At 39.2% G+C, this 72,089-nt stretch overlaps 2 protein-coding genes across 2 annotated transcripts; one reads left to right on the top strand and one right to left on the bottom strand.

The window, feature by feature from the left end:
• Positions 1–16,824: 16,824 nt before the first annotated feature.
• Positions 16,825–21,482, top strand: LOC132975423 (indoleamine 2,3-dioxygenase 2-like). Its single transcript, XM_061039953.1, has 10 exons — positions 16,825–17,020; positions 17,689–17,784; positions 17,883–18,002; positions 18,591–18,709; positions 19,526–19,540; positions 19,673–19,772; positions 19,948–20,065; positions 20,181–20,232; positions 20,709–20,857; positions 21,012–21,482. Exons 1-10 carry the CDS (start codon positions 16,931–16,933, stop codon positions 21,377–21,379), a joined length of 1,227 nt encoding a protein of 408 aa, XP_060895936.1. The 5' UTR covers positions 16,825–16,930; the 3' UTR covers positions 21,380–21,482.
• A 3,406-nt stretch (positions 21,483–24,888) lies between these two features.
• insyn2ab (inhibitory synaptic factor 2Ab) lies at positions 24,889–52,198 on the bottom strand. Its single transcript, XM_061039952.1, has 6 exons — positions 51,956–52,198; positions 51,586–51,748; positions 41,482–42,652; positions 36,609–36,680; positions 25,618–26,074; positions 24,889–25,473 (listed from the first exon to the last, which is right to left on the bottom strand). The coding sequence occupies exons 3-5, from the start codon at positions 42,645–42,647 to the stop codon at positions 25,891–25,893; spliced, it is 1,422 nt and encodes a 473-aa protein (XP_060895935.1). The 5' UTR covers positions 42,648–42,652; positions 51,586–51,748; positions 51,956–52,198; the 3' UTR covers positions 24,889–25,473; positions 25,618–25,890.
• Positions 52,199–72,089: the final 19,891 nt, after the last annotated feature.

Here is a 72,089-nt window from a genome sequence, read left to right as displayed (position 1 = left end):
TGAACCTCCAAATAAAGCACCAAGCCAGTGACTCCATCACATTATACAGTACATCACTGCAGTGTTATTATGGTGATCACAGAGGTTAGAGTGTAGAACGTGTCTGTCATAACTCTGGCAGTTAGTCTGTCATGTTATTACACCTTAAGATTATTTATGATCCCGCCAATGGCACCTGGTAGGTATGAAACTGTGCAGGTTATAATAAGCTTTGTTACACATACTCCTTTATAGACCTAAATGTAAATTATTTGATTCAAAAGCTGCATTATTTGGGCACAATTTTGCACAATGAAATGCAAGTTTTTTTAAATTGAAAATGTATTAGAATGAACTACAATCAGTCTTCTTAAAATCCATGCTGTGAAGGTCATTCAAAAGCAATAATGTTTAAATAATATTCTTCCATATTCAATGTCAAAATGAGTTTCTCCCTGGTGATTTGATATCATCTTTATTCATGGAATATGTTGAACCTGACCTGAATGAAATTAAGGTGAAATGTTAGGCTTGAATTTTGAGGATAAGATGAAATCATGATACTCAGAATAGCATCACTGCAGTTGCTATGATTGAAATCTGCTAATCATGATTGCTTAAACTCCCATAATGTAGGTCACACTGACAGAGGTTCCACAAATTAAAAGATCGCTGAGTGTGCAGTGTGACATGATAAACATGCAGTTAAGGGACCATCTGCCCATATGGTGGCCAATTATACCACAGTTTAGGCTCTGTAATGGTGATTAAGTGTGAGAGAGCCTAGAAAGATACACTGTGCATGACAGGTAAATGACCCATGTGGTCAGTGGGTTTAACAAGATGATCCACTGTGGGTAGCTTCTTTTTTTTTTGCACATGTAAAACATAAAATTATTTCCTTGTTCAATAATTTTTTCTGTTTTCTGGCCTTCCTGAGAAATAATGATAATGATAACCTTTCTCAATTGGTTGCTGCTGTGCTCTGAGAGTTTAATGTTCTCTCTGCAGACGAAAAGGACCTGCTGTGTATGTATTCAATTTGAGTGAATGAGACTTGTTAGAATCGTAGTGTCATGTGGCAAATCCTGACAATTGTTTTGGACAGGGAACAGTTGCCTCTTTCCTGGCAGTGTCACACAATATAGCCATCTGCAGCCCACATGTCAGAGAGCAGCGGCCAACATGGTGGCAGACAATCGGTGAGGGGGAAGAGTTTAGGCTGGAGCAGGGGTCTAAACACACTGGAATCAATTAGCAAGAGACGGACGAACAAAACAGCCATAAACACATTTAAGTGTGCATGTATACGAAGGCCTATAAATATGGAGCACGTGTGCACACTTGCGGTTCCATTTCCTCCATGTGTACAGCTGGAGAAGCCTTCAGAGTGTGAAGGTCTCTGAGTTATTCATGGCCTGCAGGGGGCCATCATTCTTATACATTTCACTGCACCATTTGCTTCCATTTAACATCGCTCAAGTGAAGTAATGACAAAAGTCAATACGTAACAAGGAAGCCGTGCAGGACCAGGAATGTTGATTCACACAGTCTTCATGCATTTGCAGTAACAAGTCATGTTATGTAAGCATTTGTAAGAGATGTTTATTGCATGCTGGGACTGATAACCATCCATTAACGTAAGTGATTGATTACCCAGGCCATGTTGAAACTGACTCGTGTCTTGTTCCAGGTGATTTTTCCAGGATGCACGCGGCCAATTTGTTGGGTGACATTTTTCAAACGCTGCACATTTGCGTCTGTGGGAATATTCTCCCAACACTTTATTTTGAAGTGACAACATTCTCCCAGAACATCAAGAAACAAAAAAACACCCAAACACACACTCACGACACACAGCAACACGCACCCAAAAGCTATCAAATAGCAAATGACAGACAATCTGTCAAAACTTGCTTACGTCTCATTTGTCTGGGAATTAAAACCGGGAGACAGCTGAGGAGGCTACGACAGCAATCTCTCCCTCAGACAATATTCCTCCACCACTTGCATGAGCCAAATGATTATTTACAGCCTGCTGTCGGCTCTGAACGTATGAATAAATTCATGCCAGTGCTTTGGAGTGCATGAGGTGCAAGAATCAACTTGCTCGTCTTCCATGCATGAATTTAAGTTATTGATTCGTAGATGAGAATCATGTCCTGGATTCTCATCTTCCCATGATCCAATTAGAAGTGAAAAAATGACTTTTATGATTTATTTTTTATCCTTGTCCTTATTTCTCATTTGATTTTTATTACTTTCTTTCACTTTGCTTCTCTGAAAATATGCATCTTGTCTTTTTCCCCTGCATAGTTTGACTAGCTAGCTCTCTTAGTGTTGATTTATGTTACCTGTTTGGCAGTTTTGCAAGCTTGATAAAAAGTCAGACAACAGTGTCTGGTCCACAGCGACTCTGTAAGGCTTCTTGCCAAAGTTGTGCGAGCTGGCACACAACAATCGTTTATTATGCAACTGCTCAGGGCTGCTGTTTCCTCCAAAGGCGGAGCAAAGATCAGCCTTGCCAGTTAAACGGTACCCATACATGAAACTGGCTTTTCTTAGTGTCCTTGCATATAGTTCTTGTTTGTGTACTACAGAAGAATCGCTCTCACTTTCTTTGATGAGCTGATCCTGTACCTGCCTGAAGACACACAAACAGGAACATTTAGTCGAAAAAGTTAAACCTGTTAGCAGAATTTGTGGGATTATGTGAGGGTGTCACCAAATCTGGAAAGCCGCATTGCTTTCATCAGATGTAATCTTTTGCTGAGTTCAAAACTTGAGACGACACTGAGTGCATTGTAATGAGGCCTCAGATTGTAAGCAGAGCCAACACCTGCAACATTTCATTTCAAAGGGTTAGAATAACTATAACCTAATTTGTGCTCCCCCCCCCCACCTCTAATGAAGGTCATCCAGAGATGTTTTACTCTTAACAGCTTTTCTGTTTGTAAACTCTCTCTGTGTCGTGTTATTTTTTTCTGTTTACGCTGCAGCAGCTATGTGCATTTTTGAAAGTCATCCAGAAATCTACTTATGTGATGTTTGCTTTATCACAGCCAGCAGCCTTAGATAGTACACTTTTGAAGCTCACAGAGAAGAAAACTTATTTTTCACACAGTGGATTAGAATCAATGCTACACTGTGACTTCAGGATGCATTAATCAAATACTCGCAGCTCGACAGAGAGTTTATTCAAGGGCAACTGTTAAGTCTGCATTCATCAGCTGCAGTATCTCTGGCTGTTCAGCTGAATTAGATAAAAGTCCAGGATGTGTACTGTACACATAAGGCCTTTAGTGAATTAGAGATACACATAACATTCTTGTGCCTTAATGAAAGGTGCGTATTACCCTATGCGCCTATTCTCTACTGTAAAGTAACTTAACCGGCTTTTTGACCCTTAGTTGCCACAGCAACCAAAACAGCATTGCCACCTTAAATAATAACTTTATTGAGAGTGCACTTCAAAATCCATATTGACAGTTGCTTCACAAAAGGCAGCAAAATAAAACACATAAAATCATAAATGCAGTAAGGATTAAGACATAAAAAATACATTTAATTACTAAATTAATTTAAAGTAATTCTAAAAGTTCTTTTAAAGTATATTTTAATTGAATAAAATTTAACAGAAATTCAAGATAATTCAGGAAAAAATCAGTAAAGGTTCAACAGTAAAAGTATGTCTTAAGAAGAGACCTAAAAGAAATGACTCACTCAGATGACCTGATCTCCTAGGGCAGATTAATAGTAATAATATTTATTAAAAAAAACAAACAAAAAAAAAGCTTTACAAAGTGCTTTGACATACAGCAAAATCATCAAAATAAACTGAACACAGAAGAGCAAACGCAGAAGAACATAAACAACAGAAAGAATATAGACCATGCGAAAAATAACCAGAACTACAAAATACAATCCAACAGCAAACGAACCCACACAGTAAGATACCAAACAAACATATTTAACCCAACCATCACAAGACCCGTCATACGAACCATCATAAGAACCCAGGAAACACAAGAACCCAACAACACGAGCTGAGACCAAGACTTTCACGCTCCTATCTGCGTTCTGCAACGTCCTTATGCCATGTGAATTCACACACTTGGAAATCAATATTGTACTGTTACGGATGCAATATGTAAGCACAAGCGGCGCAATGACAGCCAAATTTTGTAACAGTGCAGTGTCTTGGAAAAAAGATGCCTACTCTCTCTCTATGGTCACAGATCTATCCATTTCAGAATCTTTGTCCCGACATTCAGGACAGGAACGGGTACCTGTGGCCTCTGCTCAGTGTAGAAATTCCTTCCTATCCTGGTGGTCTCACAGTCAACTGGTGCTATGAGAAAGTGTCCACTCTGATAATGGAAAGGTTAATACCATAACAGCTGCACAGCATAGGAATCCAAAATAACAAAGCAGACTACAAATACTAACGCACTTAACCTTTTCCACAGCTTTTGCCTCAATGCCCCCATGAGCATTGCTAAGCTGATTACTTATTTGGAAATGTGTTTGAGATCTGCATGTGTGCGTTTAAATGGAACACCTTGACCCTCTCGCTCATGAGAGTGATTGAACCTACATTTGTCCTCCAAGCATTTGTGACCCTTAAATGAGGATTTGAAGAATTGATTGACCACTTTAAGGTGTTTATGGGATTAGTAAGACTAGACTGAGTGCAGAGTGAGATGCTCTCGTGGAAAGAAGCAACTAAGCACTTTGTCTTCATTTAAATTACTTTTGAAAAAACATCATTTTGATTTATAATTATATCCTGCATATCTGTTTATTGACATCATAAATTTTTCATCTATACAATTTTCTTACTGCATTTAAAATAAATAAATACGAGTGCAGTAAAAGACGAGTTACAAGAAGAAGAAGAAAGTGTATTTATAAAGCACATTTCATTACAGGTAATCTCAATGTGCTTTACACTGATGATACAAACACAGGAAGACAAGAAACAAACAGTGATTTCAACAATCAGGAATAAGATACAGAAATCAAATGACTTAAATCCTCACCTCCCTGTAGCGTACCTTGCTTCACCCTTGTAGTGGTCAATTCTTAACATAGAAATATGTCATCATTCATTGTCTAGTAGTATGATGTTGACCATCTTTGTTTAACTCACTGTTTGGTTATCGCAACACATCCATCATTACAGAAGCAGCAGCAGCAGCAGCAGCAGCGACAAACTTTTCACTGTGACTGACTGGTTTTGCTTCCAGTACTGCCCTCAACTCCAGACTCTGACAGTCCAGTTGAAATATGGATTTAGCTGAAGAGGGACACAAAGAGGAATTCTTCTTTGTATTTTACCAGCTTCGGCCCCTTTGACATACAGAAGGACATCCTGGTGTCGCGCAGAACAGATACCGCACACCTCTATCAACTCCCCTTGTAGCTTTGATTAATGACACACCTCATGCTCTGTCTGTGTCCGCTTTAGAAGAGGGGTTATATGTGTCCATTCGTGTGTGGTGATGTGTGGAAAATATGAATACCAAGACGGATGACAAGGACTACAAATGGTCGCGTTCCTGAAACAAAACGTTCAGTCTTTGTTTTCTCTCTCCATTGACATGTCCCATATGTTAGAGGCATGACCATAAGCCAAATTGATTCTTTACTCCTCCCTTTGTGACATCTTCATGTACAGTGGATTACAAAGGAGACTGATAAATTCACTGTCATCATGTGTCATTCCTCCCTGTCCTCACCAGAGTTCATAGTTAACACATCTGAGATAGAAAGATTTCTCTATTTTAAAGGGCCTGGCAACAAAATAATCTAAGCCTAACCAAATGATGCATAATGCAACATATTTTTCAATTTTTAATGAATGCTTGGCCTGGAGCCTTAAATTATATTAAAGAGTATATTTAAAAGTATTCATTATTGATGCAGTACATAAAAACAAGACCCAGAAGTGCTGCTGTTGGATCTGCAAGTTTTTTTTAATTCTCATTTAACAGAAAAGGGATAGTGAAGGGTCTACTTTTTCCCACGATGTCCAGTCATAGCTTCACCAGTAGTGTGCCTCAACAGAACTAAAAACATCAGAGCAGAAGTACAAGAAATAGATGAAACAGGCATTTTGTCTGCTCTTGTAAGTTGTTATTGTCCTGCTAACTAGCTTACAACCTATATCTGAGTATTACTTCCAATGTCGGGGAGCACATAATTAATTCCCATAACCCCCTGGGGTAAGGATAGCCCTGTATTCAACAAAATAATGTATACCCATAATAAAAGTAGCGACTGGGATTTTACCATCTTGTTGGTGTTGACAGAGAGTGTAGAGTGGTAGAGGGGCATCAAGGTATACAGCTGAGTTTGTGCCAATGGCCAAATCATCAGCTGTCTTATTAGAGTTTTACAAGCTTTGCTTACAAGCCAGGTATGGTGAGGGCAGTACTGATTCCTGCTAATTAGTTCTAATACGAAAAAGTACTCATACTTATTAGCAGTAAACACTGGAAGACATACAGTTTTGGTTGTAAAATTATCCTAAAGGCTCTAACACCACACACACAGCGGCAGTCCAAGCAAAGGTGACTAGAATAAGCACAAATTAGCTGGTGTATAGGGTTCAGCTGACATCTTGTGGCACCCACTCATGACTCAAAGTGTAAGTTAATATGCAGAACTTAAAGCCTTAATGTAATTTATTCTGAAGTTATACTTCAGCCCCCCCTCCCAATCGAGACCTACACCTTGTAGCAGGGCGTAAATGTGTATATTTTGGCTGTAAAGCTGAACAATGTATCGTGAGATTCATGGTGATTGACTCATTTGTGGCAAATTCTTGAGTTTTCAGTGACTATAGCTTAAGCTTACTGTAGTTTTTGAGTAAACTACCATGTCTGTTGTTAGGATCAACTGGAATAATTTGCCAGTTTTGCTTTGCTTTGTTTTACTGTTGTGCTTCTAGATGGCAGGCGGCGTGAGTGGAAAAAGGATGGACAACCAGGTGGCAGATTTTCTCAGCTGAAACGGAAATGTTTTCAGACACACACAAAAAAAAAACATTACGACAAAATTTCTTCCATCCTTTATCAAATGTCTTCTGAGACGTTAGAAGAAGAAAGAAGTTAGAAACTGGTTCTCCTCACAGCATTCTCCTCTGAAGTGACGCACATCAACCAGCCTGCTCATCTCACACACCTTATATTCCCTGTTACATGTCCTCTTGTGCCAATCAGACAGGAACTTCGTAAACCAGTGCCACATTGACTTCAGGTGTAATCAATCTCACCTTCCCCCTGGAGTAAATGAGACTCGAGCATGATTGAACGAAGGAAAAATACAAACCAGATTCCCTTCTGAAGTTTAAACAAAGCGTACAAAGAAATACAGGCATGTAAACACTCCCTATTCTTTTACCTAAATCAAAAATACAAATTTAATTCATGGATTACTTTTATTCCTGTTAAAGAACAAAAATCCTCTACACATATTTTTTACATAAACATTGACTTATGAGCGATCTTATGAAATGTATTAAATGCTTTTTATTCCCTTACTTCCTTACCTTTCCCACAGAACTGATCCAATGTTCAATTCCTCTACTGTGTTGAAGCCAGTCATGGACTCCTGTCCATTTCAGACTGATATTGTCAGCTCTGCCCAGCTCTTTATTGGATGTAGGGGTGGGAAATTTGACCTCAGATTCATATCACTGTATTTTTTTGCTTTTTGCACTAACATATTTTATCAAGGAATTAAAAGGGATCGCACACATGAACACATATTCACGCACTTTGATCCCCCTTCTCCTCCTCAAACAAGCCTGTTTGATGTGATACTCCACCCCTTTTCTGAGCATGAGGCCAAGGAAAGTCTTTTTTTAATAAGTCATCTTTTTTTCAGATCTCAGCAACAGAACACACCAAGTAAACAGAACTTACGGTGTTTTGCTGCCATCCTGACACAGCTCCCGGGTGTTTTCACTCCAGATGTCCGTTCATTGCTGTCGTACTCGTGTGGTACGCCAGCTGAATTTAATGACAGTGTGCGTGACTTTTTTGGCTATGTGTTGCTCCTCGGTGCTCGCGCTGCTGTTATTGCATGCCGACGCCGTTGTTGTTATTGTTGTTGTTGTGTGAATTCTTCTTCCGTTTTAGCGTCTACAGCGATTTGCGGCTAGCTTTCTGTTGCATTACCGCCACCACTGGACTGGAGTGATGGACAATCTAGTTGTTTGGGACGTCGATGCGTCGCCCCAGCTCTAGTTGATGTTCTTTGCTGACATTTGGAGAGATGCAAGTTTACCTGATCACTGTGACACAATTCACTTTCATTGTTAACACTGATACCTGCTCTGACACGAGGCGGAGGCAGTGCCCTTTGATCAGTGAGCATCTGAGACACCCTCTTCTCCGAGTGTCAGAGCCAAACATGCAGAAGCCTGGGGGGACTCAATCTGAGCCATTGTCTGTCACAAATCATTATTTAACCCTACTTTTAGTTATCCGCCATTGTTGCTAAGCAATAGGTGATTCCTTGTGTACGAACTAGAACCAAACATGTGTATTTACACCAGTGATGACGGTACTGAAAAAATCCACGTCATGGCTGCATACCCCTAATAAGATTTAATACATTTTTCACTCTGAAGTGACATGAGGTACCAGGTAATACTTGTTCAGTGCAAATAGGCAAACGATTGTTTTCCCATTATTCAGATACTAATTTTAACATTCAGTAATGTTCATTTCTACTGTTCTAACATTTAAAAAAGCAGAGTAAAAACAACACAAGCAAGGATCTAGACAGGAGGAAACATCAGTCAGTGCCAACAATTGGACACCGGTATTGAAAGGCACAGAGGCTATGCACAGGATGTATAGATTGTTCTCATGTTTGTTTGTTTGTTTTTTGGGATTTGTAATGAAAAATAGTTCTAGAAAAAGACTTTCTGTTATAATAAATAACCACCTCATACAAAGTAATGTGATTGTCTTGCTTCGTTATAGTAATTAAAGTGTACTCCACGTACAGTTGGATTTTTTGACATCTTAACTCCTAATACTCTGTGCAAGCAAAATCTCTCATTTGACCCAGTTTAGCCCCAATTAACTGATCCTCTGCATGCCGAAAAGGTCAAGTTCTAAATCTCAGGTTGTGTTAGTTCTCGCAGGCTTTCTCAAAATACAAAGATTTTGAAACGTAGCCAGTTATTACAGGAGCTGTGGCATTAAATGGATTACAAGAAAGTTGTGTATGTCCAGAAAGCATCAGTCAGTTTGGTTTAATGAACTCCAGAGGAGAGAGATAGAGCAGCACTTTCTGAAGTTCTCTTCAGCTTCACATAAAGTCAAGGGGAGCGGTCCGCAGGAGTGGGTTCATGTTTTACTGACCTTATATCCTGTATATATATATTATTGGTCCAACTGTGGATAAGTGAAAACTGGAACTTTTGTTCAACTGAGGCTAGGCTTGCAGGCTTTTTCCTGGCTCAAAATGAGGCCGTGGTGTTGGTACCGGTGTATATGAACCGTGCATACAGTGGCAACATTCAAATTCTAATCAGTATGTAATTGAAGAAAGGACAAACCTAATTTACTGTACAATATGCTCTGTTCAAAAGTAAAAATCAATACAACATAAAAGCTTATGTGGTAATTTCCATGTTAAAGCAAAGATAATGAATTAAATTAAGCCTGGGGGGTCTGGGAGTCCTTCCCCTGGAAACTAATACTTACTTTTTGGGCATCAATTAAAACAAAATGTATTTATTTTCCCTTTATTTTTGTAAATGGAGAATTAATAATAACTATCTCGTAGTCCTGCATGGATGTCAAATTTAAAAGTGTAGCAGATTTAAAGTGTCATCAGTTAAATGGAGTTTGATGATGAACATGAAAGAGACAGAGAGATGTTCACTTCTTCACCTTCACTATATTCTCACCCTTCATAATTATAAATTAGTCAGATTTGAACACCAGTCACTTTCTATATTATTAACTGCAGTTAGAAACTTTTCGAGAAGTTTCTCCACTATAGACATGATCTGATTTTTAACACCATCCCCATGTCTGGAAAACAGTTTTTAACATGTCCAGCTGATTCCATAACTTGTTGATCCTGACTGTGTAATGAGGAACTCTTTGTCTCTGAGTGTGAATTTTATTTGTGACAATAATGAGTTCAAACTTTTTATCCATTTATCATCAACATTTTTTCGGTTCTTCTACAATACATCGGCATGCCGAAACTTTTTAATCACACGCTACAACGATGTAACCAAGACGTGACGGGGCTGAATAACAAATAAATAGGGGTATTATACTCCGAAGCTGCAGCTGAGAAGGAGGAAAATAATCTGCATCTAAACAGATGTGCAGACACAAAAAGAAAATGTCATATTTAATCAATGACTCTGTGTGACTCTCAGGTCTCTCAGTGTAGTTTATTAAATCTGCTGCAGTCTGGATTTTCTAATGGTCACAGATGTCTCAAATGAACGATCCCTCCGCAGGCTGAACATGCATTCAGAGATCTGCAAAGGTGTTTATAATTTTAGGACGTGTGAATGTGTAGGTCATGCTTGTACAGCAGTGAACTGGGAAAAAAAAAAAACACTCTTGAATTAAACTTTTAAGATCTTCCTCTCCTTTCGCTTTTCTTCCTCTTTTGTTGGTTAGCAGCGGGTTTTCTGGTGCTCTGGACTAGTTACGTCACAGCACCATCACCATGTCAGTGTACAGCATGTAATTGCCCTTAGAAATGACAAATTCACTAGTCTTGTACTTGTCAAACTGTACTGCATGAAAACATCTGTAAGACTTTGACGAGGGTTAGTGGCTGTGCAAAATTAGGTTGTGGTGGCTGCAAGTTTTGAATGCAGGAAAAATCTGCAACCTGTCAGAAGAGGCTAATGTTTGGCATTTGGATGCTGCATTATTTGACTCATTTCATGAAAAGTCCTTAACCTTGGTTTCATTGCTAAACTTCTCAGAATGGCTTTTCTTAGGAAAGGGGAATTACTTCAAATTAATTTCAATTACAGCAAGAGATGAAAAGGTCAAATACCTTTCAAAGCCTATTGGTTAATTAAGATAAGAAGTTTATATTTGAACAAGTTACATTACATCGTAAGTTTGGCTATGCACAGAATGCATGCAAAGATAGACCAGATGTCACTTTTTCCTGCATATCAATGAAGACGTAGATCAGTCATAGCATGCACTGCAAAATTGTTAACGGTAGAAGGTATTTAACGCTCTTCTGTACCTGTTAACTTCATTCTTATGTACCTGGTGTAACATAACAGTAGTGCCTTTCACATGCACTGCAACCTTGAATTTAACCAGAAAATAACCTGCAGTAGTTGTAACTAAAGACACTGAAGTCCTCAAAAAGACCATATTCAGCTTCCTGATGCAACGTCTGTTTGAGGTTGGCATCAAAGTTGATAGCAAGGCAAAAAATCAGGGAGAATTCCTCCTCATGCAGGCTTTGCCCAGATACCCATGTAGCACTCAAAGTTTTGCAAAGAATGAAGCCAGTTCTCTGAGTGTTACTTTTTCCATTAATACATTTTTTTCACACCCTTTTATTTAGACAATCAGAATGCGAGAGAGGAAAAAAGAAGGTCAGGAGTATCTGACTAGGAGTAACTGTAGAAACAAGAAGTGAAAGATGAGGGACTGAGACAGTGTAAATATCCACAAGATGAACCACAGCTTTCAGGTTTTCTCCTTCCCCTCCTTCAAGTGTAACATTGCACCGGTGCTGTCCTGATTTCAAGTCTCCTTGTAACAATTTATCCACTTCTCCCCCTTTGCAGAGCAAATTTACTGTCCCTGTGCACCTCCTGTGTCTGATGACTGGGTAGGTGGTCTTGAAATTAATTTGAACACAGCAGCTTTCATCTTTCCTGCTCCTCTCTCCTCGCTGTCTCTTCCTCCTGCTGCTTCACAGGGTTAAATGGTTTTAAGAGATTGCTGGCAGTGGCAGTAAAGCATGCTGACAATGGGAGGCAGGCACAGGGGCTTGCATGACAGGCAAAGGGTATAGGCGCTTTGCTTTGCTAACGTTGAAGTGATGTGGAACTCAAGACCTGATCAAAAAACAGGAAAATAACCACATACAGAGGATTAAACTGCCTCAATTTGAACAAGTTTACACATTAGGGGGGAACAAATCCATTAGTAGTTTTAATGTCTGGTAAGATAAACTCAAATTCATAATGTGCTGAGTTATAATATCATTTTAAGAAGTATCTGTGGTACATTCATAGATATAATCTAATTTTTAGAGGTATTAACCTCGTCTTTGGATGCACTTGCTGTGTTTCACTTCAATGTGACCGCATGCCCTGCCCTAATTGGACATATCTGTGCCAGAGAAGCCTCACCTTCAAAGTGTTATAAAACAAACAAAAAATAACTGGTTCATGCCCAGTTTCTAGAATTGCTTTCACATTTTCAACACTTGTCCTCGCTTTCAGCCCCTCCCCCACCCGGGAGACACAAAGAAATCATGCAAGGAGAAATGAGAAGAGGAAATATGTTGGTGGAGAAATGATACTTCCTCTTCTATGAAGCGTCACGTGTGGCTGAGGGATTTCCTTTTTTTTGTGACAGCTGATAACATCTGGATCAGCTGCCAGTCGGCTTCAACAGCTGTTTGCGTCTGCATACATGTGCAAGGGACTTGTGCTAATAAACGCTCAGTTAGCACTATATTATATCCACAAGTCACACAGGTTATCATATTCAGTGACAGAATGATGCATTTGAAACAGTCAACTGTGAGAGAAAAAATAAATGCACTGTGTTGACACTGCTGCTTTAATTTTTCAAGGTTCATTTTGTTCTAATCTGTGGTTGTAAACTATGGATCCTTTGTCAAAGCCCTCTGTTTCGTTTCATACTGTTTTTTTTTCTTCTTGTAAGCGTTGTAAGGTCTGTTCACTTCCTTTCTCCGGTTAGAAACTCCAGTATATGTATGTCATAATGAGTAAGCTGCAGCGTCCTATCAATAACAAATATCCAATAAGTGGGCATGTCTGCCAGTAAAATACTTCCATGAAAGCTGCCCTCATGTCTCATTGCTCCTTAGATATCCCTCTTTGCTTATTGGTGCAGAATTATGAAATTAGGGTCAGCTTGCAAGATAGTCTGTGAGGACTTCCGTTTTAAATAGGAATGGAGTAAATATTAAAAAACAGGTTTGCAATGAACCTAAGGTACAAATTCCTCTTTACTTTGTTCACTCCAAATAGGAACTGCAGACAGTGTCCAAAGAACCAGAGTCAGACATTGTTCAGAGTTGTCCTTTCATAAATGTAGCACACAAAAAGAGATGGTCTATGTCGGTTTCATTCTAGACTATTGTAAATACATTTGATTTACCTGAGGGATGGCATGCATGAGGAGGAGGAGGAAGACTATCTGTTATGTTGACTGTTTTAGTGCTCATATCAATATTCAGTGTAAGGACAACGTCATCATATTACAAATACAGGAACAGAAAGTAATACAATGCACAGGTAAGCATGCAGAAAAAAAAAAAAAAAAAAACAACCACCCTCAATTCAATGTCCACTTACTAACTCTGAACGTTCTCCACATTGACCCTTTATGTTCCCACACCTGCGTCATACATGAACTTTGTAGAAGGGGGCTGGATGGGTGGGTTAGGGTTAGGGTTAGTCTTTTTCTGCACACATACAGACACATAAGCCTGGAGAAGGTCAGGGTTGCAGAGGAGGAGAGTCAAGTCTGCATTTAGGTCCTTTCCTCTGCATACATAAAGAAAACAACACATTGATTTTTTTCTTTTCATCCCTTGATCTTACCTGTAAAGCACAATCTGGAAAAACAACAATTTTGTTGATCTACTTGTATTGCTGCTGACAGCATCCATTCACACTCATGTTTCATTGTTTTCATGCTGCTGATAACATTACACTATCCATGTTTCCCACCCAAAAGAATTCCTCTGTCATGTTGGTTGTCAACCACCAAAGCAATTAAAAAATATATATTTATTTAGAATCCTCACTGAAAGAGCTGGATGGACTTTGACTTATAAGTCAAAGGCCCTAAGTTTGGTCATTTTATAACAATTAATGATATTATGGGAGATAAATCTGTGAATCATTTTTCTGAAACAACCCATCTGTTGAGGAAATCATTAAGACTTGACGCCATACAATAAAACTCAGTTGGCTTACGTTGATGATGTCACGTTCAAGGGAAAAAACAAGGAACTGGACCCACATGCAGAATTAACTAAATATATTTAATAAACAAAAAGGCCATAGGCAAACAAAAACTTACTCCCAAAAGTTCAACAAAAAACACTGGGGTCAAAAACAGGGAGCCACACAGGAGCACGAGCAAAAACTGACATATACCAACAAATGACATACAAACAACAATGAACTGATCCAGAGGGGAAGAAACACAGAGACTAAATAGACATAGGTTAATCAGACACAGGTGAAGACAATGAGGGTAATCACACTGGAGGGAAAACACACAGTGGCAGGAATAAACACAAGACAAGAAACACTGGAGACTAGAACTACTCTGTACCATCAGGCGGACGAACTGGGGCCGACCAAACTCAGGGAACAGCTCTGGTGGACGGCCGGGAGGCTGACCGAACGGGCAGACTAGTTCAGGTGGGAGGCCAGGAGGTTTCATTCTAGCCTCAAACAAGGACACAGGAGTGGGCAGAGTCAGCAGATCCTCTGACGACAGTGCTGGAGTTGCCAGAACCTTCGACGAGGGAGCAGGAGTCGCCAGGGCCTCCGACGAGGGCGCAGGAGTCAGCAGGGCCTCCGACGAGGGCGCACGAGTCAGCAGGGCCTCCGACAAGGGCGCAGGAGCCGAAAGCAGGGCCTCCGACGAGGACGCAGGAGCCGAAAGCAGGGCCTCCGATGAGGACGCAGGAGCCGAAAGCAGGGCCTCCGACGATGGCGCAGGAGCCGAAAGCAGGGCCTCCGACGAGGGCACAGGAGCCGAAAGCAGGGCCTCCGACGGAGACATGGGAGTGGGCGGGGCCTCCCATGGAGACACGAGAGTGGGCAGAACCTCCCACAGAGACACAGGAGTCATAGGAATAGGCAGGGCCTCCCACGCAGACAGCGCTCTGCTGGAACAGGAACAGGGGGCAGACGGCGCTCTGCCGGAACTGGTGGCAGACAGTGCTCTGCTGGAACAGGAATAGGGAGCAGACAGCGCCCTGCTGGAACTGGTGGCAGACAGCGCTCTGCTGGAACACAGGGAGGCTGAGGCTTGAGCTGGGGCTTGGGTTGAGGCCTGGGCTGACGCTTGGGCTGAGGCTTGGGTTGAAGCTTCAGCTGGTGTGGCTGAGGAGACTCTCTGGAGCTTTCTGGCTCCAAGGCAAGGTCCAACAGAAAAGCCACCAGAGAGACTCCGGACATCTTGTGCCCCTTTGACTATTTCTCCTCCCGCTACGGGAACCAGGAAAAATTGCAAGCCGTGTCCCCTCCCAGGTAGAAGGCTCGTAGTTACAATTTAAAAAATCAGCTGGGTTCATTACGTCAGTTCATTCTGTCATGTTCAGGGGAAAAATAAGGAACTGGACCCACGTGCAGAATTAACTAAATATATTCAATAAACAAAAAAGCCAAAGGCAAACAAAAACTTACTTCCAAAAGTTCAACAAAAAAAACTGACTCTGAGGGGAAGAAACACAGAGACTAAATAGACATAGGGTAATCAGACACAGGTGAAGACAATGAGGGCAATCACATTGGAGGGAAAACACACAGAGGCAGGAATAAACACAAGACAAGAAGCACTGGAGACTAGAACTACAACATAAATCAAGAAACACTAAGATACACAGAGAACTCAAGAAAGTAACAAAAACACACTAGAACATAAAGAAACACTAGGGTACGAAGTTACAAAATAACACACTAAAGACTAAACTGTGAAACATTAGGACAAAAACACACAAGGGAAACAAGCAACACTAGGATAAACAGCAGAAATTAAAACATGGAAACCTAAATACTGAAATACAAAACTAAATAAGACCAAATCATGACGGATGAAAGTTTATATATAAGAAGAATACTCATGAGGAGACATGATTCAACAACACACTTCTGTACTCGTGTCTTGCTCAATCACATCTGCAGAACTTTTCGAAAGGCATCGCATGTATTCCAAAAGACATTACCATTATCAGGGTCGTGTCACATTGACACATCTAGACTAATCTGTGACTTCAATTACACTGGAGCAGACAACAAGTCTACCAAACATCCTTGCAGGAAAAACAGTTGACACTCTCTAAGCTGTACTTGGTGTTCTACTAACAGCTGAACTCTGTCAGGTCTGACTGACATTAGAGAACAGTGAATAACCCTAATGACATCTGTAAATTAACTCTAAATAACTACAGAAATTCCACCGCACCATCAGTGCATTACTTATACACACTTCAATGTCTTCACTGTGCAATACTCTGCACGTGAATTTGTAAATATTGGTCATATATCATACATTTTGTTATGTTACATTAAATATTAAAGTGCCAGTGCTGAGGATTTAACATAATCAAATTCATCATTGAGTTCTGTGTGTGCTTTTAGGTATTTGTCTCAATGACCTACTTCACTGTAATCATCACTTTTAGAAAATCTGAGTCACACACACACATGACATTTGTCTAGTTTGTGCAACACACTTATCAGAAATTGGAAGCTATTCTTTACATCACATGCAAACCAGGGAATTTTTATTTCAGCCCTGTGACATTACATCTCAAGAAATCTGATTGGCTCTCTACAATTTGATAGTGTGGAAAAAGGGATGTGACAAAGGTAGGTTAAACAATAAATATCTGTGTAATAGATGCACAGAGCAGTTCTGCCTTCAAAGCTACTTCCACTACAACTACTACTGCATGTTGATGAGTACAGAGAGCAGAGAATATGGACACTACAGTCAGAGGAACACTGCAGGCTGACTTTGATACATTTGATATTTCTGAAGAGCTTGGATTTCTGCTTGAAGAACCTCTGGTAAGCTCCCTTGTCATCTTTTCTTTTCCCATTCAACGGAAAATCCCTGTCTTTCAACTATTTCTTTGACATCTAAAACAGGTTAGGCTAGGAGATGTAGCTGTACCTGTGACAGTTCATGATAACATAGAATAGTCATTAGCCTTTATATAGATGTAGGGCCTTTGACTGACACATATAGCTATTGTTTTTGAGTGAGGTAATGAAGTGTTATTGATCCAGTTTTTTTTTTTTTTTGAGCTGTTCCTGTGCCTAGCTATCGGTGACTTATTTCTGCATAACAGTTGGTTGAAATTTAAATGGTAAATTAGGATATTCTTATGCCTATGAATGGCTTATTTGTTAAATACTGCCGAGGTTTTCAGAATATCTACACATGTAGGTATTAAGCATAGCCCACATGTCTGTTTATGTAGTGACTTCACATTAGGGCATTCCATCTTTTTTTTTACTTGGGTAATTTTCTCAGTTTATCTCTGCCTCCTCCTCTTTAAATTGCTTTCTGTCTGTGATTGATAGCTGCAGTCATTCCCTGACACGCAGGTCAGGCACCACGGTAAACACAAGCTGATGATATTTATGATTACACTCTACAAGAACATCCCCCCACATGTTAAATATATATATAACACAAATAAATGTTATTGTATTCTTATTATCGTCTATAGAGACACCTTCCAGACTATTATCAGGTTTGGCTGGACCTGGCTAATAATCTTGAGCATCTGATAGAGACTGGTAAACTAAGGGAGCTGGTTCATAAGGTGAGAATGAACACATAGTAAGTCAGTTTTTAAAACTTGTGTATTTGAATGTGAACACCAAAGATACAATATTAACAGTAAATGTGTTCCTTTTCCAGATGCCGCTCTTGAGCACCCACCTTTTGAGTAACCATCGGGAGCTCAGGCTGGCTCATCTAGCTCTGGGATTCATCAGCATGGGATACGTGTGGCAGGAAGGACAACAAGCACCTGCTGAGGTAAATAAGACACGGCTCTGGAAGGTGGACTTTTAAGAAAAACATTTCCGTCACTAATGAACTGACAATCTGACTAATAACTCAAGACATAACACAGATACGCTGTTAGCTCCGTGAGGCTGTGGTGCTTTAATGCCTTAAGCTACATGTTAATCTAGACATGACAACACACTAATGTGTAACAGTCAGGCATTAAAGAACTAAGGAGCTGTGCAGCTGAAGGTAATATCATTTTCTGCCGGTTTTGCAGGTTATGTTCATACATAAGTATTGTAAATCTTTATATTATATGGTGCTGGATAGATTCAGGGGTGGTCAAAGACAGGTTAATAGGAAAATAACTAGATTTTATGGCAATCTAATAAACAGCTGTATATTTACTTAGATGGAAAACTTAATTGTGGACCACTGCATCCAGTAAAAAGATCCAGAAAAGTTACAACAACAAGTAATGCTAGAGGAAAAGTCAGAAGAATACTTTAAGTATTGGACTAACAGACATGAACTATTAGAATGGCTAAAAGCCTCAGAAATGTCAGTAAAGAAGCACTACTTGTTTGAAATTCAACCTTTATGGTTGTTTGACAGATTCTCCCTAAAGCCCTGGCCTGGCCCTTTTGGCTGATATCTCGCAGGCTTGGCCTTCCACCCATCCTAACCTACGCGGACACAGTTTTGGCAAACTGGAAATTAAGGGATCCCACAGGGTGAGTAAATATATTTTGTTGTGATGTTTCAGTGTTCTTAGTCCACAGACCCTCTTTTGTCATAAGAAGAACCTGTTTATAGCTATTAGAACTTGACAGGACAGAGGAAACGCCCCAGAAAGGACTGATTAACTTTAGCTTTTAAAATCAAATTTTAAATATTGTTCTGATGGAGCTCAGAATTTCTAAAGAGGACTGCTGTTTCCTTCCAAACTATTTCACTGTATGAACCTTAACTGACTTTGTGAGACATTTTTACCATTAGATTGTGACTGATACTGTTAGCGTGTCTGGACATTTAAATTATATACGAAGTTACAGTGCTGCGTGACTCTTAACCGGGAGATGTAATGATCCTTTCCAACCGCGGAGTTGTCTCTATAGTATTTTTTGATGAATTCAGAAATATGTGCAACTCAACCGCTATTAATCATTTATGACACGTAAGCCCAATCCACAGCCATGCATTACCATGATGACACACAAACTTCTGCTGAACAAGACAGCACTTGAAACGCTATTAAAAACAAACAAAAAAAAAACCACAGACTTTACTGATAAATAGTCATCCTCTCCATCTTCAGAGTCAGAATGCAGTAAACGAGTCGAGTCCAAGTCTAAGTCCGAGTCATTAGTGCTCGATTCCAAGTCGAGTCAAGAGTCCTGAAAATCAGGACATGAGTTGAGTCCCAGTCCTGGACTCAAGTAGTACAACACTGACACTATTTAACTGAATGTTAAATATAACAGAAAAAAAGCTGGGTACTTCTGTCTCCGACAAAAACTTGAATTCTCTTCTTTTTTTTTTCATTTCAGAGAAATGGAAATCAGGTGAGTTGAAGGGAAAAATAAATCATCTTCTCTGTTTTGCTCAGTTGCACTGTCACATGTTTTTTTTTTGGGGCAACTCAATCGTATGATGTTCAGCTCATTTATTTTCAAAACATCATTTTCGATAAACAGGAACATGGACTTGATATTTTCCTTTCCTGGTGGAGAGAGTTGCAGGGGATTTTTTATAGTGTCACAGTTGGTCGAGATGGCTGCCAGTTCAGGCGTGACGGTTAGTACTGACTGCGGCTACTCTTCCTCTTTTTCATTTTAACTCTTTCTGAACCTCATCATAATGCCTTTTTTTCCCCATCTGCCCACTTTCTCTTTTAGTTTCTATCCACATACTGTTTGTGTCCTGATCCTTATCATTTAGTATTGCATATTAAACTTTCAACTCTATACAGGGGGTTCTGGAGGTGATGCATGCAATGAAAATCTCAGACCTCAGCGGTGTGCAGAGAGGTCTCAACAAAGTGACTCAGTCTTTGAAGAGGATGAAGGAAACTTTCAAACTCATGCACAGTAAATTTGAATTATAAGTTGTCCAATCCGAATTTAATCCATTTACATGCTGTGCATTTTATGAAGGCAGAGAAATTCAAGGTAATTACAGTGACTGAATTTGTTCTCTTCTCAGATCATGTGGATCCAACTCTGTTTCATGGAAAATTAAGACTTTTTCTTTCAGGGTGAGTTATAGGGCTTTTAAAACGCCCAATCTCAAAGTTATTCATTAATTTAATATCAATCTTATCTGGTGCAGATAAAAGTCCTAGTGTTATAAGACCTGTTATAAGGATAAGACTTGTGTAAATCAGTGTACTTCTAGTGATGAAAGATACAACAGAAAACTCAAAGTGCTTAGTCTTTTTTTCGGTTCTCTGATTTTTTGAAATTTTCAAAATCCAAAACAAAAAACACCAACCACAATTTATATTTTCTTCAAATCCATTATTACCCCTTTTATCTTGTCTGGAGATTATTTCCTTTTTACAATAGATGGAAATAACACTAAAAGTCCACCCCCCTTGCTTCTATTGCACATATTTCCACTGCTGAACTCTGTGTATTAGCATGTTCAATGGTATCATGTTCTCCTACTCTCATGGTAATGTGCATCTACGAAAAGGAACGTTATAGAACATGTATGTTTGACCTGCTTTAGGTGGCGAGACAACCCTTTGCTTCCATGCGGGTTGTTATATGAAGGTGTGAGCGATGAGCCAATTTTTTTATCAGGCGGGAGTGCAGCCCAGAGTTCAGCCATTCAGTGCTTCGATGCTTTGCTGTGCATCCGGCACGAGGATGAGACAGGTGAAGACGCATTTGCCTCAACCTCTGACCCTCTCTGATGTTTCTCATGAATGAATCACTCTGCCTGTGCTGTCACTTGATTGCCCTGACAGAAAATGTTTCCAGCAAAGGTTGTTATTTGCTTCCTTTCTCTTCATTGATTCACCTAATCTAGGTGCCTTCCTGACACGTATGAGGGATTACATGCCTACCGCCCACCGTCATCTGATAGAAACTCTATCCGTCGGTCCATTTCTGAGAGACTTCATCCTATCTCGCTCCAGCTCTGACCTCTGCCAGGCCTACCTATCCTGTGTCTCAGCGCTGGTGGATTTACGTAACTATCACCTCAATACCGTCACCAAGTACATCATTGTGCCTGGGAATCGAGCCCGTGCAATCGGCTGCCCGTTCAGAGGTGTGTGTACTGCGCTGAACAAGACAGGGTCCGGCGGATCCGTCCTAATGGTCTTCCTTAAGAGTGTTCGTAATAACACCCAAAAAGCACTGATCTTAAAGAGACCACCACAAACTGAAATATGATATAATCAATAGCATATTATGCCATATCATATGCATAATATTCAACAGAGTTGTATTACATCATCTACTTGGTATAGTATGTATTAAAGTCAGTCATTAAAATCAGTATCTACGTATTTACTAAGTCATCGTATTATTTTTACTTCTCATTTTGCTGCAGTAATGTGAAGAACTACTGCCATCCATTGGAGGATTATTTTGGCCAGTGGTAAAGAAAATATTAACATGGTAAATGAAAATTCTTACAGTAGCCAAAGTTTTTTTCACTTAATAAACTAAACTTCACATGTAGACATACATTGTATTATAACATGATATGACTGTATGAAGACCAAGCTACAGCAAATGACTTTATTTAATGTTGCATTTGAAATTGTTTTTATTAAAATCATGTATTGTTTGCAAAACCAAGACAGAATCTGTGCAAAGTTGAATCTTTTAATTTCTTTAGCTTAATGACTTTATCCCTCCACTATCATAACATTGCCAGATCATGTTGCTTATGACATGTTTTTAACACTAAGCAACAAAGAAAATGTAATGATTTTCAATAAAGCCGCTAAAGGAAGAAAAGCGTTTTAGTGAATTCACTTATTTTACTTTGGTAAAAACGACATTGAAAATGGGATCTCCTCGGTGCTTGACAGTAAGTAGCAGATGGCAGAGGAGGAAGATAAATGTAGAAAGAACTGTGAGCTGTGGAAAAAAAATAGAGGAAGGAAATGCGAAGGGAAATCAGATGATACAGGACATTAGTAAAATAAAGCACAGGAGAATCAGCTGAGGAGAATGAAAGAGACGGACACAGTAGGGGTAATCTGGGGAGAGGGAGGGATGGATGGATGGATGTGGGATCAGGTCACTCAGCTTGATGGACTGGAACCCCCACTCCCTTGCTGGTCTTGACTTGAAGGTTGTGTCTCTTCTCGCTATTGAAGACTAATCACATTAGAAAGGAAAAGAGGGAGCTGAACCGCACTGCTGCTGAGCCCTGGTCATGGTCCAAGTCTGCTTCACTAAAGCACAAAAGATGTAAAATGTGGGCTGTTTGACAGCTACTGAATGCAGCTCCGGCTGTGCCTACAGCCAGTCCTGGTGCAGCGCTCTACTGTCACATAGAGAAAGTGTTAGAGTAGTGTTTGAACTTTTCCTATATTTCCATTTCAGTTTTTCCCCTTGAACTAAATACTCTGTGTTTCTAAACATAGGAGCACAGGACTATCCTGTTTTTACGTAAACTCTGCAATATAAAAAAAGCTTTCCAAAGTGTTTTTTATTTTTTAGAAAATCATGTTTTACAATTTTTTTTTTTTTTAACAAGAATGGTTCTAAATACGACTAAATAACTACAGTTCCCATTAGTCCTTAGCCTCCATTATTGAAAACAGGCCTTTCAGAGACTCAAACTCAATAGTAAAGAATTTAAATATCTTTGTCATTGCAGGTCTTGAAATGTTAAAATAGTTGTGATTTCAACTAAAATCAACCCAAAATTGTCTTAACTCTAAAATCGTACACTTCTGCTTGTCTTCAGTGTCCCAAGTCACAGAATCTTAAGCTTGTATAAAAACGCACCTTTTTATTCATAATTCCCTTCATTGGTTATTAAAAAAGCTTATAATTATCTTCAACTTTTAGACCCTAGTTTTGGTTATTATTTTATTGACTCATGAGGGAAAATGTTATATAGATATTGAAGCCGTTGATGCGCAACACCTGTGATTTCATGCATCATTTTCCAGGGAAGAAATGTTGAGGACTTTTACTACCAGAAACACGGGCTACCAATTAAAATAGTCTGTTCTTTATTATCCTTTTTTCAGTTTTGTATTTACATTATTTTTTTGTTCAGTTATCATTTCCTGTTTTCTTTATCACTTCCCTATTCCTGATGTGTAACCCCACTTCCTTCCTTTTCTTTTCCTGTCTTTATGTGTGCCCTGCCCTCATTGTTTTCACCTGTGTATGATCAGTGTTACCTCTCCCTGCTACTCCCGTTGTACACAATCTTTGGCTGTGTCGGAAATCAGCCACCACTCAGCCATTTCTTAGTGTTGTTCTAATCATTAGAAACTATATAGTGGACTCATGTATCCTTAAAGGCCTAATGGAAAGTAGTGTACAAGAAGTGGTCACTAACCAAGTAATAAATATCATCATGCATTATGGTGGGCAGGAAAAAAAGTGGAAGGAGTTTGTATGGGACAAATAAATAAGAAGTACCGCAAAAATAAAGTGATTCTTAAGTGAAAACATGCTCAGTATAATATAAGTTATCACTGAATTCATGACATTATTTATTATTGATAGATGGGCGTTGTTGAACTGTGTGTTTATTGTGCGAGAGCAATGACGCCAATACGAGAACAGTCCGACACTGTTTCTTTTTAGTAGTAAATGAGTCTGTGATTTCGGACACAGCCTTTGTCCTCCCCTTTCTTCAGTGCCAGTTTTTTTTTTTTTTAATGCCAGTCTCTTGTGTGGATGTTCCTCGTGGCTCTACCTGTGTTTGTCACCTGCTTTGTTGGACCTTGAAATGTTTCCTTTGTATTTTCACTTCCCTGGACACCTCAAAGTAAGCCTAAGGTTTTTCTTTTTGTTGACATAAATTCTTCTTAGTCTGCATCTGGTGCCTCACTCATGTCTTAACCCAAGAGAGCCATTCTCTTCCCATTTGTCAGCTGTATTGCCTCTAGTGTTCAGTAGAAATAGCAGCACACCGTATCACCTTCAGTTGAAAATGATTTAATAGTGATGTAGAAACAGTAGAAAAATGCATAATATTGCACATATTCATTGAATTGCACTTTCTTAAGATACAGATCTTTGCATGGACATTGGTGACCTGATATATATGTGATCAACTGTCTAATGAGGGGAGCTTAGTATGAGTCTTCCTGACATTTCTTGGAACATTTTACAGTACAACAACCGATATAAGAGCCGCTGTTATAAAACTACTTCAAGTATTTGGCAAATACCTGCTTTGTAACAGCGTGCAAATTCAGTATCATTGCTACATTATCGTGTTTGTCTTTTTTTATCTTATTCTGCACTTATCCAAAGCTGGTGGCTACAAGTCATCTCTGGGGTAAGATTGCTACCATTTTCCTTTAGCACTGTGTATAGCCCTTCTACTCGTGCAAGTTCAGTGCACAGTTGTTTGTGTTGGTTAGTAGACAGATGTTTGGTGTTCTGTAATGTAAAGTGTTTGTTGAGAAAAAATGAGCTTCATTTTACATGATGAAACTTTCAGCTAAATGACAAAAAAATAAAATAATACAGAGCAACATTTAAAGTGTTAACATGAAACAAATGACTCAAGAAGAGTTTAAGAGCGTTTGTGACAGAATGGGTGACTGAGAAGCAAGGCAGATTCTTCATGGACTCCAAGAGAAATGTCAAAATAGCCTTTACTTTTTGTTGTAAATAAAAACAAAACATTGTATAAGTTCTCATAGAAAATATTCTGCCTTAGAAGTAGTCAAAACATTATATATTTTCTTTAAAAAAAAGTCGGACTTAGCCCAGAGCAATCCATTTCAATAATTGTACCTGCTTCAAGAGGAGGGAACTCAAACACGTTTTTTTTTTAAATGTTCATTTCATCTTTCTTTGCTAATGATGAAGATACTTTAAAATATAGATTCTGAACATGATGTGTCAGTGTGTAGCCAACGGAAAACGACAGGACGGCTGAGGCAAAGTTGGCTGGCTAGTTGGTCGCTTGCACAGTGAGCTAAATGGAGAGAGAGAGAGAGAGAGAGAAAGAGAGAGATAAAGGGAAAGAGTTACAAAGAGAGGGAGGAGACGGGGGTTATTAACAAAGGCAGGCAGACGTTCAGTCTCACAGACAAACTGAGCAGGATGTTAAGAGATAAGGAGGAAGAGGAGAGAATAGACGAGGTTATAAGAACAGCGCTGACACACTGCAATGTACTCTACTGTGGTTTCGGTCTTTTTAAGCATGTGTCTCTCAAAAGTCAAATGTTTGTGCTTTGCCGCAGGTAGGGCTGATGTCCATTCAAAGATTATAGCTTCAGTCATAAACGGCCCTCCACATGGCGCCTCCTCTTGTTGCCAAGCAATATGCTCTGAGGGGGGAAGCAGACCAAAAAGTGCATTGCATTTGAGGAAGCGATAAGAACACATAAATATAAAGTGAATGGTGCATTTATCCAGTGTATGAATCATCACATCCTTCCTAAAAAAAGACAGAAATGTATCTCAAAGCTCACCTAGTTTCTGCAGGTGTGTGTCAATCCTCTTCAGCGAAATATGCCAGAAAAAGGTTTGACAGAATTTTAAATGTTTTTTATTTTATTTTTGTTTTTGCTTTCCCGTCTTGCAGTCTCAATTTAGAACCCCATATGAACTGATTTCCGTTGTCATCCATTCTCTTATCTTAAATGCTCCCTCTGAATACTCCTTCATCCACTTTTTTTCCGGGAGGATAACTGGGTATTAAAACGCCCAACAAAATAGCTTTTTCCAGAGCTGTGATGTTTGATTCAAAGGAACCAGAGTTTCCAACGAGCATGCTTTTTGGACTCAGTCTTGGACTTGCGTTTGGGGGTGGATGTGAACACTTCATTGGAGTAAGGCAGAGCAGGGCATTGTCGGCTGTCCAGGGGGTAAAGTCTCTTCATGAGGGGCTGTAGCTTATCCTCCTGTAGCTTGAAGTCCAGCTCAACACTGTAAAGCAAAAACAAGAGGAAGTATTTCAGAATACTTTGATTTTTTGTTGTCGAATATTGTGCTTAAAGGTCCTGTGGAGAACTTTCAGATGGTATAGATTTTGGCAACCCCAGTGGAAAAAAACCCACATCTCTTATGTCTTTTCTGTTATTGTCATGCACAAGCAAGAAAAAAAAACTCTCTGCTGTCAAATGTATCACTCACAGTGTCTCTATTCTTTGGAAAATGTCTCATGGTGTAGTCATGCTTTGTCGGCACAGTGGTAGCAGAGACAGGCATTAAAAAACACCTTTACAAAAATAGCCAGTCTTCTTGATGATGGTATGTTTGCTGTTGTAGGTAATGTGGACGCAACCATAGTCATTTCAGCCTGTTCTTTCACCAATTAAAAACTCCTCACATTCACTTTTTACCTTGCAAGTATACATTTCAAATGTCTCAACTGGAAAGTCAAATTTATTCATCTGAAGTTAGCTGTTTGTCTTTTGCATGGCTTTAAAATCTATGACTCAGTTTTTGCCTTATTTTTCTGTGTTAGCAGTCCACTGATGTCCAGATGGAGGCTGGGAGGAAGGCACACGATTCAAATGCACCGGTAGACACCCTGGCAGCACATATCTCTTGCAGCACATATCCACATTTCAGACTCCTCCGAGTAATAGAGTTCCTTTGCATCATCTCTGTATTCCCCCCCCCCCCCTCTCCCATGCAGTCAAAGGGGCTTTTCCTGCATAGATTATATTCGTACCAAAAAAAAAAAAAAAAAAAGAGCCAGAATGTGGGTTGCTTCTGACATCAGACTACCACATGCGCCAGGATAATCCCAGGCTGGTCATCGACTGATTTTGTCCCGCACCGTAGTTGAACTCTCTCTCCGATTAAATCTCTGCGGCCTGGGAGAAATGTGGGGCTTAATCCCATCCAAATGAAACCATGGAGAGGCCAAACAGACCCTGATTAACTGCCTGTATTCAAGCAAAGGATAAATGCATTATTATCCACCATCTCCCTCCACTTTATTACTATTGATTTGTAGAGCACTGTTAATGTATTTATTCCCGGAGTGCTCAATAAATTTTGAAAGCATCATAGCAGAAATAAAGGAGAGTGAATCATATGCGATTTGCCTGCCAAAGTGACACTGCCTGCTTTTTGGGTTTTTTTGGGGCATTTTTCATTCATCTTCATTTTTTAAAGCCAACATTACTTAACACATCTATGAAGCACAGATAATACTACATCTTGCAAACCTCATCCCTGCCATTCAAAGTCGAGAGGATTAAAGGTAGAAGAGGGGACAGCAGCTGCCAAAAGAGCCGACTTGTGACATGTCAAGGTCAAACATGCCGGTCCTCTCCTTGTCTGCCCGCACGCAAACAGACGTTGAGACACAAAGCTCGGGCCTGATAGTGGAAGCCGCTTTGATGGGCAGCGTAATTAGTTCGCTGAAGGATATGCTATACTCAAAGTGACATAATGAATCCCGGGAACTGTCCTCACCCTTAAGATAAGTGTCAGTTAAGAACAGAGCTCTATTAAAGCCTTCGGGGGAGACACAGGATGGAGGGCTGCATAGGAGTTTGACAGGCTGGAACTACCGATGAATCAATGTTCGATGAAATGAAAAGCAGGTAGAAAAAGGTACAGGTGTGTGTGTTTTTAATGCTCCTGGTACTCTCTGTAAAATATGATTTTAAGCATGTTTTTAATTGTCAAAAGAGAACCTCTCATTGGACGCTAATGTGCTCTTTTTTCCCTTTCTAATGTTAATTCCTCCTCTAGAAATGAAAGCAAACACTTGCTGGTTCAGTATGCTGAACAAATGACGAGGAGCTCAGTTTTTAGCAAAGACAGAAGCCCTTATCTGGACAGAAGTGCTGTTTCTTGCAGTTTCGATGCACTTGTTTAACTACATCTCTTATTCATATCATCCATTGTTTCATTTCCTCCTGCTTTTATCTCTATTTGGAATCCCTTTTCGTTTAATGTTGAAATGGTCCGTGCCTTTTACAACCGCTGTTTAAAAATGTTGACTTGACAAAAAGCATTGAGCAGAATCACAGAATAGCCTCTGCAATTATTAAGCAATTAATCACTTGGCAGATCACTGCAATTACAGTACCCGGTGGACAAACACCTCAGTTGGAAGCCCGAGGCAGCGCTGTACCGTGCGACGCGGGTGGGACTGGGCAGCATGTGCTTCCACTCACAAAAACCCCCTATATCTAAGATCATCTGTACACACAAACAGATTGAAGCGACTGGAGGCAGGGAGGCTTTTCTAGGGCATTCAGTAAAGCAGATTAATCACCTCTTTAGCTATGCAGTGTGAGTAGCTGGGTGCTGTGATCAGCGGCGAGCCGTTTGTTTGTCTGTGGTCGTGGTGTGCTGAGCGCCATTCAATGATTGTTGCTCCTCGGAGGGATTCTGCTGCGATGAGATGTCTTTTTAGCACGGCATACTCAATTCATCCCACAGTGTATACCTGCCTGCTACAGCTCTCTGTTCTCTCTGCCATGAATTTCCCTTCGGCCATTCACAGTTTGAGATGTCCCTCTTGACAAGAGGAGTGGTTCGGGCCCAGAATAGTGTAACATCTTCAGAACTACATGAGGGGGGCACAGTAGATGAAATCACCAGAGAGTGACACTTATTTCTCCCACTGACAGGCAACAGTTGAAGCAGAAATACACTCCCCACAGGTTATGTAAATCAGATGCAGAAATTCTCCCCGTCATGTATATCAGATTTAAAAAGCCATTTCCGTCATCTATTACATGGCTTTCTGCACCACGGACGCAGGGAAAAACCCCGATCTCATTAATGAGAACAAAATAAAAAAGGCAATCTTGACAATCGTTCGCCAAAACAACCAGAGCTCCGCCATCTCAGCGTGCAACACAAGTGCTAATTAGCTGCTCGCGTCTTATCATATTGCGTTGCAGTTGTCTTTCCCTGAACTTAACTGTTTTTCAAAGTCATCGTTTGTGAAATCGGAAGCACTACATTGTACACTTTGATTCAAATGCTGGCTCTTATTCAACACAGCATGATGGGATTAAAATCCTCTAATGCTTTGATCTGAGCATGTTGTTAAACTGGGCTCCCTGCTGTAGGTGGACTCAGTGGTAGGCCACATATACAGTAATTTTCAAATGGTGTTGTTATCAACATGAGCCCTATTAAAGCATTAATGAAGAGCTGTCAGGGTGAGGGAGCTACACACAGGAGGCGTCCCAAGCAGTTGGGGGGTCAGGCAGTGAACTTGCACCTCTTAAGCAACCAGATCAATTTTCATACTTTTGTCAAGGACTTGAACCCGACAACCAACATGACTAGACACATCCAATGACCGATTCAACTTATTTAGTGCTTGGCTAAAGATAATAGTGTGTAAAAAAATCCTAAGAACTTAATCTATACATTAGATAAATCGACTTTTAAATTGTGACACACTTATAAGTAAAAATATAGTAATCATTTTAACAGTTTACACGTCAGTACCCAGGTGATCTGTATACATCCTTAGCTTATTTCCAACAGTGGTCTCTTGGCAGGGACTTCAAGCAATGGAGTTAGCAAAGAAGTTTTATGAATTTACGACACTGAAGGTCATGGGTATTGTAGTATTATAAGTTGCCCAGCCATGCTTAAATACATTAAAAAATATCTATTACAACTGTTTACTGGTGTTGATTAAAAATCTATATTTTTGTGTTATGTAATAATAAAAATTTGATCCAATGAAACAACTTAAAGTGGATAACAGAATAGATTGAAACACTTTCTAGAACTCATGACTCCCACTATGATGCAAGTTGACCTATTGACCCTCCTTTACTGGTGGTAAAGCTAGATATGCTAGATGGTGGTCTCTCAAAAAGTACCTGCCTACATGTGGATAAAACCCCAAAAGTTTCAAAACGCAACAAACAACAAGGGTTATTTAATTTGACTGAATCCACCCTTTGTAACAATCCCTCTATCCCTGGATGTGATGGACAGCATCATTATAGTTGTTTCCCTAATTTATCGTCCATACATCCAGACTCCCTCTCCCTTTCTTCTTTCACTTGCCATATGCATGCCCTATTTGTTACAGTGATGTATGAGATGCTGCAGTATACAAGGGGTGGGTGGAGACTGTCAGGGGAGAGCTGAAGTCTGGATAAGACCAATAGATTGACTACCTTAGCTCAGCAGCTGCTAGAGTCCTGAATTTATCAGACACACCAGAGAGGCTGGACTGCACTGAAATTAAGGGCTACATCTCTGGGGCTGCTAATCTTGGTTACAGCTGCAACATGCAGTTGTTGTCTATCTCAGAAGGGTAATTGGTCTTTTGGTCCCATCGTGCTTTTATTTGCTCGTTTTAATTTGCTTCACTGTACTCATGGCCTCCTCACCAAGGTGCCACACAGAGCGGTTTGACTGGCACGGTGATTACTGCTACCGTGTCAACAGTAACACTCCCTGGATTAACAGACTATTAAAATAACAGGGATACTGCTGGTGGGATCATACAGCAGGTCTGATCAGTCTGAGCAGTGAGGAAGCCTTACTTCAGGACAGGAAAAAGCACATTTGAAATAGAGAGCAGACTGAAACAAAAAGGAAAAGTTTTTCCTTCTTTTTCAAACATAACTCAGCCTGCGAAGGGTCTGTGCAGCCGGTTTTTCTGTGAAATATTAAACAACATTTTCTGAAATTAATATATTTATTACAATTGCTTTGGCAGCGATAGATAGGACTGTGATAGATTACAACCATGCTTGCCAACTGCAGCTCTGCTCTATTCAATGACTGTAAAGAACCAGTTGGATGAACTGAAATAAACGGCTATTTAATGACACAGAGCACAGATGAAAAGATAATCTTCCACATTATTAGTACTCTGCAGAGTGCATCTCTTTATTAGCATACCACATGCTCCGCTTTAGTTACAATAGAATGAAAGCACTTCTTTTGCCATCAGAAATTCCTCAGAGTTGGCTAATTAAGCCAAGCTGCTCCGCTGAAATACCGAGTTGGCAGACTTTGTCTTATCAAGACAGTCAGCTTCTTGGTTCTGTCATACAAATTATGTTGCTGTTACATCTATGATGTGAGATGAAACAAAAACACGCTCCATTTCCCCATTTATCTGCAGCAAGACGAATAAACAATAGGTTTGGCCAAAATCACACAATATGGATAATACCCTTCACTCGCTCATTCACTATTTGTTTACATAGTTTTATATTTGCTCTCTGCTTAAACAACAATACTGAAAACCACACTAATTTATAGTTATGGCTTAACACCTGAAAATAAAGCAATAAGGAGGCATGCTTGGTCAATAGATAAACAAATGGACACGCAAGACAGCACCTTAAAGTCCTCTTGTATTTAATATAGAGAGATGAGATAGGACATGTTTGAAAAATGAAAGAAAAACGTTCAGATAACACCTTGGTTAAGTCTTATTTTGTATGTCTAAGGAGATAACTTGATGTCATTGCAGGAATCATGAACATTATTATTATGCAGAAGTCATAATCGTGTTCTCTAGAGTTAGTAGATGTTTCCTGGCAGCAAAATCTCCTTAACCTCTTCAATGCTAAACTGGGACTGTTGATATTGTAGGTGTATTGTGGGCTAAATGTTTTGTAATATTAAGCTCCACAAAAGTATTTAAGTTTCAATGTTGTTTCCTCTGATTCACACTTCAGCAGCTTCAAGGGTTATAGGGTCATTAAGTTCACTAATCCATAGATGACTATATTTATTGTAAACATTGTTCTCAAGCTGGATGATAATGGCATTATCCTTATTTTGTTTAAAATGTATCATAGTCTCTACAGTACAAAAATTAACTTGGTTTCCATTTTCCTACATTCTTTAAGGTCATGTAATTAAATTTGAATCAGAGTAATTATAGCATGATTTTACACAGACTGGTAAGCAATACAGTAATCAAGACAATTGACAACAAAAGTGTTCTTTTTTTACTTCTATTACTTGTCATTTGTACTTCTAAATCTTAATCCATATCAGAAACAAATACAATGAAAAAAACAGAGACAGACTAGCATGTGTAAAACAAGATCTGTTTTGTACCTGTTAACCATTCACTAAAAGAAAAGAATGGGGCCCAGTACTTTACCTTGAGGCACACCACAAAAAAGGGAAATAAAGTTGTATTCTGTTGATCCACTGAGTGAAGGACAATTTAAAGGGAATCAGGCTTAACTGTACCTAATTAAGCAATGAGAACAAGAATTATCATAATGGAAGTTATTATTTATTTTTTTACAAGTATTCTGTTTACTGTTTTGAAGAGAGCCTTCTTTAAAAGGGTATGCCTCTGTTCCTTCATCCTTTCTGATTTTCTGGCTCACTTAAGTCCTTGGCAATAAGGTAGAAAATTAAGTATTAGGAAAACTGATGCTGGGCCATTACCATGGAGATAGTAATGGTTATTGAACCAAACAACTTTACGGAATTTGGTCAAGTTGGAGCAAAGAAAGAGAAAGAGGCCGTCAACTTGTCTGGGAGACTGGGGCTATTTTTCTTTAATTAAAGACCTTAGCCTTGTTTACTTCAACATCTGATGATTGGCAAGAACAGCTGGGTGAAGGACTATTCTAGGTTAAAGTCCATCTGTTTTAATAACATCATCTAGCACAACGGTAGGCTCTCCAGATTGGTTGGCAAAGATTTGGAGAATCTCTTAGATTAGGTGAGAACAGGTCAGCCGGAAAGCAATTTCCTGACATCTGTCAACATCTCTGATTGCAAAATCTGATTCAGGTCCAATAATTTGGTAATTCTGGTCTGGTATGTTTGATATGATTCCCCTTAATGAAGATTTTCAAGTCAGTTTTTGTCAGTTCCTGCTAATGAGTGGTGATCTGCAATTTTTTCCAAAATTTGCCTTGGGAGCTAGTAGAATCTTATTCTCTGATGGCAACTTCCTAATTCTGTAGGCTTTAATCTGTTTTTCCAGTTTCATTGATTATAGTCCACAGCTGCTCTATTTTGAAATGGTGTGGAGGAGTGAGACCTGCTGTCGCTCTAAAGCATTGTGTCTCAGTTATCCTGTTGTGTTTTGAGAGAGATATTGATGGAGGAAAGGCATTTGTTTGTGTTTTTGCTTCTAGCTCTACATCAAATCAGAGCTCCTGTTTTGTAAGGCCAGGAGTAAAACATGGACAAATCTTGATTTCTAGGTATGCAGATCTGGGTCAGTTGTGTTGTTAATACATAGTAGTTCTTGATTTGTGAAGTGACACGATCAGGTGATGTGTCATAAAAATCAACAATATGAAGTGCTTGCATTTGAAGATATTACATATCATCCACAGGAAATGACCCTTTAAACATAAAGTCAAATGGCCTCAAACAAGTGATGTTAAAATGTTATATCAAAGAAATACTAGTTTGAAGTTTAACAACATTAACCACATGAGCTTAAAGCACAAGGAGAAACCAGCAGAGACAGAAAACGGGATGTCTGCATCACATCATTTACTAACAATGTAACACACATGTGGTTGTGATGAAACCAGAGCGAAGAAGATGAGCCTCATGTCCAGACAAGCTTATTACGAGAAAGAAAACAGTGACTGAAGATATACTTCCATCAAGTTTTGTGGGAGGAGAAGGCTTCTGCCAGCTAATGGCATTTGTCCAACCAGATTACAAGCCACCATCACGGCTAACAACAGCTATGAGAGTGGAAAAGATGCTGCAGAATTGTTGCAGAACATCACAGTGTCTGTAACTACTGACTCGTGGACAGCTCTTGTTATGGAGTCATATGTTACCATCACTTGTCATTTCTTTCAGAACTGGAATTTGAAGACTGCTGTCCTACAGACATACAGCACTAGTGAGTGAAACACCACGGAAAACATAGCTGACCATCGGGAGGTCTGTGTCCGCCTTTTCATTTAGTGGTAAAAAATACAAAACCAGCGAGTACCTCAGTTCTCGTTCTCGAGATAATGCGATTACTCAAGCATTTAGGTTACTGTCAATGTCAATCTTTACCTAGGATCACTAATTATTTTGAGATTTAAAAACACATGCATTGTCAGCAATGGTATTGGATTACCTTAAAATGGAGAAACTATGATTACTACTTTCATTGACATATCGCCATAGGAGAGCTGCATTGACAGACGTAAAGAGTGGTTTGACATGAATATAGATGCCAAAATATAGTTTAATCCTTGACTAAGATTGGTGGCAGTCAAGGGTACATGGCAGTCATTGAGAAAAACAAGGGGATACATTACTTATTGGTGATTTCATACTGTCAGGTGCAACAGAGGTGGTTACCATCCACATTAAGGCTTTATAATGTCCACATCATAACAATTATATTTCCCTGTAGAACTATACAGACTATATGTACATGTCTTATGTGAAGGCCTGGTCTATTTTGCCATTTGTTTGACTAACCCCCCCCAAAAAAGCAACAACAGGAAAATTGCTGACGGAGCCTTTTTTGTGCCACTCAAGAACAAATCTGTTTGTATAAGTGGTTCTTGCATGCGGCATAGAGATTTCTCATCTCACAATATTTGATATGAAATGTAGATCCTGCTTTTTCATTTTCCACAATGGTCTTACACCACAATCTAGGTCAGCTTGACACAATGCACTTGTCAAGGGAGGAGAGGGAGAGGCCTCTTGAAAATGTTATATAAAGCAAAAATCCTGGAAAACTGTGTCCTGTCCTTGTCCCAGACATGCTTTTCAGGCTATTTCATCCTGCTCTCTGAAGTACAAAAATGTTCACAGGTATCTGTCCATAGGAATTTGTAATCTTTGTTTAAAATTCAGCAGAAAAAGAAGTCAAAAATGGACAGCAGATTTGGGAAACCCTTTTTAGCTTTCTGTGTGCTCATTGCATTTCAGAAGCTATGATATAAAAAGAGAAGAATAAAACCAGAAGTTCTGAAGATCCCTTTACTGCAGCAAACTTTAATATCCAAAAAGGAAACAATAGTTACACCTAGAATTTTGTGGCTCATGGGAAAACAACTGAAAATCCCCTCTGTATGAATGTATATATTCTTCCAAGCAGCTGCTTGTTTTCTCTTTGAGAGCACAATGTAACAAGGGGGTTCAGCAGCAGGGGCTTGTGGTTCCAAGTGACAAATGACACAAGGTTACAGCTTGAGTGGATTTCCCACCTGCTTCTGAGCCATTTTTCAGCTGTGAACATATGAGAACGCTTTTCTTTAAAAAAAACCAAAAAACATCAGGCTTAATTGTTTTTTTAAAAACAACTTAATGCTGTTGAAAACAATCCAGCTTGCCTACACAGGCACATTTATAGAAATATTTTTTAAATTGGGTTGCCCTGAGAAATAATTTTTAAAAACCTACATGAAATTGGACCTGATTAAATACAAGGTCCTCATATATGCTATGACACGGTCAGATATATTTTCTATCATATCTAATACACTTCCCCCTGCTGTGTGTGATTACTTATTCATGAGAGGGAGACCACGCATCCACCAGAAACCCTGGGAAATGATACTGGAGGTATTATTTATTCCTTCATCTATTGCAGAAAAACACGCTATGGGGCAACATTTCATATGTAGACTTTACTGATGGAAGCTGCGCATTAAAGGCTGACACGGGCGGGGGTTTTTCACTCCTGTCCCATCCCATTCCAACAGAAATAATCCCATCCCATTTCTTCATTTGGCCAGTGCGTGGGCAGCACTAATAACAGTTTCCTGTGGTTATTTGCCATTAGGATCTACTGCCTTTATCCAAAAACAAGTTCACAGAAGAGGCAGAGAAAAACATGTGTAAGGACACAATCAATAGTTCTTTGTTAAGAGAACCAGGGATTTTTCACCTGCTATTTCACCCCACCTGCTTTGCAAGCCTGTCTCTGGAGGCGACTCATCCCAGAGTCACTTGTATATTTGACAATGAAGTTATATTTTTTTTACAAACACCATACGGTGTCGCATTATCGTTATCTGGGCTCTCATGAACTTCTTCAGGATGTCCAAGAGCGCGATGGCTGCAGCGTGCATGACTGTGCCTTTATTCATTTATTTGTGTGTGCATATAAAACTGGACTATTGTTATTATCATGATTTCAGCTCCTGTTGAATCCCCCCCACCCGGTACCAATTAGAAATAAAATCCAATCCTGTTGGGCAAGAATCCGCAGGACTCCAGAAAAATTGCCAGCCTCTACTGAGCATATGCATTTTTTTTAGATATTCTGTACATGTCGTTGTTGCTTATTTTATTATTATTCTCTTTTGAAATCCATTAACTGTAGAGATGTAGAGACACAGAGATTTATTCATTTTTTTTACATTTTTGTTATAATTGATAAGCTGTCTTGCTATTGTTTACATGCTTAGATAGTATATTTCTTAAACATTTTCTTCATGTGCATCACTGAACTACAAACCTCTTGAAAGCATCTCTTTCCAGCAGAACAACCACACAGAAACAGCATTTAATGCAGCATTAATGACACTGGCAGTGAAAAGGGGCCCACCTGTAAATGATGCATGCGCTGTTTCGACAAGTGTCACAATTTGCTGTGTCTTGACCTGTTCGGTAGGAGAGCCTGTGAACAGAGAGATGAAAAGGTATAGTGATCTCCAGTGATATGCTTCAGCTTCATATTCCAACACCTGTGGGCATCAGCTATCAGCTAGATTTGTTCTGCCTTTTTTTTTTTTTTTTCACCCAGTGTTGTTTATTCCTCACAGTTGAGAATGCAGCAGGAGCTCTGATCCTGCAGTCCTCTCAGATATGCTTAATAAAGTGTGCAGACTTGCTGACTCTACATAATGGGATTACTTCGCTTTGCCATGACTTAGTTGGAAATATGTTCCCTGTTTCTATTATATCGGGAATAGGAAGTAAGTAGCAGCTAAATGCTGCATGAGTCATGTGTAATGAAAAATCAATGTCTTTACATTCAGCACTGCACTTTTTTGACATTTCTCATCCAACTCAATTTTCTGCAGACACAATGAGCATCAAGGATTCCAAAAAACGAATCAACAAGACAAACTGCAGCTGCTCTGTTCATAGCATAGGTACAAAGCCCTAAGGGTCTGCTGTCTTTAAAGGAGTTGTAATTTGTTATGTTGAACGACCTCCGCAAAGGACCAACTTAAACTATCTCTTGAGGCCCAACAGAAGCTTATGTGTGCATATGTCAAAGAGGACACCTTAATTAAACACATGCTTTAGTCAGATTTTACACTCCCTGTTTCTCATATCACTTGTTTTCCTGCGTATTTCCTGCGTCAGCTTACATAAACATGCAGGTGTGCGTTTTGTTATTCAGGCTATATGTCCCTGCATGCAGTGGCACACTGCAGTAGTAAGAGGACGATGGGAGGGGCTGTATTAGCGGCTGCACATGTAATTGCTTGCTGTCACGGTAGCCCCTCGCCCTGTAGGATGACATGCGGAGGGGTCAGCCCTCGAGTATTCCCGGTGACATGAGAGGTGACCTCATTGGGGAGGAAAAGAACGGCGCCTGTGTGGATCGAAAATGCTGATGGGAGCTCAAGGTCAGCGAGTTCATCCATCCTGTGCCCTGTTCTCAAATGAAGTCTCTTTGAACAGCTGTGAGCAAGGACAGTAACTCACTGCACAGACAAGGTCTATGCCAGTGCTGTGCTGCTGCCAGGCTTTTCCTGTGTAACCTTTAAAAAGCTTTGCTCTAATAATCAAAGCGTATTAACCTAAATTTATAATCACTGTGTAAATTCCTCATGACCAAAACTCTTCTTTTTCCTATTCATGGTAAAATGTTGATGGCCCAATATAGAGGTCATGCATTAAAGCAAAAGAACGTCATGGAGGAACGATTTCAAAGACTCCTCATAGGGGGAGAAATCTCTGAAAGACGTTCGCTAGGCTCAATGTTTGTTGGCAGAGATTCAGAGCTGTGTTGTGTGCACACGTCAGCTGTCCTGGGATATGTCCTGTCTTCGTCAGTCCTGTTCCACTGTCCAAACCCCCCCACTCCCCACTCCCCCTGCCTACGTGACCATGATTCTGCCTGCCTGAACACTTTTCTTCTATATTCTCTTGTATATTATTTATGATGACCTGTGAAGCTACGGTCACATCCTCCTATATACTGTAATGGTCATGTTTGTTGTTTAGCATACAGACAGCAGAAACCTGCACAGACTGCATGTACCATTTACTGTGCTATCTCTAAAACAAGTAGATACCTTAATATCGTGTGCGTTATGAATGTCTTATTGATACAGTATGGTGTGGGGTTGAATTGCATCACTCTAGTGATGTAGGAAGTGATGAAAAAGCCTGCTTGTCTATGTGAAATTGCAAAGCGTTTTCTATCTTTTCTACAACCACACCAAGATTATTTTCAAGAAAAAAAACCACTCAAGGTTTTCAGATAAAAGATCTAATGGATGAATGAGTGAAACTCGAGCAAATATTCTATTTTTAATAATTGCATGTATGCAGTTCATTGATGATCACATCAATAATTAAGTGTCAATGACCCAAATTTTTCACAACTGTGAAACTTCAAAACCTTACGAGAAGTGAAACAGAAAACAAGTCATGCAGTGTTTGTAGAACATTTTTGCAGGATGTTGAAAAGTAATATGTAAGGAGATGTGAAACAGATCACAAGCACAGACCATTGTTTGAGTTCCTCTTGGACTTTTGGAGGAAATCTATTGTCACGTTTGAATAAAGGGAGAACCCTTACATTTCTAATGTAAACAGGGTAGTGGAGATTGTGAATAAAATGTCTTCACAAAAACATTGTTGCCTGTACACTTGCTGTCTGGACTTTTCTCTTTTGTCAATGCATGTAAACTAAAATTAGTTGCTTAAAAAAACTCCCTGAAAAACATATATTTGTTATAGATAAGAACAGGGAGGCTTTCAGTTTGTATCAAAGTGCAGTTTAAAGAAGGCTTTCTGACTGTTCTACCATGCAATAAAGGGAAGAGCATTTGTGAGCATACTATAGAAAGCAGGCTTTGCATCCTTTAACTGCACCTCTGTAATAGTGCGGATAGAACACAACAGAGTGGAGCCACTATAGCAGGCACAGTTTTGTGGAGATGAAAGGCAAAGTGTTATGAGGCTGCACTAATTGGGCCTTTAAAACAAAGTTCCACCGAGCCACACAAGGGTGCCTTGTTCTTCAATAGGTATGGATAAGATTTAAACACAATTTGCTTTGTGTTGCAGTGTGTTTTAGAGATGGAGTGCATTAAGTCTTACAATTACACTGTGTATGACTGCAGACATACACCAGCTTTGAATATTCTCCTCCACTGATACATTATCTTAAGAATTTGGCACATAAAAATTCATTGGAAGCACAATGGCTTTTGCATCCAAGCGGATTTGCGCTTCCATTTAAATTACCCAGAGAGGAAATTTGTACATGTTGTTTAAAGGCCCCATTAGACCTTTATCTGTGATAATCTTATCACACTACTAATTTTGTTTTTTAGCAGTGCTGGCAGGATCACTTCATGATCCTCGGAGTCACAGTCTTACTCCCTCTTCAAGTTGTGTTAAATTGAACATTTTTGACAAATAGGTTACAGATTGCAGTAAAATGAGTTATGATTACATGATTCACTCATTGATTGAAATATTCCCAAATCTACGTGATTGATTTGCATCAAATCGAATTGTAATACCTACACAACTTTTTCACTATCTGTTAGATTTGCTACAAAAACTCATTGTATATCTACAGGAGTAAAAAGAGCATTGATCCCCTGACCTTCTGTCCTGCTCCCTAATGATATCTGAATTTGTATTGATCCAATATTCCAGTTTACGTCCAAACAAAAACACTGACGACGTTACCCTCAGCCTTTGCTTTACTTTTTTTTTTTGGTTATAATAGGTTCATTTTCAAAAGTAAACATGCTTAAATAAGATGGTAACCCTTATACTTGCTAAGCATTATCAAGCTAGGATTTACATGCTAGCACGATCAATACGTCCCTGCGCCTAAATGCTAATCTTAGAGTTGCTAATCTAGTTTTTAACTCTAGTTTTAACTTTTTTAACTATTTTCAAGCCTTGGTTGAAAATAATTCCTTTTCTATAAAAAAATAACTCTTTGTTTTGTAGCTAAGGCTATCATTTTAATTGCTTCCCAATCTTCCCACTAAATCTGGTAATCAAATGACAATGATAACAGGTAATTGGACTGGGTGAATTGTTTTATACAAAGTCGTTGGTTAAATCCAAACTTATCTTTGGACAAACCAAAGGTAAACTAACAATTACCAAAAACTGCATTTTGAAACTTCTGTCACCGTTTAAGTCCAACTTCCATGTTCAAACATTGATATTTCTTGTTTTCTCTATTTGTAAAGACATTTAATCCAGCCTATTACCAACATTTTCTTTTTTTAAATCTTTTGTTAAAAACTTGAGATAGGGCAGTTGAATTAATATGGCTGAACTGTTGGCTTGTTTACATCACTGTGGCTGATATTTCCTGGCATTCAACTCTGTTGCTGCTGCTGCTGTGTATTGCAAGGACACTAATAAAGGATTCAAATTTAAAGAAACTTGAACTACCCCTTTCATGTCCTATGTTTCCTCAATGTCATGCCTTTTAGTGTTCATACTATTGTAAATGCTAGAGGTGGGGCGAAAAAATCAATACAGCCTATCACGATATTTTGCATGGCGACATATCGCCTCATGGCTGATAATATTAAAAGCAAAAATGCTTTTTTAATTTTGATTTGCTGAAGGGGTTGCACAACTACATTTGAACAAGTTGCATTTAAAAAAATAACTGCAGTTGTACAGTCGTCTATACATGTTTGTGTTGAGTTAAGTTAGAGTAGACTGAAATACCGAGTTCAGATTGTCAGGCGCAAGAAGAGTTTTACAGGGTTTGACTTTTATCACAGTCTGTTGGTCAGTCTGTGGGCTTGACTCCCATTGTGTAGAAATAAATAGATTGAAGTGAGATAGACTGATAATTGTTTCTTATTTGACAGTTATTGATTTAGTTTAATTTTGTGGACATAATATGCAGTCAGAAAAGTTAAATCACAATGTATTGTATCACTATTCTCAGCATATCGTAAAATGTTTAAAGTCGCAATAATATTGAATTATGACTCAAGTATCGTGATAGTATCGTATCGTGGGGCCTCTGGTGATTCCCACCCCTAGTAAATGCTTTGTTTTAACTCTGTAAAGAACTTTGAATTGCTTTTGTACCAATGGTGCTCTATACATAAACGTGTCTGGCCTTGCTTTTATCATAGCTATTTCCTTACAGAACACACTGCAGCACACTGTGAACTGTACAGTGCATAATGTACGCTTGGCTGCATGTACAAGGTCTGCACTGTAAGGCGCACAGTACTCACCCCTCTCTGTGTGCTTCACCTTTCTCCAGCTCCTGAATAACGCCGAGTAGGACCTTGATGGTCTCCTGGCTTGAGTTTATGAGGCTCTCCATGGCCTGCAGCTGTGCTTTGATATCCTTGTCTCCAGATAAGGGCATTATCTGCTGGCTGCTCCCCATGCCTCGGGCTACCTTGTCTCTTGGAGGAAAGCCCTCATCCCCCCCAACTGTTTGCTGGAGTTTAGAGGAGGCTGACACATGCCTTGTCCGACATTGCCCTTGTGACTGTACAGAACATTTGGCACTATGGGGAAGTGTCTGTGACTGCTGCTCATTTAGCTGTGTACCCTTTTTCCGTTTACAGCTCAAAGACGGGCTTCCTAAAGAGTCCACCTGCGTTAAAGAGTTCCACGCAACGGGGCCCGTTCCTCTTGACTTGTCCTGTGAAAACTCTGAGTTAGCCAGCTGACGTTTTGAGGACGTGCTAGCATCCATGTCTTCTTTGGATAATCCTTTGTGTTTGGTCCGTGTCCCACAAACCTGGTACTCCGGTTCTCTTTTGGAAGGAGGGCTGCATGGATGGCACTCCTCTGAGAAATGCGAAGAGTCTGGACAAGAGGGTCCATCCACACAGTTGGCACTAGAAAGCAAATCCTCTGTATCACTGCTGTCATCAGTGTGGTGAAGCAGTGCTTTTGTCTGCCCCACAATCTTTCCCTTGCACTTAGAGGACTCCCCAACAGGCTGTCTGTCCTCTCCTCCTGTCTTTATATCACTCAAAAAACCATTATTCTGTCCTTTGTAATCTTCCACCAAAGCAGTATGTTTGAAAGTATGTCCTTTTTTCCTCTCAAAAGGAAAAGTCTTGTATCTCTTAGTGAGGTCCGGTGACGTCTGGACACCAGTACTCTTGGTGACGTTTGGAATGGAGCGTCTTGCAGGCATGGTCATGTATTTTCTGTGTGTCACTTTACTTGAAATGGACCGGGAGCGTCTGCCCCGAAACTCATTCTGAGCTTCACAGATATCCTTAAAACGCACTTGTAAAGCCTTGTTTCTCTTTTTCACCTGCTGCTTGCCTGAATCTTGTCCAGACTGTGTGTCAAGACTGTGTGATGGTTCTGTGTCTGAATCTGAATCGTCGGAATTTGAGAGAACAATGCTTTTGGTGTCCTCTTTGCTCACCATATTTCCTGAAAAAGATAAAAGAGAAAGAAATCTGAGTTTTTGCACCAGTAGATATATGATCAATAATCACTCCCATAAGCTAGTAGAGTAGATGAGATGAATTTCTCCCCATTTTACACTGTAATTTAACAACATGGTAATATATTATATTCATAAAATGGTGAAATGTACCAAAATTTCACTGAAAAAAGAAAGGTTAAAATGATCATTCTATCTTCAAGTCAAACCCTCCAGGTATGAGTGATAACACAAATGATTGATGGGACAACTCAGATGTGTTTGTGACTCATTCTCATTCTGTATTTCCATTTCAAAAGTTTTAAGTTTTATTTTTATCCTCAATGTTACGTAGCAGAGAAACAGCATTGTCCCTCCTTATGAAATAAATGTATACATGTATACGTATGTAGCCACCATTTTAAACATTTGGAAATCATCATTGAAATCAACTGGTCAGGGCAGACAGCTCTGAATCCTACTATTCCAATAAGCCATTGCCGCCTTGATATTGAGAAACAGACTGTCAGACTGGCATATAAAGACAGTAAATTCAAGACGACCATCCATTGCAGTTATGAAATAAAACAGCTCCATATTTCCAAATTCAACTGAACCCATATGAAAAACTAAAATTGACTTAATCTGAAAAATAATCTTCAATTTCCAGCCACCATTTATGGTACACGTAACAGAGGTTAGGATTATTTGTTTGGAGATTCTTTGAGGAACTGCAAATTCTGACTTGTAATTAATTTCCCTCGATATGGTCTATATACAGAAGCTTTAACCTTTCAATTTTTCAATATTTCACCAAGAACCAACACAATCTGTTATTTTCTGTTCTGATGTTTTAACTTGCAGAATGAGAGAGTTTTACTTTATCTATCGTCTCCCTTTAACTTCTACATTCTTTAGTAGTTTCTTTACTTTCAGAACCAGTTGCGCCTGAAATAGCTCCTCCAACGTATGGTCACACAACTCTTTGCCTTGCCCACTTTTTCTGCTCTGCTCATGCCTCTGCTGCTCAGCTCTGCCAACATATTTAACAACCACTGATTTACAGAAGTTTTCATCAGAAAGCTTGTCCGCCTAAAGTTTTTTTCTTTTTTCCAGAAAACAATTTTGTAACAGTTATTGTGTTTGCACTGAGCTCTAAATGCTTTCACTATTCAGAAAGGCTTCTTTTTTTATCAGCCGTCAGCTTCAACACCTTAAAGTTACAGGCACAGTTTTAATGTGAGACGGTGGTGTTATAGTATTTCTAGATCAGTAATTTACTCCACCGTGTATTTATACTTACATGTACATTATGGATGTTAAAGTAGCCTATCTTGGTAAAAAATATCACCTCATTAATACTTTAAATGCAATAAAGAAAATATCTCATACTTTAATCAACCTCCTGTTTTTTCCCTTTTGGCTGACGTCAATATTTGGGGTTTCCCGTCAGATCGATGCAAAATCAGGGTAACATGAATTATGAACCTATGCTTAATTAATTTAACCCCAACTGTTGCCTTGCTTACAGCCCATTAACTTAGCCTCATGGGAAAGTCCCTTATTGCACATATATGAGAGTCACATTTACATTTTTTTTTACTTTTTTTAATTTCATATTTATTTGTATTTGGAAAAGTATGGAGCAAGTGAATTTATGCCACACACGACATCATTTAATGCCTAAGCTAATTTGCAATGTCCGTCCCTGGATGGGCTTTTAAAATACATAAAGCTTTGGTCCACACAGATCATTCTCTGCTGTACATTAGGGAAATGTTCCAACTCAAGCAAATGGGTTTATGCGACAGCTCGCTGTACTGTTCTTCATATCATAATTACATCTGAACTGCGGAGCTCCTGTTCTCTGCTCTGTGCTGATAGACTCAGTCACACTCATTGCCAGCTTTAAGCTTACTGTATGAGCACCCACTTATGGTCCTTATCAGCGCTACACAACATTTGGTAAGATAATTTTTTAAGATTCTTACTTAGGTTGCTTGACAATATTTTACCCAGAATGGTTAGAGGCATGTCGTTGTGGTTGTGGTGTGGTTGGCGGTTTGCCCGCAAGTCGAACATGTTGAATATATTTCCCTTGGTCTGCAGCCCCTAACAGAGGAAAACTCTACACATACAAAAATCCGAAATAGCTGGATTTAGACTCCTCCACCTGTTTCCACCTGTAGGCTCTGAGTCCCTCGAGGGGAAATGTATTATCATTACTCCACTATCTCTGCTGAGCTGAGCAGACTGACGAGGTCGGAGCCAAGACACCAAATATAAACATTGTTTAAACTCTGCTATCGTGTAATCAATCAACTCCAAGTGAATTGGGAGACTGATCCGACTGAAATTTCAACTCAGTCTATCAGTTTTATAAGCACCAAATAACACAAGTTTTCTCAAGACATTTTACATATGCTCTCGGATATATTATTTACAAAAACACAATATTAATCCACATGAGCAAGTGATGAGCAACATTTTGCAACAATGGCAAGAGAAGAAAATGTCTTTCTAAACAGCAGTAAGGCAGAACCAGACTCATCGGTAGACAGCAAGAAAGTAGGATAGAGGGAGACAGAGAAAGAGACAGGTGGACAGACAGACAGACAGACAGACAGACAGACAGACAGAAATACACAAATAGGAAGAAAAAAAGTCACTGTAGAATAGGATTATGAAAGTGTTTGATGTATTTTTGTAATTGTATTTAGCCCTAGGTTAAGAAAACATGGGTTTGAGCAATAGTTAACTTATATAATAAAAAAGAATGGCATAGAGCTATTCAAACTATAACATGATCTACTGATCATTTATATTGTGTTTTCTTTATTTCCCTTTTTGTTTTAGGAACATAGCTCCATATCAGCAACATCAAACAATATAAATATATTTGAAATACAAACCAACAGATCAAGTCCACAATGATTTGAGCACAGAGACATTTGTTCCAGTGTTTACAAAAGCAGGAGCAATACCTCGTGTCACTCCGTGTGGGCTGAGAATGTGCCATTATGATTTCATTTTTTGAGTCAATTGATGGTGACATAATTTTGTGCATTGCATATCTCAGTACTGCATCGAAGGTGGGAACATTATTAGAAACAAACATATCACTTTCACTCATCAACCTTGAGTAAAGATTGTAAAAGCATCATTAAATGCACATTAAGCTTCTTAAATCTTTGCTGTAGTTTGAATACACCACAAGTGAGCAGTGAGGAGTGGATTAGATCCAAGAGAACTTCTTTAACATCATCTATGCACACACTAAAAATGTAGATGCTCTTCAAAGTTACAGTTTCTGTGAGTGTAATTGCAGCAGAATGATGAGCGTGAATTGATCATTGATCTCTCTGGATTGACTCTCACTAATGATTCAGAAATATATGCTTCTTGTAGAGCTGGTCACCTTTTTTATTGGTCATTCGTCATAATCCATGTCACTATTACAAAGTCCCTCCTATTTTTTTACACATTTCTAATGACATGGCTTCATTGATTAAGTCATAAATCACATATCGCTCCGATCACATAAACAAGCTCAAAATTTCTTTCAAAGTGCAACAAAGTGCCGCCTGTTTTTTTTTTTGTGTGTGCAAAGTTTGAGTTTGAAATTAAAGTCCACATAATGAAATGAGAAATATTGCATATTCTGTCTCATCCATAGTGAAACAAATTTCATAGCTAGAGCATGAAATATATCAAGCAGCACAAGGAAATGAAATGATGTCTGATATGGTTGAAAGGAAACATCAGAAAGAGAGCTGGTTAATCATTTTCATAGGACAAGACACCACGCGATAAATAAACTCCAATGAATCATTTATTAGAACACAGAAAGCAAGCTATTCATGGTGTCGCAGCTTCTCTGAAAGTAATCATGTTTTATCAGCCGGAGACATTGTAAATCCATCAATGTAATTGTCCTAGTGGGGAAATTTATACTGAGAAGACATTTCCTTACTGTCACTTTCCCTGCTCCCATGAAATTTGTAAAAGGAAAAGCAAGGGTAGATTTGATTAATGTTAATTTTCATCTACAGTAAATCTACAGCTGCAGTGCACGGAGAGTTCCTGTGACGTAATCACTAAGTGTGTAACATTGAAGAAAGAACAAACCTATATGACTGAAAAATACAACATTTTATTTTGCAGTTGTGATGTTCCCATGTGCAATAGTCACATCTCTGGTTTGCTCTTTCAAGCAAATGACCTGAAACAAGTTATCCTGCTAATTATTTAGTGCATGGTGGAAATAAAATTAGCCAGTCTTGCTTTCGATGATTAATGCACAAGAAAAGTCCTTCTGATATCACAGGAGTGCACCTCTTCAGAGCACACACACAACTGACCTCTGTGCATGCAGTGTCACCTGCTTATGTCAAACGGAATGACAACAGGATGAACGAACAGGTTCATAGTTTCACAAAGCAGTGTTAGAGTGAGTGTATTTTGTTATGAGCAGCACCTTTTTGATGCTGGTTAATGCTGTGGCTACATATGTGGACCAATCACAGAGCTGAGATCCTGCAGAATGTGTCCTATTGGGGCTTCATCTCTGCAGCACATGTGGAGGCAACATTTCTGTACTAGACTTTCATCAGTCACACAATCTTTTTAAACTAGCGGTACATGGGGCGCAGGTGGCATAGCCATTGGGTCGCACCCCATGAACATGCATGCTGCAGTCTGTCAAGCGGACGACCTCGGTTCGAGTCCAACCTCCGCTTTCCTGCATGCCATTCCGCACTCTCTCTGCCAGATGTTCTTACTTTATCCACTGTCCTATCCAAATAAAGGCAAAAAAGACACACACAAAAACCTTAAAGAGAAGAAGAAAACAGGTGGGACATCCTAAGTAGGAAGTGGCTTAAAGCCTGCAACCAATCAACAAGAATATGTAACTTCTCAACTGGTTGATTATTAAATCAGTTGCTTCCTTCCTGAGAGTACACACATACCAAAAGTTACCTAAGCTAAAGAGTTAATTCATAATAAAGTGTCAATTCTTTATTTTAAGTTAAGGGATCACTTAGAGCCACAAGCAGAGGCCAGAACCAAACGTAGCAACAATAGGGAAGAGGCTTTGTGTGCAGATAAAAGATTCAAGGTCCCTAATATTAAAAAATATGTTTGTTATGTTATTAACAACAGACTGCACTTAGCTGGTGTCATTTCATTCAATCCTATAGGTTCTTAATATTGAGACATACTAAGTAAAGATATTGAAATATCTGTTGAAGTATCATGTAGCCCTTTAGATGACGGCAAAACTGTCTAATGTATATTCATGTAGAACAATGGCTGACGATTGCAAACGGGCTCCAATAAACCAGGGGATTTCCATCAGGCCTGGAGTACTTCCTAGTGAAAACTTGATTTGCAACATTTTTTGTTTGCAAACATCTTTTGATATTTTAAAAATGTTTTTCACTTGTACTGTTTCTGAATTTGCAACCGTTTTACTCTTAATGTGTTGTTTTGACTTTTGCAGAATTTTTTTCATTTTCAAACATTCTGTGCATTCCTGTAATAGCATTTGTTTTGCACTTTCTTACCCGTTTTTTTGAATTTCTAGCCTGTTCCTTCTAATGGAAATCTTTTAAAACGTTGCTGCACGTTTGCACTCATCGGCCATCGTAATATTGACATTTCGGTGTTTGTTCACACATCTTCATACGTGTGTGTTTGAGTGTGTGTATACCTTACCCTAACCCGACACTTTAAAGAGAGGTTTTTGCCCTAGTCTTAAACACACATAAAACAGAAGACAAGGACTGATGATAAAAGCATGAGGTGGGAGTCCTATGTGTTTCACCTTGAAGGCTGTCCACAGTAAGTTACCTCACCCTTGGGTTAAACTCTTAATAAAACTTAATATAATTAGAGGCAGTTGTGTTTCTTCTGGCTTCTTATGAATGCCAAAAACATAAAAATAAATAAATAAATAAAACCGAATGCCAACAGCTTCTGGTGTCACTTCAGTCACTGCGCTGCATTCAGTGCCAGATGAGGAAAAAAAAAAAAAAAAACACAGGCAACTAGCTCAATCTCATTATACACAAACAATATGGTGTGCTGTGTCATGAATTTACACACAGTTGTTTTGGAATTTGGAGCAGCAGAGTTTTATTGGGGGTGGTATTTGTTCTGAAACATAGCTTAGTATGCACTTTGATTTAGCGTAAGTTGTTTGTCGGAAGTGGTTGCACGGATAAAAAGAATTTGTTCGGGGCTGATTCACATGGGATCATACTATTTCACACTCAGAAATAGCAATCTCACACCACTGAAAAGGTAATCACATCTGCAGGAAGTCTCCTCTATGAGCGTACAATTTCTTATGCAGCCATGTAAGGCATGTAAAGCAGCTAAATGGTAATTCACACAAAGGGGATGAAGAAAAGCTCCTCAATGACTCGTTGGAAGTCAGAGAGTGAGAGCGACGCTGATGCGACACACGGATATATTCAGATAGTTGAGCGAGAATCTCCTTTGCCTCGTCGCCTCCTTTCTCCTCCTCCTCCTCCTCTTCTCAAAGCAAGCTATATCTCTGCTAATGACCTGAGGTCCTTCCCTGATTTGGCCTCAGCTATCCAAAGGATTATGAATAATGCATTGACTCTAAAATTGCAAAAGTAATCCTCTGAAATCTCCTTATGTACCCTGGCAGACCACGTTGTCTGTTCCAATTGCCCTTCAGTTCTTCACGCTAAAATGCTGCGTGCATGAGCAAAAAAAAAAAGAAAGAAGAAAAAAAAACCCTGTTAGCTACAGTATCATGATTGATTTATCATGACCACAATGTTGCAGAAATGTGCCTGTTTGTAAAGAATGTTAATAGAGGGGTTGGATCCATTTTCCGTGCAATAGCGGGTCCACACAACACTGCTGACTCATGATTTATGCCCCTCGCATAGCAGGGAGGAAAGAGACAGCTTTGCTCGGATCGCCTTACATCCTTGTCAGCTCGCGTCAACGCCATAATTACTGAAGTGCATCTGCAGGATATTTACATATAGGATAACACTGTCTAGCCACTCTCATTAATGGTTAAGTAATGTTATTATGACATCCTCCCACTCCTCAAACACAGTTATCTCCACTGCACCATCTTTACCAACTGACTGCATCCTAAACATTGGATGTTACTTCCATGCAACAGCTCATTATTTGGGGTATAAGTACTTAAACACTACGAGTTTAGGATCCACTTTGATGCTGTGCTCATTCGACCTTGTACCCTTCCTGTGTATGCATTGTGACTATGCAATCGATTTTATTTTTACATTGTAGTTTCAAAAAAGCCCCTAAAAAGAGGTTAGAATACTTCTTTTTTTCCCCCAATGATGTTTTGTGTGTGCCTATAGTGATTTTCTTTACATAGTATAAGTTCAGCCCCTACTCACTCCATATGCAGCAATCTTTATCAGCAAACACCATCAACACCTTCATCCTGACTGTGAGCCCCTTTGGTCAAAGATTCTCATATTGTCTTTTCTGCAATTCTTGAAAAGAAAAAAAGCCCAGGCATTTTTGAGAGCTTCCCTGTCACGCACAAAATCACACACACCATCGTTTTCCAGCTGTCGACCACAGCTATCTGTATCCATCCGGGGCTGCCGGGTACACCTGTGAAAGTTTGCTTTATGACATTGGCTTAAAAGATTTATCACTGGGCAGCACTCCCCCTGTTATGTGGAATAGTTGGAGTTTTTTTTTTTTTTTTTTTTCAAAGCTGCCCTCCCCCTGTATCTCCTCCATGAGAGCACTGGCTGTGAAAAGGATCTTTGGGATGAGGAAGTTTGGACAGGCTGATATGCAGAAGGGAGTTTTTCATGTGTTTGTGAGACCACATGCTGTCCTGCTAGTGTGTGGGTCTTTTTTTATATAAAATAATGGAGCAGACAGGCAGGCCCAGGCTTCAACACTTTACAGATTACATCTATAGTGCATCACCCTGATGAGTTCATTGATTAATAAAGGGTTGGGCTACTGGCATACATGTGTACTCAGGTTTTTACTGATGATTAACTGGGGTGTAATGTAGGAGATGATTCTGATAAGTGAAAAAGATGCTGAGACGGACAAGCTTCAGTGTGTTTGTCACCTTTGAGCTGTGCCCTGTGTGTGTTTCCTGTAAATTTGGGTAGATGAGAGATGACGTGTTGGAAACAGAGGGACAGAAAGCGAGAGAGAGAGAGAGAGAGAGAGAGAGAGATAGAGAAAGAGAGCGAGGGTGCATATATAAGTGCAGCTCTCTGTGTGATGCAGTACTCGAGAGTTTCCCAGATCACACATGTCATTAGTCATGATAAGACCAAAATCCACCGCTCATCAAATCCAGCCTTGAGGAGCACATCATTCGAAGCATACTAATTTTTGTCACACAGAATCTAATGCACATCATTCCGACAGTCTCTCACAGCACAGTGTACGATAGTTCATCAGTGATCGATCATCAATATTCTTCACTATTAATCCGGGACATTTTACAAGTACAGCAATCTTGAGAATCAGCCCCCTGCCTCATCAGATAAACACTGCATGTCTGTCACAGGGCTGCAATGGAACGCATTATGATGAAGTGTATAAATCAAAGTGAAATTACATCATCTGCTTTATAAACTGCAAAGAAAAACCTTTGACGTGCCCTTCTGATTAGTCATTAAACCTTTCAGTGCTTGGATGCTGAAATGCCCCCCCCCCCCCCCCCCTTTTCCTTGATGTATCCATAGCTTATGCATGCAGGGATCATACACATGCATGTATCACTAACCAGAGACTTTAAACAACATTTTATCTTAACTGATGCATGCTTCAGATATCCACTTTGATTGAATTAAGGGGAGATCAGGTATAACCTCCACTCTTTCTGCAATGCAACTCCAAAAAAAAAAAAGAAAAAAAAAAAGGGGGGCATACTTCTTACCTTGAGAAACAGATCAGAGGTGCAAAGGACAAGAAAGCGCAGATCCCCTGTAGAGCCGGTGTTCATCCATGTATTCAGCGGGCGCCAGGGGACCATCCAGCCACTGGAGCAGCTCTCACAGGCTGCGGGAGGACAGAGTGAGAGGCAGCCGGTGCGGTGACAGCTGGAGGAGTTGTGACACATCCGGCAAAGATTCAGGTTATCGGAATGGGGAAAAAGCAGAAAGACATTCCCTCAAAACCTCATCAGGTCCTCACTGAAACCCCCCCTTCCTGTTGTATACTTTCCTCCCCCCCCCCCCCTTTCTCCCCTTCTACACCTCATTCAAAGCATTACTGACACTCATTCGCTCTCGTCCCCCTGCACTCACCGGGAATAGGCACTCACACATGCAGGGGAGATCTCCATCTCGCGGTGCTGCTGCTGCTGTTGCTGCAATCCTTGTGCGTTCGTGATTGAGTGTATGTGTGTATGTGTGTGTAAGAGAGAGGCAGGGAGAGGGTGGGCTGGTGGGTGGATGGGTGGGTGGATATGGCAAAAGGAGGAAGGATGAGGAGGAGGAGGAGAGAGAGAGAGGAGGAGGAGGAGTGAGGAGTAGTACGCAAGCTGCTGGGGAAAGTCCAGAGTCGCTGAGCTGCATCATCGGCAGAGAAAGAAGACCCCCTCAACTTGTCCTCCACAGACTGGCTGGCTGTGTTGACACGGAGCTGTTATATAATCTGAAGGGCTTCTGGACACGGCAGAGAGGGGGAGCTGTGAAATAATCATACATTGTGCTTTTAATTGGATGTCTTCTACCCTCCCGTTACTTTCATACATCTTGCACATTGTTTATGAGAGGTGATGAAGGGGGCTGAATGGAGTGAAGGAAAGGAGAAGTGGTGTGTGGCTGCACATGGGAGGGGGGGGGGGGGGCAGAGGAGATGAAAGAGCCAACAGGGCAGCAGTTTTAATGAGAATCTGAGATTGAAGAGAAAATGAAATGACGACAGGGAGAAGTATAGAGACAATGAGAGAAGGAGAGGAGAGAGGCAGATTCATATACTTCACTGGAAACAGGATATATTGATTTTGCCAGTGTCTTATTATTTATTGATTTCTTTACATTTCTTAGAAGTTCATGGCTTGATGATGTGTAAACTCCTTTTATTACAGGGCATTGATGTTATACCAATGCAATCTGAGGCATGCAATAAGAACTAGATTCTTAAAAGGGGATTACTTCAAGTTTGTACGACACAATCTTAGAAATCAATAGGAACAACATGAAAACTTGACGAGGGAGAGGGAGGTCTGGAAAATGACTCTTTTAAATGTAGGTTTGGTCATTTTCTAAGATATTTGTTGAAAATGTCATGGGTCCTGACATAAATTAATAATTCATGTGCTCTAAGAAAGGAGCGAAGAAAATGTGTCATCTGTAGCAGTTGTAAGCAAAGGAGAAATATTGCCTGCATATTATCCCATATGCTCTTTTGTAAAGCGTCTTGAGAGAACAGATTGTAATGAATTTGGGCTATATAAATAATGATTGATTCATTGATTGATAAGCATGTAAAAACTTCGACCAATGTCTGCCACGAGGGACCAATTTGATAAACCAATCATGCCTCCCTGCTCGTTCTCTACCCTTGCGTGCACTAGCCCACACTCAAAGGGTATTAAAAAAGGACCAACCCTGCCTTTAAATATACAAATATATGGTGTGAGATAGAGATGCATGATATTGGTACGGTATTTTATCTTTCTGCGATAGATATTGTGATAAAAAAAGGAAATTAAATCAGATAAATGCAGTGTCTTATCATATCACTTTGAACAAACAAATTTTTATCATTTGGGTCCTTAAGTCATTTCCTGATTTCAAGTCTCTGCCCTCTCCTACCTTCATCACACACTGGGTCCCTCCCTCTGACAGAGACTGACACACACACACACACACTAGTAGAAGGACGAAAGCTGTAGAGCGGTCAGGTGGAGCGTCATTTCTCTTTATGAACTTTACAAATAAACTTGCAGCTTGTTTTTGTGTTACCATACATCATGAACCATTTCTAACGTTGTTCAAAGTTACTTCATGACCAGCCCTGCGATTGTAACTTCTGATTTAATGAAACTCTCCGTCTTGAGCTGCCTGTGACTCACACAGCACTTTACCGTGTGCGCTGGGAGTGTAGATGCTAAAAGTCAACCATCTGCAGCCTATCTGCTCAGCTAATAGTCCATGTATGTGGCCAGAGCTATAATTAGCACTGTGACAAGGTGCTGCTGATAGCAGGAATATTCATTTCAAATCTGTAATTGAGGGTCTGCCTTGAGTGTCATGGCGATGAATCTGTGACCGCAGCATCATCTGTAGTCTGTACTTTTTAACATGCAGGGGCCACAGACTCTGCATGCGCAGTGGTCAGCGCTCTGACTACTGGTGGTGGTATCAGACTTTTATTGTAGATTAGACATGGAAACGAGAAAACTGGTGGTTTTGATTTGCATCAAACAACAAAGTGGCACAAAAGTGGCAGCATGACATGCTTTAGGTCAATACTAGACTGACATCCCACATCCTGTGATGAGACTATTACGCATAGGCATTAGGCACACTGCAATTGTGATGGTAAAACAATGTTTTGTTTAGCACTAGTGTGGGAAAATGTTGGTGTCACAGTATAGTGAAAAAAAAGCTGTTATCTTCTGGGTGAAACTTCAATATTTAGACCCAATAATTCATTATATTGAGGCAACAAGATAATGTTGCCAATAAAGTTGTTTTGTTGTTGCTCTGTCCTATTGTTTTTAGTGAACATCTCTGAGATATAGTCGCATTATTTAGTATAAGTCTTGGCTCTTCTGTTAGAAATTGATTTGTTATGAACAATTTTCTCCAATTTGTCTAATTTCTGTCATTTTTTTTATTGTTTGGATACTTTTACAATTAAATGCAAAGCTCAAAGTGGCAATTTATTTGCAGTGACAATTTGAAATCACTACCGTTGTAATACTAACAATAATGTCTTAAATTAACAGATAACTTTTTGCTGACAAGACTGAGAGGAGTGCAAAAAGATGTTCTGCTAAAATCTTGTTTTCAAGCTGCTTCAGGGAAGACTTACCTCAAAAGACCAATGCAACCTTGTCTGGTGAAGAGAGTCAAGGATTTATAAAATCAGATATTCTCAGGTCTTGGCAGACTGAAGAAAAATGGGATTACTAAGCAATCCAAAGTTGTCCTCTTGGTGCAAAGCCCCCAACTCCACTCTGGTCCCCAGTATATATTTTTTACCAATCTTTGTTGATACTGTGGATTAATAATTACTTAATATATCTCCAGTGTCCTTTCTACATCATGCCATGCCTCCTATTAGCCCTGCCCCCCTCCCTGAGGGGAGGGACATGTGTGAGGCCATCCTAAAATTTTCCTAGAACTTTTCAAGACTGCTTGTGTAAACAGCTTAAGAGAGCTGGCAGTAAATTGAGCAAACTTTGACACTTTTTTTTTGCAAAATTGCCCTGAAGATGGAAGTCTTTCATATACAGGACTTTACCAATGCACCTTTCACAGTTAAATTCTATTGAAGTGCAAAGTCGCATTTAGTCATTTACTGCAGAAGAAAGGTCGTATAGCTCTATAGCCTTAAGGTGCTAAAACGTTAAGTCTTTGTTTTCAGGCACACTTTGTTTTATCTATCTGTTGAACCCTATTGACTTTTGAGATACAGGTAGGAGATGACTGATGACCAAATTGTTACTTTCCTTCACTTCTGTAAGAGAACTGATGGTTTTTCATACACGCTTTTCTTCAGGAGCAGTAGCCAGTGCAGTGATCTGCTGACTGCTGTGTTATTGATTTAATTGTCTGTTCACCTCCCGGCCCTGCCTGTTCATAGGCCTATGACAAAATTCTGACTGTGCCAACTGTGTGCATACTGATCCAACACGCCAGTAACCACAGCTCCCCCTCAGTATCAACTCCAGCATAATCTCACTGTGTTTAATGAGTGGAACAACACAGAGTTGACAAGTAGGAAAAATACCCCTCCTCCAACACTTTCCCCAATCCCTTCTCTACTTTGCTGTTTATTGACCTGCCAAAGGCTGTGTTGGGAGTGTCCAGATTTATGCAAAAAAAAGCCCTCACTGCTTGCTGATGACTGTCAGCTTAGCCATCCATTATGCTTGGATCCCCAAGGACAGCTTGAGCCTCTGGGCCACTGTACATGCAGAGACTGTAAAGCGGTTACACTTCATTGAAACTGAATGAAGACTTTGGAAAGTGAGAATGTGTGAACAGAAAAACAGCAGATGTTGCATAAAAGATTTAGGGAAAATGTTGTAGTTCTGACACAAACACTATTCTATTTCTTCCGGTTGATTTCCACAGTCTCTATTGGGTTCCTCGAAGTCTCGAAGGTGAGGAAAGTATGCTCTGTCAAATGATTCTCTCAGATCCACAGAGCATCCCTAGGTAAGAGAGTCATGTTTGCATTAGCATATGAAACAGCCAAAGCAGTAAACATACATTTTTATCTTTTATCTAAATTATTCATGTCTATTTTCCAACTGTATGCAGCAGACACATGGGGATCGCAACAATTGAGATCACTGGATATAGTAGTGAATTATCAAGGACTTTCTTACTATGAGAGGATGCTTCACAGTTTTGACTCCACCTGCTAGAAAAAATGTCGACAATGATTTGGAGTCTGTGGGACAAGTTGCACAGCAATGGTCTAACACTTATGCCTCAAGGATATTAAGGATGGCAAGGTCAGACAGTCAAGTCAGTTTGGCCAGTCCACCACTTTGTAACAGATGGAAAAAAATCAAAAACGATTAGATCAGCTGTCATAAAGGTTTGTACAGTTGCCCCCAAAGGATGATTCCTTACGACTTTAGTGACCTCCTTACAGTACATTCCCCTTGTGATACAAGGCAGATTCAGTTTCCTCTTTATTCTCTTACTATCTCAATATTTTCTGGATAGACAGGCACAACATTTTTCTAGGCTACAGACATGCAATGCTACTGGAACCCTGATCAGTTTGTGATCCCCTGACCTTTCTGATTGATTACATTTATAATCCACATACTGTGGTGTAGCCTGGGCGGTGATATGATAATTATTGCGATATAACAAATGTTTGATTAGATTTAAACCTATAATTACACCAAAAGACATATGAGGTTAAAATGGGCAACACCACAAACATTTTCCACCATTTGAAACAATATCCCCTGTTTGAACACACCGAAAGCAAGAAATGACCAAATGTCCAGAAATGAGTGTTAGTGGACTGTCAGCAAGCAGCGGGCCAGTAAGTCGCAGACTCTGATATCAGCATTTTCCAGCACTGTGCTCATGACTGTGAAATGTTCCTCTGTCAAATATAATTTATCATGGACTGACAATAAAGAATAATTAAACCACAATTAATTATCTGGTTTCTTCAACTTTCACTAATGGACAAAAATCTGACTTTAAATTTGGAAGTGATAATCATTTGACATTTTTCGGGATAATTATCGATATCGACTGATACGACATTTCTTATCGTGACAAGATTTTTGTCATATCGCCCATTTAAAAAACACTTGAAATGAAAAGGCAAATTAGAACTTCAAATTGAGCAATATCTTTACTCTTAAAATAAGATAAAAATATCACATAGTCAATTAAAACTAACCCAACTACAATAAATTGAACTTTCTACAAACTTCTCTACCTTCTACTCTCAACTAAATCATTTGATCATTGAGTTATTATTCTTTTTGGTGATGTAAAATATTAAATTTAACTTCTATCTTTAAAACCATTTCATATAAACTCATAAGTCTCTAAAACAATTCTTTAAAATCTCATGAGATGTGCACTCCTGGCATCAATAACCCAAGGAGGAAGGGCCCAATTGGAAACTTGTGTTTACAAGATGAAACATTTTTACTGACTCCCTTAACCAAACTTCACTAGTATAAGAGAGACATTGGTATTGGCCAACACTCATATGTAGGTATCAGAATCAGAATGGGGGAGAAAAGTTATCAGAACGTCGCAAAACATCAGAATAACCAAGGAATGGCTTTAGACATTAAGTCCAGCATTAGCCATCTCTGCCAATCACTGAATAACCATGCTGTCTGGAGTCTTTGTGTATGTGAACACACACGCATCATCCACCTCCCACTCAGACCACATAGACAATAACACATTAACACACGACCCCTGCATGCTTTATTAAATACAGACAGACGGTGGTCATTTTCCAAAGGGTCATACTGATAAATGATATTGTCCTTGTTAAGCACATAGATGGTCCCAGCGCTTTGACTCCTGCTCTATTTTCAAAGTATTTTGATCAAACTGCCACTCCAGTATTATCTCAACAAATGGCATTAAAAACACAGCATCATTAATCACTACTAATGTCTCTGGAAAATTGGCTTAACTGTCTGTAAAAACTCCCACAGAGAAGCCAACGCTAATGCTGTTTAACTCATTTCCATTATACAACACAGGCACATAAACAAGCAACAAATAATCAATGTTATAGTACCTCATTTTTATATAACACATAATTTCCCTTTTGGCTTAAGATGATAAGTGGATAACTATTTATCATTGTGTACACATACTGACAAATAAGTCATAGTATTTGTGTGCCATTCTTAACCATACCAATGGCATGACTCAGCCAGAATATGATCCAAATGATATTCTTATCCAAACTTAAACTTCACTCTTTGCCTTCTCCATGCTGAAATGACAGGTCTTTCCTCTGGGGCATACTCTTGTTTGAGGAGTTTTCTAGTGTAATTGCTTGTCTGTAAATCTATTTGCATATGCACCCTGTGCCCAGTCCTCCTGTGACCACATTCAAACACAGCTAATCTGGCATTTGGGACTCAGAGCTGCACATGAGCTGCATGCTTTCACTGGATCAACAAATGACAGATTGAGAATGAGAAACTGTTTTTTAATCAAGGTGTTTTTTTTCCCCATAAGGACAAGCTTATCTGTAATAGTTACCCTCAGATATATCATGGGTGAAAACTGATTTAAATATTAGATGACAAGATTTGAAGAAGACTTGTGCTTTAGGATAGTTGCAGCAGCTTTCAAGAGAAATAGTGGCTGATATTTTCTTTTGACTTTTACTGTTGAAACATAAGCTATTTTAGGTGTGCTAACTATTTTCAAAATGAAAGCAGAATATTGTGTCATGTATTTAGAAAGAAGCAGAAACTGAGATTTGGACCCATGGGATAAGTGAATCTTAATTTTCAACATTTATTCCTAGATTGACAATCAAGGGCAATTCCAAATGGCCTGGAAACTGATCCAATAGGTTTTGATATATCAACCTAATGCATGGGCTGGAGCTAAGTCATCCGAATTGGTTGTGTGGGTAACAAAGGGCACCCTCAGGGTCTTAAAAGTCTTAAATTATTTTTTCTTAAATCAAGACCTTAAAAGTCTTACATTTGGTTTGAAAGTCTATTTTTTTGTCCATATAGGTCTTAGTTTACTCCTGGTCTTGCATATGATAAATAAATACTTTAACCATAATAATAATTAACAATGCCAAACGTAAAAAGGGTTTTGTCTCCCTGTAAGCATCGTCTTAACTGCCATGAACCACCGATTTAGGTAACTCCTGTTAGCTCGCCTGCGAGAACTGCGGTTAGCTTGCCTGCTACATGTGTCATTCAGCACCCAGGGTAATTTTTAGAGCGCTAACATCCAGTCAATGAGCCGTAGTATTCTACCTACAGCAGCTTTTCAGTCACGCCGCATAGCAGGTAATTCATAGTTTGCACATCATGCACATATTGCCCTCAATATTGCTCTTTATTTGTGAGTCCCTGCAGCAGTGCTAACATACTGCCCACAGAGCCTAGAGAGAAACAGTTTCGGGACAGGGGCTTTTGGGTTATGGTTGGACGAGTGTGTTTCCTCTTCATTTTCACTCATTAAATACATAATGGCCCAGATTTTATGTGCTCCCAGTGTGTGTCAAAACCAACAGCGGGCTCTGGTCGACAACACACTTCAAAGTGAGAAATGATCTCCGAGCCCCAGTGATGCTATATGTGCTTGGCTCTCGTTTCTCATCACATGAACTACTTCAAACTTGAAGGTGTTTGTTTCCATGGCAGCCCATATTGTTGTGACTTACCGGATGTGATTAGCTCTGCCGTGGTTTTATCTCATCAAAAAAAAAAAAGTATGCCTCTCGAAATAGCACAGAAGTGCAGAACATATTATGTGGAATTAGTGAAAGGATATGCACTGTTTGTTGCTCTGTATAAGAGATGAGCTAGGAACAATATTCAATAAAGGAGATGAAAAAAAAAGTTAATCACACATGTATAGTTAGGGCTTTGATATATCTTGGCTAATACAAAACCCCCAGAACACCAATCTCATTGGGCTGTCATCTGTGAGTCACCAAATAAGACTTTGAAGTTTCCTCATGCGTGAAGAAGTCATCTCTGCTCATCCAAATTAAATCACTGTTACTCATCAGATTTTCCATTAAAGCTCATATGCTATCTCAGTGGTCTCTAACCCCACTGGCCATTTAGTGAACCAGACACATACACTGCACTGTATGCTGCTGGATATATCAGGAGATTAACCCCTTGACACAGCATCTTTGAGCCATGATTCACAATACTTCACTGCCCAAGAATGCAGTATTTCATGACTCCCAAACAACCAATAGTCTCTTTAATCTTGTAGGTCACATAGGTAAGGTATTTACATGAGATTTATGGGGCTTTCACACTTGCAGAAATCTCCTGAAAAACTCAGGATATTTGCAGGAGGACCTACTGTATGTCGTATCATGGACTCTGTTGCTTCTTCCGCTACTTCTGCGTTGTTGTTTTTTTTACGTCATGTCGGCCTGTTGGCAATATCAATCTTTTCTTAAATAATGTAAATTCTAAAACCTTTCATTTTTATTTTTTTATTTTTAAGTTTGACCAAGTGGAAACCTCTGGTGTTAAAACATTAAGCGGAAGTGGATGTAGAAGTGTAAAAACCTGCAGTTCCTCTAGTGTCCACTGAAGGCTAGTTTGAAAGACTGAAAGTCTGAAATAGACAGCTTTACAACCTGGTACTAAGAACGGGTTTGGTCTTTAGCTCATTTTCTGGGTAAAAACTGTATTTGGGGTATAAAGAAACTATAACTCATCTGTCTTGATGATATTAAGTACAAGTATTTTGCATAATTAGTGGCGTGGCTTATTTAACTGACAGGTTGGATTTGACAAGAGGCTAAACACCCATCTCAGACCCCCCCCCCCCCTTTTTTTTGCCTGTTGGTTCAATGTAAGCCAGACTATTAGAGTATTCAATGTTAGGTAGAGTAGGCATTTTCAATATGGCGCCCACCATCATTGGTATTCATGACGCCCCTTCAGAAACCAAATGGCTAATGTCATTGAGACTACGTAGGTTTTTAAAATTCAGTTTATAGGTTTGACGAGACACATTTTATCTAAACTTTAAATACAAAATAATCAGTATAATAATAAAATATCGTCACTTGCTAGAACTTTAAGAGCCCACTGTTTTTCTGTTGTTTCAATGAATTTGCATTGCCACTTTTTTTGTAAAATGTAACTTATCATTGAATTTTTGACTACTGAATCAAACTGTATCATCTACAACTGCCTATCCATAAAATTCAGAAGGCATTTCAATTTTTTTGTTGGCTAAGCCCCTGAAGCTCTTGTTACAAATCCCAATTACTGCTGGGCTACTTACCGACATAGAGGGCCAATTATTTTGGGGCCAAATTACACTGTGCGGGAAGTTAACTGAGCTCCTCCATTGTCTCTTGTGAAATTGAAAACAGCTTAAGTCAATGGAGTGTGTTAGGGTGGTACAACATTCTTTCAAGCAGTGGGTGCTCAAAAATAATAGTCAACAAATGCAGGAAACACTCTTAATGAAATTTGTGTTTATTTTTAAAAAAAATCACATGATCTCTGTCTCCACAGTTATAATAATAATATTCAGCTTAACATATGGCAGTCTTTTTCAAATGGAAACTTAATATGATGCGTGATGACCTGTAGCCAGCCAGCCATTAAGACATAGTGAGCATTAGGCACACACGCCAACATCACAACACATCCAAATTCACATCACAGGCTGCATTTAATATCATATTATATGCACTCAGTGATTCACATGCATACACGTACCTGCAAATTCACATTACCTGGAACAGAAGAAACTACTGTTAGGATTGTAGTAGCAAAATAGAAATTCTAATCACGGGAATGCATGAATATATCAGCTGCTCTAGGGTTGAAACCACTTCCCCCACCAGCTTTCTAGCTCGCTATCCCTTCATTTCTTTCAGTTCTCCATCTCCCTGCATTCTCGACTTCCCGTATGCTCAGTCATAATAATCTGTGCTGAACCACATGTAGTGGAACATTGATTTTACCTCTGAAATGCCCCTTGCTTTGCTACATCAGCTGGGATAGTTTTCAGACTCTCAGAACCTCTGTTCAAGACAGTCCCATCGAATCAAAGCAGATTGCATTGAAGACTTAATAATGGCAGTTCTGAATCACTCTCCCAATAATCTGTCTAAATTCATACACCCTTGAGATGAAGTTTCTGCTCGGTATTACTGGAGAGAAGCTGTCAGATCTGTCAAGAGCAATAGTGGAAGTGCTTACTCATCACTGGGTTTACACAGTGTGCTCTTCAACAGTCAATGCGGATCTCTCTGCAGACTGGACATAAAAAAAACCCCACTGCTAATTACAGTCCAATGCCCATTGACATATTTGTGTACAAATATGTACACTGTATCATAGCTTATGATTTTCTACAATGTCCTGCTAGTAGGTTGTTAAAAAGCGGACTGCAATAAAAAGGAAACTAAATCAGTTTTTTTTTGTCTTCCAGAGTGATGAACTATGGTTGTCATATCCTTTGGGAATATCTACAATTCAATAAATACAGGTACATAATGGAATAATAATCTTATTCCAATAATCTTAATTCTTAATTCTTAATCTTAATTCTGATATCTAGAATTGCATTTCAGGTAGCTGCAATACAGTTTTCCATATTCATCCACCCATCCATCCATTTTTGTAGATGACATGGCAGAGCAATGAACCACCACACCTGGCTTTTTTGACTTGTTGGGAGCAGCAGTTCTGCTCCATGCTCTAAATAGATGTCTTAACATCTTATCTTGTACCTGTAAGGCTATGCACAGCCACTGTTGCAGAAACTCTTTGTGCCATTTGTATAAAGCATCACATTCTAACATTCATTTCCATAAAGCTCATGGGAAAAGGCAAGATTGGGCTCGTAGATCAACTTAGAAATCAACAGCTTTGCCTTCCAGCTCAGCTCTGTCTGACAATTCAGTGCAAACCCGATGTTACTTGCTCTGTCCGTCGATCTCACATTTCAACCTAACATTTCGAAATCCAACTCACTTCTCACCGAGGGAAGCAATGCTCTAATCAGGACCACTTCACACTCGTCAAAGAAACACCCCTGTACCTGTTGGAACTGTGAGTTTGAGGAATCCCACAACATCGGGCCCGAAATCAGACATTCTCCTCCCCATTCTTGAAAATAACAAAAAGAATCCCTGACATGGGACGAACCTGATGGAGGCCAACACAGTGTGGAACATGATATAATTTGTGCTGCGGATATAGAAACAGCACATTTTGTTTAAAACGGTCCAGATGGCTTTTAGCAAAACTCACAGTACCCCAAACACCCTCGGTACTCCTGCAGATAGTTGGAGCATATACCCTCTAGTCCTTCTATAAACAAAATGGGAACCTCGGTCCAAAAGCACTGTTTAAACCCTCACATCAAACTGAAGAGACACGTAGGTCAAGAAAGCAAAAGTATGTCATAATCCTTCAGCAACTCAAGGTAAATCTAATCCTGGAGCTTTGCCAGTGTGGAGATTCTTGGCCACCTCATGCACCTTTGCCAGGGATTTGGGTCAGGCTTACCAGGATCTTTGAACCCTACTTCCTTACTCTGAACTCTGTTCAGGTTTCCCCCAAAATGGCTTCCCATGCCTCGATGATTTCCGCGGTCTTACAGGGTTATTTTATTAACAAAACATTTGAGGATAAATGTTCTTCAATGACCATTTTCCATGACTAAGATGAGACCTTGATGAGTTCTTTGATGATATAAACTCTGACAACATGTAAGTTTTGTTTCCATTAACGAGATGGGACAGGACTGAAATGTTAGTGGTGGGCTCTCAGACATTCAAATCCACATTCTCTCCCATTGGGATCTTAATAGTTTTTCAAAATATATGCATGAGAATGGATAGGTGTGTGCTCTGCCAGGTAGACAGCAGATGGAGCATGTGTGTATGTGGATCTTAGTGAGAGCACAAACTGATGCAAGTTAACAAGTTTTCCAAGAAGAGAGTGACTACTGTACATTTTAAATATAAGCTCATCCCAATTTAAGGCCCAGTCTCTTTTACTAGCCTGGTGTCATATATTTTGAAAAATTAAAAAACATCTTAATTAGAGATCGCTTTGCATTTAACGTCTTACCAGTTTGTGGATCAAAAAAAAGGAGAAAAACCAGCAAGCCCCAAAAAATAAAGATGAACTACAACATCTGTCCCAGAAAGACATAATAATGTTTGAAGCAGGTTTGCCTACTGTTTAACAAAGCAAGATCCAATCAGTGATTTATTGAATATGTTAATTGGTATCTTGATTTTGTTCACAGTTACAATTTATTTCTGGTGTAAATTTGCAATTTCATGATTTTGTCTTTTCCTACTTTGCTGTGCACAAGTTTTGTTCGAAAACAAATAATAGCCCATGTTGTACTGAAGCCTGTCCCAAAGAAAAGCAGGGTCATTTCATGGACTGAAGTAAATAAAAGCCTGGGCTATTAATATAATTTTCATGGCTGTATAGTATCATAATATTATTATCATTATTAAGCTAAGGTTCTCTTTAAGAGAAGGGTACAATGAGATTTAAAAAAAAAAATGGTTTAATGTTGAAATCTGTAGCTCCTCTGTGCTAAAAGGAATGCCAGGGGTAGTATGTACTCTTACCACAATGAGAAAATAGTCTTCCTCAAAACAAGCCTTCTATGGTATATGGTATTTTCTTCTAGGCTGCGTAAACAGTGAAATGAAAATGACAGATATGAAAGATTCAAAGTATATAATTTTTTGTCATTAGAATGATGTTAAAGTACTGAAAGTATCGATAGTGCAGTAATGTGTTTCCTATTCAGTTCACAGCTGCATTGATATTTTTAGAATGTATTGCTTTAGGTTTTTCATTATGAGTTCAGAAAACAGCTAATACAATCTGTATCACAGTTCTGATACCTGTTTTAGGCTAATCTAAGTATTTTAAAAGATAAACATTTAATCTAAAAGTAGTGACCTAAAATATGATTATTTTATCTAAAACTTGGCTGGAATGTTTTGAGTTGTATAAAACTGTATTTAATAAAACTTAAACTATTCAGGGTAAAAATGACTAAAACGTGACTCAAACTTTCAATTTTTTGTCTGAAAACTAAGACTAAATCAAAAATAGTTGCCAAAACTAACACAACTCACTGGATCAGTATTCTCCCTCCCATGTGTAAACAGCCTGAGCCAAGCCCTGAGAGTTTGTTTTCTTCTGTGAACACCAACACCGTAGCCCGTTGCTATCTCAAATGTCTCTAATTAAATTCCAACCTTTAAAAATATAGCAGATGTTAAAACTGTTTAAGAGACATCTTAAATTCACTGTTTAAGTCAATCAAAATTTTACATTTTGCATTGTATTTTCAACTCGGACACTGAATTTCTTGTCCGCCCTGCTGATTAAATGTTAGGGCTTTAAGGGTTTACTACAGATGTTCACCCACATTTACATTTTTGGTCCAGCTGCTGTGACTCAGCAGAAAAATCCACAATTTAGACTTTTGGGGGGCAGGGACCATGATTGTCATGGACGACACAATCCTGATTCAAAGAGCTAAAATCAAAAAGGGAACATCCCTTTCACAGTACCAGCTGTAGGCTGAGCTAAAGATCTGTCTCTCTAATTGGCTGGAGATAATTATAGTTGTGTGACACAGGTCGCAGGCAAATTGGCTGTTCCGGCATGAGAAGCAGGAGGTTTCCAATTATGTAACCATGAAGGCAGTGTTTTCACCAGCCTTTGCTTCTTTGTTCTCCCCCTTTGTACAGGGGATGTTGTAATAACAATAAGACATTAGACAGATAACTTTAGACACTGGGTTTCATGAAATAAAGTAAAGACTGTCCAGTTGTTTCAAGTTTTGGTGGTTAAAAAGTTCAATATGGAAAAAAAACAATATCAGATTCTCTGATGTTGGTGAGACTAAATGGTGCTAAATAACTTGTACTTTCACTCTTTATACTCAAGGAGATATATTATAGATTAAGGTGACATAAATCAGTTTAGACAGCAATTTTCGAAATCACATTGTATTCATTTGCTTCATTCAAACCTAAGGATTAATATAGAGTATACATTTCAAAAGCTGTGTCTGTGTTCAAAAACAAAATGAAAATGATGCATTGTTTTTTTCTCATTTTGGAAAATCTGTTTCTATGTAAATATGATCTGTATGATTGCTGGGCAGCTGTAATTACACCATTTGGCCACTATGTCAAATTGGTTTCAAAGCAAGGTAGCCTTCCTTGAGGCTTTGGCCCAATCAAAGCCTAAGTATTGAACCCTCACACACTTTAATATGTCAGGTGTGTCGTGTGAGAGTTTACATGGCCTTAAGATGGTGTGAAAATTAAATAATGAGACACATTCTTGTGATCGAACGAACAAGATGCCCCATTTTATAAAAAGAAGAAATCACACTTCCTGCATGTATTTCTGTCATCACAGTTTTTCTATGTTTTAGCCCACAGTCAAAAGTCAGAAAAAAACATAAATATTAATACCTTGTGAATGTTTGAAAAAAAAAAGCAACTTTTCCAACATGCTTTAAATAAGCACACAAAAGTAGTTAACTTTTCCACACACCGTGACTTAAACTTGTTTGCATTTTTCCGTCAAGTCCATGCTTGCGTTTTTTTTTTTTTTACAGACTTTATTGTATACTGCTTCAACACAGGAACATTTGTTTACACTTAGTGGGGGACTGGATGATCAAGTCCTACGCATTACTAAGTCTGCAAGTTTGCCTGAATAGAGGAGTCCTTTGAATCATCTTTAATCAGTTAGAGGTGGCAGTGATCAAAATCTCAGAGGGAATCATGGGGGAATGGTGCTTTTCAGAAACTAATAGCCCCAAATCCTGCAATTAGTAAGTGGGAGTGAGATTAAACCAAAAAGAGTCCTGCTTAAACCCTCTTGTCTCCTCTGTATTGTATGACAAAGATGAATCAGTGCAAGGACTGTTCATCAGTATGCTTCTCTCTCATGAGCAGACACACACGCACAAACACAGTCATTCAAATACATAAACATGCACCATTCCCTGGTACTCTGATCAGCTGTCAACCAATATCAGCTGTTATTTTTTTAAAGAGATCTCTTCATTTATTCAGGAGATGAGGGGACAGGAGCTGCAGGGAGTCCCTCGATGCTGCATTTACACGTGACCCATGAGGCAAGCCTAGAAACACTACAGCTGCTCTAATTGCCTCTTGCGGTGCCGTCCTGTTTGCAGACTTTTATCTTACCTGGGCTCACTCATGCAGAAATAAATACTGCCTGAATATGTTATACAGAAAGGATGATAATGGAGATGGATACAGCAGGGTCCTCTTAAATTAATAATTATTCTGTAGCTGTGTAGTAACAATATGCACTCTGTCATCTTTCACTTTGATGTCAAGCTCATTACATCGCAATGCAAATCTCTCTTTTGTTGGAAAAAGGAAATGGCCATCCTTTACAGTGTTTTCTTTTTCAAAGTGTCTATACTTAATGGCAATTACGCAAATAACTTACTTTATATTTTTTTACTTTTATATCCAGTCCACATTGTTGCATGACTTCTGTCAAGAGACCATCAGCAGAAAAGCTCCTAAGGACAAAAAAAAGAGCAGTGGTCATGTCTGTGCCCAAAAAGCTTGACTGTATCGTGAACAAATATAAACACAGAGGCTATTTTAGCTTTTAATAAGCTCCCCAGATGGAAACAAAGAGCATACCTTTCCGGCTCCCCTCTTCCACTTGCTCCCCTCATGGCTGCATTGATGTAAATGAAAGGCAGGCTTTTCATTTAGTCTGTGTTGAGTAATAGCCCACTGAGCATATACCTCCAAATTGTTCCTGTCAGGCTTGTAAATCATGCTAGTCTACCCTCCTCTCCATCACACGCAATCTCTTCTTGCATAATCCTATTAGGTGCAACACTATCAGACTGGAGGGAGCAATTTCGCTTTAAGGGGAGTGGATTCTCTTTTTATATTTTGTGGGGGGAAAAAAATCCCTCACTGGAATTTGCAACATGCCAAAAACATTGACACCAATTTGCTGAATATTTTCTTTTCAATATCTTCCCATGAAACTTAAAGTTCACAACAAAGCTCTCTAATACAAAGTACACAATTCATACAACTCCCAGATATAACAACAACTGGTGATTATGAGGTGACCTCATTTTTATTTGTATTTGTTAGATTCATTTTTGTGTCTGCTTACCCTCGCTTCATTGTTGGCTCACTGTATGACCTTGCATCCCTGAAAATAACGCCACTGTGCAATATAGTATCTTTGACTCATTGAAGTACATTTTGCATAGACATGGTTTTTACATTTGCTGAAAATGATTCAGCCAACAAATATCAATAACAAAGATAATAATAGTGCAGCACATGATGAGAAATCCATAAAACATTAATAAGCCAAATATCTCGTTTACAGTGTTTTGATACATTTGTTCAGTCTAAAGGAATCAACAAGTCATTCAATTATTTGTTTTTAATTCACCAGTTCATTTAGTTTTCTTAAAGTAAGGCTTTCTGCAGAGTTAGTGATGCAATAGAAATGAATGTCAAAACAATAATTGGATTGGATGAAAAGTTTAAAAAAGTTGAACTATACTGGCACTTACCGGTGGGGTTTAATAATATGATGACCAACCTCTGGCTCCAGATCGCAATTCTGTTGACCTACATCAAGTTAAGTTGATCCAATCCCATCCTGATCAGTAGCCAGGAAATTGCGTAAGGATGTTGGCTGCCCCAGACAGTTTGTGACAGGTCACTTTTTCCTCCTGTAAAGAGCTCCAAACACTTAAGCTATTAACCTTTTTTTGTTTGGACAACCACGATGGATTTCCCTATCTGCTTCTTTTCCTCAATGTGTTTTATTTTAAGTTGCACCAAGATTGAAACGACTTTTTATTGTTTTATGCTGAATGGAGAGACATACTTAAAAATCCCCTCAAGCCATCTCCCAGAGACAGGCATGTGCTTGGATAGCCTGAGAGAGCCAAATGACTCCATTTCGAGTCCATTTGAGCCAATTCAGAAGAAAGCTATTGGATGCCTGCGCTGATGTTGTTGCAGTGGGTTTTTGTTTTAGCTGCTTGGCTCACTGTGAATTTACAGGAAAAAGCCAGCTAAGACTTAGTCCCATCTGGTAAATTCATACTCCTTTTTTGTCATCTTCTCTTTTTGCGGTTTATTTTGTTTAAAATTTGACGCATCTAATAAGGAAATATTAAGCTCACTAAGTCAAAGGATAGAAAAAAGGAGTATTGCCTTGGGGCTCTGGGGTCTCTTTACAGCAATGGAGGTACAATGAGCCTCCTTTCATAACTTCCCCTGAGAGGTGTTTACATCCTTTTTGCCATGGATTAACACAAATAGAATTTCTCACACCCACAAAGTCAGAGTAACAAACCTGTTTCCCTTTTTGAAGACTGAACAAAGACACGTTTCTTTTAAATCAAAATCAAAACCTGGAGGGAAGCCACTTACTTAGCCATTAAAGTTCATTATTTAGCTCTTAAATCTGTCAGGTCCACTCCATACCATGATTACATTGTAAATTACAGCTCTAATGTATTGAATATGCATAAACCAAGATTTGACAGATATTCCATATTATATTAACCTGTGTAATCCTGGAGTACATGCGAGCAGCAGTTCAATAAACAGGATGAATGTTTTACTGAGTTTTCATAATTCAGAGGCCAAAAAAAAAATCAATGTATACACTTATTGCACATGGCACCACTTTGTACCACTTGGATATGTTCTGACATGATTGCTCAGTTAATGTATAAACTGTTTTTGACCCTTCAAGGTAACATTTGTGTATTAATTTAAATGTTGTACATTTCTGACTGCGCTTTGTTCTGACACACATTAATCATACATCAAGGTCATTGGTATTTCAGAATGGCAAAACCACTTTACTCTTCCATTATCATATAGTACATTAAAACAGAGGTGGTGATATAGAACCCTTTATCAAGTTGAAAAATGATTTTGATATAAGAGATGTCGACTTTTTTCCATACTTACAACAAATCAATCTAGAGGTTACTTATTTCAAAACAGGGCTTGATAGTAATTTGGAAAATCTCTTCAGGGAGGAAATTAGTTTCAGAACTTTATACATATGTTGCTGTCTACTGCCTCCTCTGACAGCTCACCACCATACCACTCTGTCCACTAATCTGCCTTTTTGGTATTAGTCTAAGAAACATACAGTCAAAGCTCACACAACGAATCCTCACATTAATTCGCTTTTTTGTCAGTGAAATTTATTATTATGATGAATTGGAAAATACATAAACCAAATTGCTTTAACATTGACAATTGGTTAAAAGGATTTACTGTGAATGGAACGGGCAGCCTCAGCCCTCTTTGAGTTTGACTCTGGAGATGAAGGACCCTAGAAATGTACTTAAAACTACTTAAAAAAAAAGAAAATAGGCTATATGATTGAACTGAATTGTAAATGAACTAACCTTCCCCCTCCACCCCCCACAAGCCATCCTGTCTATTTTATTTTGTATAGTACACTCTCTTGAGTTTGTAGATTTATGTTGAATGTATGAGTGGAATGTTTCGTCTTTTGTTTTAAAAAAAACAAAAAAACAAATAAAAACATTTTTTTTAAAACAGAGGAAAATGTATCATACATATTCAGTATGCTGTGAATTCAATTATTCTACAACGTCATGTAATCGTGTTTTGAAGGTTTCCTTAAGATGAGCGGATAAATTAGGTTTATGACAGCGCTGCTTTGTGAATTTACAAAATTAGGATTTTGCTTTTACAGCAGCAGCTCTTTCTTTAATAAACTCTACGCATACACGTCATGCTCATATGCAATGCCATTATACTGGCCAGTTAGTCCGATCAATCTGTTGATGGACTGTTTGTCTGTGGTTTCAGGCTTCGTCAATGTAAGACTCCAGATGGTGTGTACTGGTATGAATGCACTCAAACATGTGTCTCGGCATCACATTGGTAATACAGAATTGATGATTGCCATATTGTTTTTGACAGCCACCAAGGGTACTTACAAGGACAATGAATGAATCTATAGGGACCTCTACAAAATGCCTGTATGTGGAAAATTATGGATGTATGTGCAAAGCAGGACTTGAATGTTAAGTAAAATCAACATCAAAACATTTGCTTCTTTGAGATGTGCAGGAAGCACAATACTAAGGCTATACATGCAACCTGCAACACAGTGATAAAAGGAATTTATTCACAACTGCAATATCTCTTATAAATACTGAATAACCCCTTAAAGTATTGTGAGAGAGCTCCCATGCAATACGGCACACACCATGGTATTCTTATACAATCAAAGTCCAGTAAACTGCTCAATGAGGACTTTTGTCTTTCCCTGATAACTTTTGCTGCAGTCTACGACAAAAGAGATTAATGAAACAGTTTGTGAAAAAAGCTATCTTGTTGGGATTCTCAATTACTCTGTAATGAAGCGTACTGTCCGGATAGCACAGGGTTAATAATGTTTGTGTCTATCAAATTATTCAGTGACTTTATTATTCTTTTGCTGCATTCTTCTTTTAATGTATTATTATTGTTTTGCAATTGTGGTTGAAAAATAAATTTGGACCAAGTTGTGTGGAAGATAATATAATCCACCATAACATTATTGTATGTTGAAATACACACACACACACACACACACACACACACACACACACACACACACACACACACACACACACACACACACACACACACACACACACACACACACACACACACACACACACACACACACACACACACACAAAGATGGCTTGTGGTCTGATAGAAAAGGTATAATTATGCACATGGGAGAACAAGGGATGCAGTGGTCTCTATTTGACCATGTACCGCAATCCTACTACCCGGAGCCTACTTTACCCACAATGCATCTCAACTGCTGATACTTCGGTCACAAACGTTGTGTCATGCTATGGTATGAGCTCATGTAGACATGAATCGCTGGATATATCGTGCCATGAAAGATGCACCCGATGC

The sequence above is a fragment of the Labrus mixtus genome, chromosome 6, assembly GCF_963584025.1.
Source record: "Labrus mixtus chromosome 6, fLabMix1.1, whole genome shotgun sequence".
NCBI classification, from domain to species: Eukaryota; Metazoa; Chordata; class Actinopteri; order Labriformes; family Labridae; genus Labrus; species Labrus mixtus.
This window is presented reverse-complemented; position numbering and strand designations above follow the sequence as displayed.

Excerpts from the sequence above, each read along its gene's own strand:
- LOC132975423 (XM_061039953.1), top strand. The coding sequence starts at position 16,931 with ATGGACACTACAGTCAGAGGAACACTGCAGGCTGACTTTGATACATTT. Across the intron at positions 17,785-17,882 it reads TAAGGGAGCTGGTTCATAAG|ATGCCGCTCTTGAGCACCCA; the intron begins GTGAGAATGAAC and ends TTCCTTTTCCAG. Across the intron at positions 20,066-20,180 it reads AACTTTCAAACTCATGCACA|ATCATGTGGATCCAACTCTG; the intron begins GTAAATTTGAAT and ends TTCTCTTCTCAG.
- insyn2ab (XM_061039952.1), bottom strand. The coding sequence starts at position 42,647 with ATGGTGAGCAAAGAGGACACCAAAAGCATTGTTCTCTCAAATTCCGAC. Across the intron at positions 36,681-41,481 it reads GGTGAAGCACACAGAGAGGG|GCTCTCCTACCGAACAGGTC; the intron begins GTGAGTACTGTG and ends CTCTGTTCACAG. Across the intron at positions 26,075-36,608 it reads AGCGCATGCATCATTTACAG|TGTTGAGCTGGACTTCAAGC; the intron begins GTGGGCCCCTTT and ends TTTGCTTTACAG.